General features: G+C 37.8%; 3 protein-coding genes across 5 annotated transcripts in view; 1 reads left to right on the plus strand and 2 right to left on the minus strand.

Moving 5' to 3' along the window:
* LOC114468702 (beta-1,4 N-acetylgalactosaminyltransferase 1-like) overlaps positions 1-12,525 on the plus strand; it is a 20,826-nt gene extending 8,301 nt beyond the window's left edge. The window contains exons 6-14 of one of the 3 annotated variants that reach the window (XM_028455736.1): positions 2,665-2,771; positions 5,634-5,671; positions 6,167-6,233; positions 7,375-7,488; positions 7,588-7,674; positions 9,092-9,273; positions 9,512-9,655; positions 11,869-12,097; positions 12,176-12,525. In XM_028455736.1, coding sequence (XP_028311537.1) covers positions 2,665-2,771; positions 5,634-5,671; positions 6,167-6,233; positions 7,375-7,488; positions 7,588-7,674; positions 9,092-9,273; positions 9,512-9,655; positions 11,869-12,097; positions 12,176-12,363 — 1,156 coding nt within the window. In that variant the 3' untranslated portion in view covers positions 12,364-12,525. Of the gene's footprint in view, positions 1-2,664; positions 2,772-4,834; positions 5,562-5,633; positions 5,672-6,166; positions 6,234-7,374; positions 7,489-7,587; positions 7,675-9,091; positions 9,274-9,511; positions 9,656-11,868; positions 12,098-12,175 lie in introns of those variants that run through there. The other 2 variants (XM_028455738.1, XM_028455737.1) reach the window with 2 other exon arrangements.
* Positions 12,526-21,378: 8,853 nt separating this feature from the next.
* On the minus strand, positions 21,379-24,001 carry coa3b (cytochrome C oxidase assembly factor 3b). The gene is made up of 2 exons (XM_028455615.1): positions 23,754-24,001; positions 21,379-21,611 (listed from the first exon to the last, which is right to left on the minus strand). Exons 1-2 carry the CDS (start codon positions 23,941-23,943, stop codon positions 21,505-21,507), a joined length of 297 nt encoding a protein of 98 aa, XP_028311416.1. The 5' UTR covers positions 23,944-24,001; the 3' UTR covers positions 21,379-21,504.
* Positions 24,002-25,837: 1,836 nt separating this feature from the next.
* On the minus strand, positions 25,838-39,176 carry nags (N-acetylglutamate synthase). The gene is made up of 8 exons (XM_028456097.1): positions 38,716-39,176; positions 35,162-35,442; positions 34,065-34,278; positions 33,283-33,463; positions 31,394-31,433; positions 29,887-30,018; positions 29,534-29,716; positions 25,838-26,297 (listed from the first exon to the last, which is right to left on the minus strand). The coding sequence occupies exons 1-8, from the start codon at positions 39,076-39,078 to the stop codon at positions 26,132-26,134; spliced, it is 1,560 nt and encodes a 519-aa protein (XP_028311898.1). The 5' UTR covers positions 39,079-39,176; the 3' UTR covers positions 25,838-26,131.
* Positions 39,177-72,089: the final 32,913 nt, after the last annotated feature.

The following is a 72,089-nucleotide window of genomic DNA, read 5'->3' on the forward strand; positions in this document are numbered from 1 at the left end:
CCCTTCATCTGAAGCCCAGAGTAGATCATTAGTTACTTTAACTAAAGCAGTCTCTGTGCTGTGTTGAGCTCCAAAACCTGACTGGAAGTCCTCGAACAGGTTGTTGTTTTGAAGGAAGTCACAGAGCTGAGCGCCACAACTTTCTCAAGAATCTTTGAAATAAAAGGAAGATTAGATATAGGCCTGTGGTTTGCTGAAGTGCTGGAATCAAGAGTAGGTTTTTTGAGAAGGGGTTTGATTACAGCTACTTTAAAGGACTGTGGCACATAGCCTATTGATAGGGATATATTTATTGTCTCCAACAAAGATGGGCAGACTAGGGGAACAACTTCTTTAAACAGCTTAGTTGGGATCGGATCTGAAAGGCAGGTCGATGGTTTGGAGGATGAAATAATAGAGTTAAGTTCCTGAAATCCTATATGTGTGAAACAGTTTAGGTTAGGCCTATTTACATTTAATGGTACAGCAGGCCCAGGTGAAGGCAGGGAGTGGCTAATTTTATCTCTAATCTTGTGAATTTTATTGTTAAATGTCATAAAGTCCTCACAGCTGAGGGCTAGAAGAATCATGGGCTCAATAGAGCTCTGACTTTGTGTTAGCCTGGCTACAGTGCTGAAAAGGTACCTCGGATTATTTTTATTTTCTTCAATTAGTGAGGAATAGTATGTAGATCGACTATGTCGTAAGGCTGTCATGTATTTACTATGGCTTTCTTGCCAGAGTATTCGTGACTCCTCTGTTTTATTGGAGCGCCACATTCTCTCTAATTTACGGGTTGTTTGTTTGAGTGTGCGAGTTTCAGAGCTAAACCATGGAGCTTTCCTCTGACATTTAATAGTTTTTTCCCTCAATGGGGATATTGAGGCCAAGGTGGATTTTAGTAGACTAGCAGAGCTATCGACAAGCAGATCCAGTTGAGAGGGGCTATAATTAATATAGTTATTTATTGGATGGTGCACTGAGTTTAAGGCAGCAGGAATGGCCTCTTTAAATTTAGCCACAGCACTATTGGACAGATTTCTACTCGTAACTATTTTATTGCACAGTGCGAGATCCTCTAGGATAATGTTAAAAGATATTAAAAAGTGATCTGATAGCAGAGGATTTTCAGGGTAGACTTTTAGTTCATTAATATAAAGGCCATATGTTAGAACAAGATCAAGAGTATGATTTAAACGATGAGTAGCTTCATTAATAGTTTGAAAAAAGCCAACTGAGTCTATTAGGGACATAAAGGCTGAGCTCAGGCTATCACTATCTTTGTCAACATGACACAAGATTTGATGGTGCGGAGAATTATGATACCGCTTTTGAAAGCAATGGGTTGCTGGTTTGCGTCCAGCTTCAGTTTTTTATGACATATTTTTTAGACGTTGAGATGACTCTGGCATCAATATTACATTAAAAATCAATATAAATGAGGAGATATGAAGCGGCAGTCACTGTCTTTATATCAGTGTAACAGGAGGGTTCTATATGCAGCCATCCTATGCTGCTGCCACGTCTCTACAGACACATTTTATTCATAATATTCACCGCTCGTCACGTCACTGAAGCGATAGTGATGAAGTGACCAAAAAGTGTAACTACTTACGGGTGATTTAAGCCACTATCGTAAGTGTGAACACACCTTTAGAACAGGCTCATATTCCACAAACACCGGCTTATTTCACCCATCAGGGTGAATAAATCACTCTCTTCCGAGTGGTTGCCATGGTAGTTCGTCTAACCTACGATCCATTGATGATGGCTTTTTATCGCGTGCGTGCACGTAAGTAACCCAAGGTTTACATACTCAGGGTTGATTGACCCACTTCATATCAGCTGTAATGGAATCCGATTCCCAGAGTCTCCCATCAGGGCGGTGACCCAGAGTTTATGGATAGACTCAGAGTTTGTTAACCCTCCTTTATGGAATACCCCTCTGTACTATTGCTCAGTAACATACTATATTTTCTTGTAATTTATTAAAACAGGATTCTTTTATGCTGTAGAGGCCATTTTATCACACATCTGACAATAGGAGACAATAATTAGATACATTTTACAAAGGCGACTGTATTTACTTACTATTACAAAAGTTGCAGTTTATCTAATTTCCACTCATTGTTTTAAATTTGTAGATTAAGCCTCATGGAACTAATGTTGGACACAGTTAAGGGTTTCAGAGAGCCCGCTGCTCCACAGATTAAAACGTATATGAAATTGTGAAGAAGGTATGATATGAAGAGTGGGTACAAATAATTTGACAAAAATACAAAGGGGGTACACGGGACAATAATTGGGAACCATTTCTATAGGATGTCATCGGGTAAATGAAGGGTTTGCATCTATCCATAAATATTCTTTCTCTCCTGTCAGCCTCACAGATCCACACAGCAACATGTAAAAAGACTGTCCCACCTTGTCTCGGGCAGGCCGTTTCCAAGAGACCTGATTGGTCAGGAGGCGGGGCTTTATACTGGCTCAGATTAGTTCCACATCTTAAACTACTCCTGACCATGTTAGCCGTTTAGCATAAGTTACCATGGGATTTACTCTGATAAGAAGTTCACCAGTATTGTAGTACAGCACATATGGAATAATTCCTGGAATTTAGTGCAATAAAAGGAAATCCAGCTTCGTAGAACAGGCCCACTGTGTGCATTTGATCTCTTTTAACAGGACGACGTCTGTGCTATCCAAACCTCTGTACGCTTTGCCCAACTCTCCTCTGCAGTATCCCATTCAGGGCTTCACTGTGCAACCGCTGCAGCCCACCCTCATCCCAGGTGTGTTCCTGACAAATGCAGACTGTCCTAAAGTCCATATTTAGGACACATACGACCCAGTTTCATCTCAAAAAGGGCCAGACCATATGTTACGCCCCAGGTCTAGGGTCTAGAAGCATAACATATTACACTAAACACAGGGATTTGTAGAAAAACAATGGTCATTTATTATTAATAAATGTACAACATTAAAAAGCAATTAGCAACAAAAAACAGAAGTATAGACGTCAGGGTGAACCAAGGCCAAAACAACAAACAAAACTCCTATATAGGGGACTTTGACAAGCAGTAATGATAATTTTAAAATTAATTATTATTAATATTAGTCATTTTGTGAAGAGGTGCCACTTAAGATAGTTTAAAGTGTCTTAAGTCACTTAATTAGTTATTAATCCCTTGTCATCAAGGGTTGTGAACTCTTGTCAAGACTAACTACTCTCCATGACAAACCATGTTTTACTGTATTATTAATCACAGAAAAATGTTAAAAGTATAAACATTTATTACTCTGCGTTAAAAGTCAACTAATACACAATGAGACTAAAAAGAGCGCTACGCTCACTAAACTAAGGATACATTTATATACAACTTTAAGGTAAAAAGCTTAGTAAAGAAAGAAAGAAAAGTGTGTGTGCGTGTGTGTTAGCTATGATAAGATCAGTGTGGAGATGGAACCATGTGGCTGTAGTTACATTAAACCCAATTGAAATTTGAGATCCAGAGAGTGCATTAGTTCTGAAGAGTCCGTGTTTTGTCTCTGTGGCAGACGGGTCGTTAACGAAAAGTCTGCAGAAGCAAGGCGTGGTTCTGGACCGCTGGAGTGTGTCCAAAGTGTCCTTTTCTGGGCTTTCAACGCGTTCATCAGCTGGTTCCAAAGCTGGTTTTCACAGTTCGTTCAGAGGCAGCAGTTTTTCTGGGTGTGGTCTGTGTTAGGACGGACGGTTCTATTCGTGGTTCAGCGTGTTTCACAGCTCGTTCAGTCAGCATGTTTCCACTGGTTCTGACTTGTGTTAGGCCGGACCTGCCTGTTCTTTGTTCAGCGTGTGCAGACTTTGTCCTTGTGGCTCAGCTTATGCAGGCTTGGTTCTTGAAGTCTGGTTCTTGGTTCAGTTCAGCCGTTGGAACAGGAGGTTTTTCTAATCTGGACGCGCAAGCTTGTAAAGTCTAATAAAAAAAAAAACACTAATGTTTTAAAAAAAAAATAAAAAGGTGGTGGGGGGCCTTAGGATTGGGGGTTGGGGTCGGTGGCGGGGTACGCTGGGTCCTCGGCTCCTTGTTGCTTTCTCAAGTGTGTGTGGGGGGCGGTGGCTGCCTCTCGGCTTGGGGTCTTAGGGGCGTCTGGAGGGCTGCTCGGCCGTGGGGGGGTTGCCTGGGCTCCCTGGCCCCCGCTCTTTCTGCTAACCTGGCTGCATCTTCGGGTCCGGGACAGCTCTTGGGTTTGCAGTGGCGGTTCTTGCACATACATGGGTCTATGATGCACTGGCATGCTTTGGACTGTGGGATAAAACTCGTAGTGGGCTTAACTTAAGACACGTTGATCCCAAATACCAGTTTTAGGTATTACCACTCACTACTTCCTTCTGTCCACAGCCACCACCATCATACCTAAGCCTCACGTTTCTCACCAGACTGGCTTGATTGCACAACACAATATGCACAACGACAACTTCACATCTCTCTCACTTTACAATAATCAACTTTTCTCCACCCTTCCATTTTCTACCTTGAATCTCTCCTCCCTGCTCCCTTCCCCCTCCACCCCTCCACCCCCCCACCCCCCCCCCCCCCCACCCCCTCACCCAGGTGTAACATTGCCCTCTCTTTTTATATTCTCCCATTAATAAAGTGTTTCTTACCCTTCCTTAGAGAGGGCTGGTGATGGTCACAATTATGCAATAAAATACATTCATTTATTTAATTGCAATAACAAAACATGCATTGCTGTCTTAAAAAGATTGCACTTCCTGTAGTGTTGACCTTTGACAGCATGTGGAGACAGTTACAAAAAAAGTTAATAAAAACAAATATTGTTTGCATTTTGTTTGGCATAGATCTTCAAATGACATTTCAAAGGTTTTAGGCCACATTTGTGAAAACAATGGAGGATCCCTTCAACAAATAAGCAAGAACGTCTTTGCAAGCGGTGTCTTTGAAGTTGTATTGCACAACTAGAATCCCTTTCAGTGACTCAACAGATAGCTGGTTCCTCTCCTTTGTCCACTGGCTCTGCATCAGTGAGAAAACCCTTTCAACATTTGCATTGTGGGAGGGAAGCACAAAGACAGACTGTCCAATCTTCAGCATGCAATGCTTTTGGCCTTCTCAAAGTATTTGGTCCACTTGTGGTGCACCTGCAGGCCAATGAACTCCTCATCACTGTTGCACCTTTCTACAAATTTCTTCAGATTGGCGACCTGTTCAAAACCCTTGACATCATCAATCGGCACCCCCTTCTCTTTTAGGTACTTGATGCAGGCCTCCACATCATTCCATTCTGGTGGCTCACTCATATCCACATAAATGTTGAGAACTCTTCCATGGTAGTCATCCACTTCTCTAGATACTCCAGACATGCACTGTACGGCCCTTGCACATCAGCATTGAACTTGTCACAGCTCTTACCAAGTCCGTCTCTGCCATTTTCTGCCAGTAGTTTCTTAACTTTAAGGGACATTAAATTGTTGCTGTTACGTTCAAGAAGAATGTTTTGGATGCTGTTCAATAATATATTTATCTCCATTACATGTCTTGCTGAGTCTGACTGTATCAACCATCAACAAACATTGAGAGGTGTTTACTTCATCTAAGTGTGGTCAGTTTGTCCTCTGTGTTTCTGATGAGGTGAGCTGTTTTGATTTGCAGGTTTGGGGATGTATGCAGAAACACGAAACAGCTACAAGGTTAGTGGGTCGTTCTCACATAGATCTGCAGGATTTTAGTAATTGATTGTAAATTTGGACGCAGCATAGCAATGCTTAAAGATGTAAAATGTAACAGTCCAAAAGTGTCTATCCACTATAGTCCTGTTTTTGTTCCAACACTTGATTGTCTATTATACGTGACGGCCAGCTTTTAACACATTACAACATTTTTTATTTTGCTATGTTAGATGTATGTGTTGTAACTTTGGCTGAAAAATGTGTTAAACAGCTTCTTTTTTTTTATTTTTTTTATAGAAAACAATGGTTAGATTTGTCTTTAAGGTTTTATTTAAATTTCATGTGAAAGAAGGAAGCAATCTCAGTTAGTTACAATCTCATATGTTGAGGTCATGTTAATTCAGACAAGGTTTTTCAGGATTAGTCACTATAGCAGAACTGATTCTATTGACTGTGTGCTGCTGATCTTTGTTAAGGAAGTTCATTCATAAGTTAACCATGGTCTGTCTAACTCAGGTGGTTCTGAAGGTCAGCCGTGGCATCCTGAATGTTGTGAAGAAGACAACAGAGGCAACGGTTGAAGGTACGTCTCTAATGTCAGGATTCGCTTGTTGGAAAGTTTTCATGCTGTGACATTTCCAAGATATTCCTTAATAACACTGACCAATCAGATGTTGGAATACACTCTGTCCCAGGGGGAATGAGGTAGTGGTAATGCTGGGAACACTGGGAGAGCTCGTCAGTAAAACACTGTCATATCAGTTTAATCCTGCTTGAAAACGAGCTGTAAAATCCTTGACCATCACTGAGACGCTTTTATACTCACATGCACTGCACTCGCCTTTATTCATGGTTAACTGTGGTGCAATCGACTCATTAGTCACTGGTATGAATAGTAAGCATTATATGCTAATTAGTGGTCAGGGAAAAGCTAAGTCAGGCCTCTCATTGGCTTTTGAAAATAATAGATCCACTAGTACGACTTGTGAGATTTTGAGTGTAAAGAGTACTGATATCTCCTCGCGTAAGAGTAAAAAGTAGCTTAAATAGATAATACTCAAAGTAAAAGTTACTCGGTACTTTTACCCCCCATGTTTATTTTGGTAATAAATTTTGCCACAATTTTCTTGCATACAGTAAACATCTCATGTATTAACTTAAAAAAGAAGAGACCAAATCTTCCACAATTGGAAGTTAATTTATTTTCCACAAAGGCATCTGTATAAAATAAAAGGTTTGTCAATATGTACAAATCTTTTCAAAATAAAATAACACCAATGAATTCAGTTCAAAATAAATAAATTATTGGGCTCAAAAATAGCTACATTTTTCAACTTTAAAGCTGAAAAAATAACCTCCATTCAATGCTGTTTTGGTGCTTTACGGTTAATTTGATTGGTCGACTATGATGTGATGCATTTGATTGTTATCTGTCCATTCATTTTAAAACAAAATTCAAATTTACTGTAATGGTTGGGTGTAGAAATGTAATGAATTGCTTTACTTCATTTAAAAATGTATTTAAATACAAGTACAATTACTGATTTAAAAATATATTCAAAAATGTTGCTTCAATAGAAAATGTTTTTGGTTCACCATTGGGTGAATAGAACCTCCTCGTAAAATAAAATCAGCTTTACTAGTAGTTAGTAATAATATTAACAATGATAATATTATAGTTGTAACTAAACAGATGATGAATTTCTATTGCACTTCTCCACTAGGTGAAGGTAGCTCCACATTAACTGTTGAATCCAGCAAACCACACGTTATCAATGAGCTGCTGTCCAACGTGTCGTACACCAGCGCTTTCTACCACATAAACAGTGGAGACCTCGGTATGTGTTCATTAACTAAAACTCTCCATATACTAACATTTGTAGAGCTACACAGTGAATAAGTCACTGTAACAAATGTTCTTTTTATTTATTTATTAGCAACTTTTCAGTTTGAAGACGATGAAGTCGTTTTTCCAATCGCCATCAAACGAACTCAAATGCCGATCCTGTACAAGATGGGAAAGGGTAAGAGCACAGATTCATCAAATCCTCAATTTACTCATTAAATACAGTTTTGTACAGTCATTTGTTCAGTTCTTGTTCATTAGTTTTTTATCCAGCTACATATTTACTAGGGATGAGAAAACCAAGGCCTAAACACTGAGAGTAATTATTATGCCATTTATTAGTATAATCAGATTTATAGCTATTTATGAACGTGCACTAACTTCACTATTGAAGCATTGTATATGTATAAATTAATATCAATAAGTCAAAGAATAAGTCAATTAATTCAACAATCAATTTTTTGTTTTTATGAAAGTGCAGGTGTCTCATCCCCCATGGGTGAGACACACCTGACTACCTGATGAACCACATGTAATCTATCAGCGTCAGGACTCCACGTCCTCATTTGAACCCACACATGAGACGTGCTTTCACCAGTTGATGCAGAAGATAAACTAAATATTTGTGTTCTGACACGCTGTCAAACTCTCAACTCTGTCTGAAGGACACAAAGACACACTCGGCTGTTAATTGAAACACACCCACAGCACAACCACTTTGTTATTTTCTGTATTAATGCTCAGGTTGGTCATTATTCTAAACACTGACATGAATGTTGATCACATTTTGTGGCCGCCGCTCTGATAAAAGTTGCCCATCTGTGACTTAATATCAACAGAGGTGTAAAGATTAATGAATCTGATAAATCCTACTTAAGTAGAAAAACTGTTACTTGATTGAAATTGTATAAAGAAAAAGTAGCTCAATTAAATAGTACTCAAAGTAAAAGTTACAGATACTATCACCTCCCACTCTTTTTTTGGTAATAAATCTTGCACAATTGGAACTTACTTTCTTTTCCACAAATGCATCTGTATAAAATAAAAGGTTTGTCAAAATGTAATTAAACAATATTAATTTCACCAATGAATTAAATTCAAAAATTTAAAAATTACCAGTGTCTCAGTATAGCTACATTTACTGTTAAAATAACCTCTATTCAATGGTGTTTTGGTGCCGTGCATTACGTTTAATCTGATTAGTCGGCTATGATGTGATGCATTTCATTGTTGTTTGGTCATTTCATTTTTTTGTAGTTTCACAAGGTCCGTTGATCATTTTTACAACAAATAATTTACTCAGTAATGGTTGGGTGTAAAAATGTAACAAACTACTTCTTTTAAAACATACTTAAGTACAAGTAAAATTACTGATTTAAAAATGTACTCAAAAAGTAGAAGTACCCATAAAAGCAACGCAATTACAGTAGCATGAGTACTTGTAATTCTTTACTTTCACCTCTAAAGATCAACAATACATGTATTTTTTCATATTAACTTACTTGATAAATTTGAGATTGATTAAGTCCTATTTTAACACTAGCTAAGCTGTTTCTATTGTGTGTATGATGTTGAAATGATGTTTCTCCTCTCAGACATCAGCTCTCAGGTCACCATCATCACAAAAACCTTTTTGCGATACCCTCAGCTGAATAAACTGATAGACAGCATCCGGCTTTTCTACACTTCTGTAAAGATCATCATTGCAGACGACAGCATCGAACCACAAAAAGTCAGCGGAGACAACATTGAGCAGTACATCATGCCTCCATCTCAGGTAGACTTCATCTCTTTGTGTCGTCATAATTTATGTTCGTTAAGTTTAATGATGGAAAAGAAGAAGTAGGCACATGTAAAATAGACACTTTTTTAATACATTCCATTAATTTGTGAGTAGATTCTGAATCATGTGACACCATGAAAGAAAATATCATACAGTATGATGTGTACTGTGTGTATACTGTGTATATATATATATATATATATATATATATATATAATGTTTTCGCCATCAGGGCTGGTTTGCTGGCAGAAACCTTGGCGTTTCCCAGGTTACCACCAAATACTTCCTGTGGGTGGACGATGACTTCCTGTTTACAAAAGACACAAAGATAGAAAAGTTTGTGGAGGTGATGGAAGCCATTCCTGACCTGGATTTGGTAAGAAAAGCTCATGTTATTGGTGCAAATGTTTTAAGTCGGTGTGTAAAGTTCCTTTAATTTCAGAACACCCTGGAATTATAGTCTAGTGTTTGTTTTTTTATAAATAATGAAATAGAAAGAACAGAAAAATCTAAATGTTGGTGTTATTACGACAAATACACTTGGGCACAGCACGAACTGCCTATTGTAAGTGTTCCCAGACTCCTCAGAATCACTAGAATCCCTCTCTGGTTCCAAAACATATCCATGCTTGTGACTATTTGTGACCAAAAACAATATTTAGTGCAATTAATAGAAGCATATCAAATCTTCTCCTTTGAACATTGCACATTCGATATTAACATGTCAGTTGATTCACATTTCGGTAACCAGTCATTGCTCGACTCCCTTTACTATCAACACTGAACGATTATATTTTCTCCAACACATACTTGTCTCTGTCAAGCCCAGTGATAGACTGGTGTCCTATTTAGGGGGGTTTACACATATCTACACCCTATGCCTGCTGGGATAGGCTCCATCATCCCCTGTGACCATGTACAGAAAAAAGCAGGTGTAGAATACGAGAAAACACAAAAAAATACTTTCAAAACCTAAAACCAAAAAACACACATAAAATGACTCCAAAGGGACAGAAAAATAGACATTAAGATATTAAAGAAAAACCAACTCCAAGGGCCTGTACTACGACGCAGGTTTTCCTCTGATCGCGCTAACTTCTGGGATTTATTCACTGTGTGCTGTATTATAACGCCAGCTAACGTCTCATCGGGCTAAATCAACATGGTAACTTAAGCTGAATGACTAACCTGGTCAGGACCAGGTAATGAAGTGGATAAGATCTAAAAAAAAAGTACCTATGGTAAATGGACATGACTTATATAGCGCTTTATTCCCACACTGAAGCAGTCTCAAAGCGCTTTACATATCAGCTCATTCACACAATCACTCTCACATTCACACACCAATAGGACAGGACTGCCACGCAAGGCGCAAGTCGACCACTGGGAGCAACTTAGGGTTCAGTGTCTTGCCCAAGGACACTTCGACACATAGTCAGGTACTGGGATCGAACCCCCAACCACTCGATCAGAAGACAACCCTCTACCACCAGATCCACAGTCTCCCTAAGTCCCGCCTACTGACTACTCAAATCTCTTGGAAAATGAGCTGCCCATTGTTAGAATATCCTGGTTGGTGCAGATCTGACAGCTGCGTTTAGGATAAAAAGATTAATTATGAATTAAATGCAATCATTTCATTTACCGATGACATCTTTTATGAAATATATAGATTTATATCTGATAAACTGATCAACAGTCAGCTGATGAAGACTGTGGAGAGACGCTCTCGTATACGCGGATGGATGAACTCATTCATTCTTTCATTCATTCATACCTACAGTACGCTATAGTGCAGGGTGGCCAATCCTGGTCCTCAAGTTGCCAATGTTTTCCTCTTCCAACACACCTGATTGAAATGACCAGGATCATTATCAGGCTTCTGCAGAGCTTGATGATGGGTTAATCATCTGAATCAGGTGTGTTGGGAGAGGGAAACATCTAAAACATGCTGGATAGTGGCTCTTGAGACCAGGATTGGCCACCACTGCTATAGTGGCACTGACAGCATCAGCAGGAACGTACTACAGCGAAACAATACGTGGTCATCCCAGTGTGTGTGTGATAAATTGAGTAGGACTACGTAAATAGAAACACGTCTGTGCTATGATAAAGTGAAAATGATCAAAGCGTTGTAATTCCATGGATTATTAATGTATGATCTCACACTTTTAGGCATTAACAGTGTCAGCAGCTTCCTGCCCGTGTTCTTTTCTTCCTGCTTTTTCTGCAGCAAAAGTGTTGTTTTTCGTCTGAATTCTGGATTTTAATTCTTCATATTTTTAAAGATTTTTCCCACAATTATGACGTAAGTTGTTCTTACACAGTTTCTCCATGATTATGGTTGGTTTGACGCTGCAATCTCCGCCCGTTTCATGTGAACACACTTCGCCAAGCTGAAATCACCAGGGTTGAATGAAAGTGTTTATATCCTGCTTCTTAGTACAGCTGCTCTCTGACAGAGAATGTTTGGTTGGTGAAGCCCACTAAAGGAGAGATATCCCAGATATACTCAACCAGCTTTGTAGTACAGCCCCTGAGTGACAATGTTAAAGATTCACTTTCACTCTGAGGTTTGTTTGTTTTCAGGTGGGCGGCTCGGTGAAGGAAAACCGCTTCTACTTCTCTCTTTTCTATGAGGAAGGGGATGAAGAAGAGGGCGGGTGTCTGTACAGGAAGTCTCATGGACACTTCCACACTCTACCGGGTTACCCAGAATGCTTTCTGGCCGATGGGGTGGTCAACTTCTTCCTCGCTCGTACGGATTCAGTGCGTAAGGTGGGATTTGACCCAAAGCTCCAGCGAGTTGCACATTCAGGTAGATGCAGAAATCCTGTGATGATTCCTCACGCTCCCAGAAAGCGGCTTTTTAAAACTGTAATATTCTTCTCTGCAGAGGTCTTCATGGATGGAATGGGGTCTCTGATGGTTGCCTCGTGCAGTGGAGTGAGCGTCGGCCATCAGTCAAACTCAAAAACAAATAAAGAATACATGAAATTCAGGAAACCTGGAGAGAAGGACAAGGTGTCTAAAAATCAGCTTCACTTTTCCAAAAACTACCTGAAATGCGTCAAATGGGGATAGACTCACATGGAATTTTAAAAATGTTTACAAATGAATCTTAATGATAAGAAATCTTGTATAACCATTTGATTATGTATTTATGATTTGAGTGGAAAAATACTGTTTTCTGATTTCTGTTTACAAGGCTGGATGTAAATTTTCATAGGATGTATGTGAATATAAACTGGGGTCTTGTGATTTCAAAAATAAAAAATCTATTTGTATGCCTTACTATAGCCTTACCTGTGTTTTGGAGTGCATTTTCATCCCAGTTTAAGTGTGCTCATTATATTTACACTAGTTTTTAGGGTCTTGTAATAGCCTTATTTAAAAATAAATAAAGTTTTTTCCATTTTTATGCTTTACTAAAGCCTCATTTCTGATCTGGGTGTTTGTCAGATTTTACTCATTTTTACTTTGCATAAGGTGGGGATAGAGCTCAGTGGTAGAGTGTATGTTTTGCATGTTTGAGGCTGTGGGTTCAGTCCCCAGAAACCCAAAACAAAACATGTTCTAATGCAAGTTTAGCTTGTATGCCTCATTTTTCATGCCTTTCTGCATTTTCCTCCTAGTTTAAGTGTATTCATCATATTCACACTCGTTTTTAGGGCCTAATGATAGCCTTATTAAATTAAAAAAAATTAAAAAAAAAAGATTGTCTATTTTTATGCCTTACTATAGCGTTACTTCTGATTTGAGGTGTTTGTCACTCTTTTTCTCAAATTCCACTTTTTTCTAATTTTTTATGCTTTACTGCATTGTCCTCCTAGTTTAAGTGTATTCATCATATTCACACTAGTTTTTAGGGTCTAATGATAGACTTGTCTAAAAAAACAAAAAAAAAAAAAAAATCCAACTTTTTCCATTTTGATGCCTTACTATAACCTTCCCTTTGATTTGGGGCATTTGTTACTTTTTTTTTTTTTTTCATTTTTTAATACTATGCTATTTTTCATTGTCAAAAGAATCCCTTGATAAACTAATTAAAACAATGCAATTTAACTAAAAATAAATCTTGAATGAAATAAAGGAATAATACAAATGAAGAAGCTTATTTAAATTCTGGTTCTATAGTAAACAATACAAAACTACATGATAGTTCTTTTTCTTTTTAAAAGTGCAACTGAAAATGTATTTTGTGCCTTAACAATTGGACTTCAAAAATAAAAAAAAAGGCATTTTACTGTATTTAGGTCAGATATTTGTTTGAACCAGCAGAGGGCGCTGGTAACCCAGTGGTCAGTTGGCATGCAGAAATTCTTGCAGTGAAGAAGAGATGCTTCGCTAACAGGCAGAGCAAATAGAAAAACGTGACTTTTACAGATATTCATGTAATATTACAGATATTCTTTCTGTGCTAAAGGGGTAAGGAATCATTTATGAACATGTTTAAGAGTAGAAAGCGGCCAGAAAGAAAGTATTAGCAGATTTCGCTCTCCGACAACACTTCTGGATAAAAAAAAAGTACTGTGATTCAATTTTCACAGCATCTATGTGAACCTTCATACTTATGAATCGACTTTTAACTGCCTTACGATTAATCGTTGAATCCTCTTCTTACTATAGCCTCACCTCTGATTTGGCGTGTTTGTTACATTTTTCTCATTTTCTACTTTTTATGCCTGACTGCATTTTTATCCCAGTTTAAGTGTGTACATCATATTCACGCTAATTCTTAGGTTTTGGAATAGCCTTATTAAAAAAAAAAAAAAAACTTTTTCTACTGTTTTTATGCCTTACTATATTGCCTTACCTCTGATTTGGGGTATTTGTTACTTCTTCTTTCTCATTTTCCACTTTTTTCTCATTTTTTTATGCTTGGATGCATTTCCATCACAGTTTAAGTGTGCTCATTATATTTGCACTATTTTTTAGGGTCTTGTAATAGCCTCATCTAAAAAAAATTTAAAAAAAATTCGACTTTTTCTGTTTTTATGCCTTACTAAAGCCTTACCTTTGATTGGAAGTGTTTGTCATTTTTTTCTGATTTGTCATGCCTTACTACATTCTTACCTCTGATTTGGGGTGTTCCTCACTCTTTTTCTCAATTTTTAAGCCTGACTGCATTTTTATCCCAGTTTAACACTAGAAGTCCCAGGGATTTCTATATCCCCCCAGAAGTCCCAGAGCAGGGTCAAATGAACTCTAGGACCAAACTGACGACTCTGATGGCTACAATTTGCCTCTATTAATTTGTAAATGAATCACCTGAGAAATCAGCAGGGGGGAGAGCCTGACTCTAACAATGGAAGTCTGGAATGTTAGGGGGAAGTGCCCTGGAAGCTAAAGTCACAATGCCCCGTTTATTAACTCGTTCTGCTTGATGCTGGGGGAGAACAAACACAGACTACAAACATTGAAAGAAACAGAGTCACCTCTTCCAACACACCTGGTTCAAATGATTATCAGGCTTCTGCAGAGCTGGATGATCATTTGAATAAGGTGTGCTGATTAGCGGCCCTCGAGGACCGGAATTGGACACCACTGGAATACCATGTTGTCATGCAGCCTTTTGTGCTGTGGGGAATAAATAGCTGGCTGCTTCCACCTGCTGACACTCCACACTTATTCTACTCAAAATGCAGAGAAGGTTTACCACTCAAGAAGCGTTGGAATTGATCCTGAACAATGCAAACCCTTGTGACTCAGATGGGGAGGACATAAACCTTCAGCCAAATTCGGATTCGGACTCTGAGCTGTCTTCAGGTTAGATTTCCCAAACATCCTATTTTCATTTCCTGACTTTATTTTTATTTAAAACCGAAGAAAAGAATAATTTGAATTTGTTCACATTGCAGATGACGCGACTGCTCCTCATCTGGAAAAGAGAGCTCGGTTGGAGAGTGAGCCCACAGAGACGGCGAAAGAGGGCACAGTGTGGCATGAAGAACATGTGGGTACAATTCTCCGTTTCACTCCAATGGAACCGTACGCTGCAGATGGAGAGCCAACAGCAAAGGCCAGAAGAAGAATCAGGAGTCGCCTTCAGAGCTTCCTCTGTTTCATTACTGTTGGCATGCTCCGTCCCATTCAAGAATGGACTATTCAGCATGCACGGCAAACGGAGCAGACGGACTGGTTCATGATCCTCCATGAACTAATGGCATTTATTTCTGTTATTATTTTGAGGGGGGTGACCAAGGTTCCATCTCTGCGTGACAGCTGGTCAGCATGCCTGGGAAACCCACTTATCACTGGAATTATGTCACGAAACCGTTTCCAAGACATCATGCGTCACCTACGATTTGATGACATGTTTACGCGCAGTGAGCGAGTGCAGACAGATAAGTTTGCTGCAATTTCGGATGTGTGGGGATCGTTTGTTACCAACTGCATCACATGCTACAACCCTGGTCGACACATCACAATTGATGAACAGCTTTTCCCATCGAAGACTCGCTGCTGTTTCCTGCAGTACATTGCAACAAAACCCGACAAATTTGGCATAAAGTTTTGGGTGGCTTGTGATTTGAAAACAAAGTACATCTGCAATGTCCTCCCATATCTTGGAAAGGACCCCAGTCGTCCCAGTGAGGAGAGACTTTCTGAGAGTGTGGTGATGAAGCTGATGGAACCATTTATGGACAAAGGCAGGACGGTCACCACGGACAATTTCTTTACATCACTGACACTTGCACGACGACTGCTCAGCCGGAAAACCACCATCCTCGGACAGTCAACAAGATTCGCCGGGAAATTCCTCAGTCAACTAGAAAGATGGACCGCAAGGAATTCACCACTCAGGTATGTTGTTGGTCTTTTTTATTCCATCAACACCTCTGAGTGTGTCATTGTGTTTAAAACCGCTATAATAACAACAATTTCTTCTTTTTTAGGTGTTTTCCACCACTGGTGCCACGCTGACGGTGTATGCGCCCAAACGAAAAAAGACCGTCTACATTCTCAGCAGCATGCACAGCGTGGTTGAGACTGAGGAAACCATCAAAAGGAAGCCAAACACCATCACCCAATACAACACCACAAAGTGCGGAGTGGATGTGATGGACCAGATGGTGCGGGAGTACAGTGTGCGCACAGGAACACGGCGATGGCCAGTCGCCGTGTTCTACAACATGATCGACATGGCGGCACTCAATGCACATCTGCTTTATCAAGCATGCACCGGGGTGCAGGAGAGACGGGTGGACTTCCTGGTTCAGCTAGCAAGAGAGTTGGCTAACTCTCATGTGAGTGAAAAGAAGGCACTCAAAGAGCAACTGCGCCAACAACAACCGCCTACACCTGGCCCTGGGAAAAGGGCTAAGTGTCAGATCAACCATTGCTGCAAGAGCAATCGCGCAACTGTGCGATGTGTTCATTGCCACAAATACACATGTGGCAAATGTAGGAGAGAGATACCGTGGCAGTGCCAAGTATGTCACGAGTCTCAATAAGAGGATGAAGGAGATTCTTCTAAATAAAAACCATTGAAAACAAATCACAGTTGTTCTTTTGCACATTTCTCACACCACACTGTCATTAAAAATAAATAATTTTTGTGTTCTCTTTGGGTCAAATGACACCTCTATGGGTTTTATAGGTAAAAAGTTCATTTGACACCTCTGTGGGACTTCTAGTGTTAAGTGTGCACATTATATTCACACTCATTTTAAAGGTCTTGTGATAGCCTCATTTAAAATAAATAAATAAAGGTTTTAAAGTTTTTTGCTTTACTATAGCCTAATTTCTGATCTGGGTATTTGTCACATTTTACTAATTTTTACTTTACTGAAGGTGGGGATGGAGCACAGTGGTAGAGTGTATGTCTTGCATGTTTGAGGCTGTGGGTTCAATCCCCAGAAACTCAAAACATTTTCTAAGGCAAATTTAGCTTGTATGCTAAACAAATAAATAAAATTTAAAAAAACCTTTTTCTACTTTTTTATGCCTTCCTGCATTTTCATCCCAGTTTAAGTGTGTACATCATATTTACACTAGTTTTTAGGGTCTTGTAATAGCCTTATTTAAAAATAAATAAATAAAGTTTTTCAATTTTTATGCTTTACTATAGCCTCATTTCTGATCTGGGTGTTTGTCAATTTTTTCTCCTTTTTACTATTGGTGGGGATGTAGCTCAGTGGTAAAGTGCATGTTTTGCATGAATGAGGCCCTGGGTTCAAACACGTGTAATCCAAGAAAAAAGAAGTTCTAGGGGAAGTTCTGTTTGTATGCTTACTGCATTTTCTTCCCAGTTTAAGTGTGCTCAATATATTTGCACTATTTTTTAAGGTCTTGTGATAGCCTTATCTCAAAAAAAAAAAAAAATTAAAAAAAAATAACTTCTTCCATTTTTATGTCTTACTAAAGCCTTACCTTTATTATGAAGTGTTTGTTACTTTTTTTCTCATTTTCCACTTTTTTCGCATTTTTTATGCCGAACTGCATATTCATCCCACTTTAAGTGTGCACATCATATTTACACTAGTTCTAGGGTCTTGTAAAAAAAAAAAAAAAACTTTTTTTTTTTTTGTACTATTTTTATGCCTTACCTCTGATTTGGGGTGTTTGTTACTTTTTTCTCATTTTCCACTTTTTTCATGCCTTACTGCATTTTTATCCCAGTTTAGGTGTGCACATCATATTTGCAGTAGTTTTTAGGGTCTTGTAATAGCTTTATTAAAAAATAAATAAATAAATAAATTCTATTTTTATGCCTTACCTCTGATTTGGGGTATTGGTTATTTTTTTCTCATTTTCCACTTCTTTCACATTTTTTATGCTTGAATGCATTTTCATCCCAGTTTAAGTGTGTACATCATAATTGCACTAGTTTTTATGGTTTTGTGATAGCCTTATTTAAAAATAGATAAATAAAGTTTTTTAATTTTTATGCTCTACTATAGCCTCATTTCTGATCTGGGTGTTTGTCAGATTTTAAGCATTTTTACCTTCATACCAGATGTGGATGTAGCTCAGTGGTAGAGTGTATGTTTTGCATGTTTGAGGCTGTGGGTTCAATCCCCAGAAACCCAAAAGAAGTTCATGGGAAAGTTTAGCTTGTATGCCTCACTTTTCAAGCCTTACTGCATTTTCCTCCTAGATTAAATGTATTCATCATATTCATACTATTTTTAATTGTCTAATGATAGCCTTATTTAAAATAAAAAATAAAAAAAGAAGTTTTTCAATTTGTATTTCAGCCTCATTTCTGATCTGGGTGTTTGTCACATTTCACTCTTTTTCACTTTGCTGAAGGTGGTGATGTAGCTCAGTGGTAGAGTATATGTCTTGCATGTTTGAGGCTGTGGGTTCAATCCCCAGAAACACAAAACATGTGCTAAGGCAAGTTTAGCTTGTATGCCTTACTGCATATTCATCCCAGTTTAAGTGTGTACATCATATTTACACTAGTTTTACGGTCTTGTAATAGCCTTATTTAAAAAACAAAAAAACTTTTTTTTACTATTTTTATGCCTTACCTTTAATATGAAATGTTTTTCTCACTTTTTTTTAATTCTCCACATTTTTCTAATTTTTCATGCCTGCCTGCATATTTATCACAGTTTAAGTGTGCTCAATATATTTGCACTATTTTTTAGGGTTTTCTGATAGCCATATTTTTAAAAAAAAGAAAAAAATCAACTTTTTCCATTTTTATGCCTTACCTTTAATATGAAATGTTTTTCTCACTTTTTTTTAATTCTCCACTTTTTTCTAATTTTTCATGCCTGCCTGCATATTTATCTCAGTTTAAGTGTGCTCAATATATTTGCACTATTTTTTAGGGTTTTCTGATAGCCATATTTATAAAAAAAAAAAAAAAAAAAAATCCAACTTCTTCCATTTTTATGCCTGACGCCTTACCTTTGATTTGGTGTGTTTGTTATTTTTTCCTCATTTTCCACTTCTTTCACATTTTTATGCTTGAATGCATTTTCATCCCAGTTTAAGTGTGTACATCATATTTACACTAGTTTTTAGGGTTTTGTGATAGCCTTATTTAAAAATAGATAAATACAGTTTTCCAATTTTCATGCTCTACTATAGCCTCATTTCTGATCTGGGTGTTTGTCAGATTTTAATCATTTTTACTTCACTAAATGTGAGAATGTAGCTCACTGGTAGAGTGCATGTTTGATGCTGTGGGTTCAATCCCCAGAAACCCAAAACAAGTTCATGGGAAAGTTTAGCTTGTATGCCTCACTTTTCAAGCCTTACTGCATTTTCCTCCTAGATTAAATGTATTCATCATATTCATACTATTTTTAATTGTCTAATGATAGCCTTATTTAAAATAAAAAATAAAAAAAGAAGTTTGTCAATTTGTATTTCAGCCTCATTTCTGATCTAGGTGTTAGTCAGATTTTAATCAATTTTTCTTTACTGAAGGTGGGAATGTAGCTCAGTGGTAGATTGTATGCTTTGAATGTTTGAGGCTGTGGGTTCAATCCCCAGAAACCCAAAACAAGTTCTTGGGAAAGTTTAGCTGGTATGCCTCACTTTTCAAGCCTTACTGCATTTTCCTCCTAGATTAAATGTATTCATCATATTCATACTAGTTTTAGGGGTCTAATCATAGCCTTATTTAAAATAAAAAAAGAAGTTTTTCAATTTGTATTTCAGCCTCATTTCTGATCTGGGTGTTTGTCACATTTCACTCATTTTCACTTTGCTGAAGGTGGTGATGGAGCTCAGTGGTAGAGTATATGTCTTGCATGTTTGAGGCTGTGGGTTCAATCTCCAGAAACACAAAACATGTGCTAAGGCAAGTTTAGCTTGTATTCCTTACTGCATTTTCCACCTTGTTTAAGTGTGTACATCATATTCACACTAGTTTTTAGGGCCTAAATAATAGCCTTATTTAAAAAATAAAAAAAAGTCTATTTTTATGCCTTACTTCTGTTGAGGTGTTTGTCACTCTTTTTCTTATTTTTTAAGCCTGACTGCATTTTCAACCCAGTTTAACTGTGCTCATTACACTCACACTAGTTTTTATGGTCTTGTAATAGTCTTTTTTTTTTTTTTTAATTCATACTTTAGCCTTATCTTCAATCTGGGTGTTTGTCAAATTTTTCTCATCTTTACTGCACTAAAGGTGTGGATGGAGCTCAGTGGCAGAGTACATGCATTGCATGAATGAGGCTGTGGATTCAGTCTTTAGAAGCACACTAAAACTGGGATGAAAATGCAGTCAGGCATAAAAAACAAGATAAACTTCATCCATCCATCCATCTTCTTCTGCTTAGCCGTTTCCGGGTCGCGGGGGCAGCATCCTCAGTAGGGAGGCCCAGACTTCCCTCTCCCCGGCCACTTCCTCCAGCTCTTCCGGGGGATTTTTAAAATTTTTAATTTAAATAAGGCTATTACAAGACCCTAAAATAATAGTGCAAATATGATGAGCACACTTAAACTGGGATGAAAATGCAATAAGGCTAGTGAATCTTTAGTGCTTAGTGTGTCATTTGTGTGGTAGCTCTACTGTGGAGGTAGATTTGTGTCTTTATTATTCAGTCAAAACAAAGAAGAAAAAAAACCTTCTCTGGGTGCATTTCTACTGTGTATAAATAAATACTGACAATAGTTAACTCCTTTAACCATATTGATCATGTTTGGCAAGATTTTGTGGAAAGAAATCTAACACGTGTGGCCACCCTATAACAGATATCCCAAATATTTGAATTCAGTAGGATGAAAGAAATATGAAACCCAACACAATACATAAATAACTTAAAAAACACACAATGTCAATAAAAGTGAACAAAGAAAAAACAAAAAGATTCAAAAATACACAAAAAAACAAAATAACATAAAATTAACAAAATGACATTTGCCAAAAAGACAGAAAATGACACAAAATCACAGCAAAAAACAAAAGATGACTAACTCACAAAAAAAAAAACTATACAAAAAGACAATAAAGGCCAAACCTGTTATGTTATTGCTCATTGTTCTAAATAATGACGATAATGTGGCCCTCAGATCAGACGTTCACACTTTTGTGGCCCCCGAGAATCATTGTTGGCTTTGATGAGTCACCATTTCTGCTGAACGTTCAGTCATTTTTTTTGCACACTCATCACAAAGACACAAAATTGGTCTATTTTAGCAGAATTTTTTATGTGTTTTAACAGAAATTAAACAAAAGTTAGAGTCCGGTGTTGTTGACCTGTACAATAACCACCAGTGTTGTTTAAATATCAGTCCGTGCTTCTCACAGCTGGTTCAGGAGTTGGCTCCGGTCCGAGGTCCTCTGAGGATGTGGATCTTTGCTTCATCGTCCAATTCCTCCAGGATTTTCTCCTGTTTGACGGAGAAGATGGTGTAGCCGACTGTGTGAGTCAAAGTTAAAGAAGAACTGCATTTAAAGCTGCCATGTCCCCCATAAACCACAAGGGTTTATCCTCCACTAAGTGTGGAGTGAAAGAATAATACCTTAATTCTGTGAAGTAACTTTGAGTTCCCAAAAAAGCGCTATAAAAAATTGATGTATTGTTATTATCATTTACAAGGGCTAACAGTATGGAGGAGGATTTGTGTCTTTATTATTCAATTAAATAAACTACTTTTCAATTGAAAGAAAAATCACTTCAGTCAAAAAAAAACCTGTTCAATCAAAAAAAGTTTACTACAATAAAAACTACATTTGTTCAGCGTTAAAATGTAGAAGAAAATTTAAGAGCAAAATAATCGCATTTGAATACTTGAAAATGTATTGTTTTTTTAATTGATTTTTTTCTTTTTTGACTGAATACGAGGTTGGATGTAAAATTATCTGTGTTCAAATTAGGGGACGGATCTGGATAAGCATAATGCTTTTTTCCGTCGCCCTTTCCGGCATGAAAAAGAATTTCTGTGAATGCAACCATGTCGGAAATGAACTGAATAAATAAATAAATAAATAAATACTAAACACAAAATGTACTACCTATAATATGGCCCAAATACACACAAAAAAATGACTTCAATTAAAATAAATAAATAAAGAAACTTTTCCATCAAAACAAATTTCACTTTACTGACCGACCCAGCCCTGAGAGTCAATCCTTATACCGAAGTTACAGGTCAACTACTGTCTGCACACAATCAAAAGACAAGGGAGGCTGGCCCGACTGACTGATTTTTGCGACAGTGCTGTGGCGCTTGTGGCCACTGGGGGGCGCTTGATGTGAAAGTTACAGGTATAGCGCCCCTAGTGGCCCAAAGCTGCACAGTGTGCCTCTCAGATTCCTCTCTCCCTGCTGCTCTTTTGCCTTGCCTCCAAACTTTCCAAAGTCCCTCCCTCAGAGGAGCTACGTATATATGCTCTGTTAAAAGCATGTTACTGCAGTGCTTCTCTCTCTATGTGCACACACCAGATTCTAGCAGCAGCAGCAACAACACAGTGTCACTTACAGCACCCAAACGGAGGCTGCTGTGCGCACACACACGAACGCATGCACCACCGAGTTCTCGTGTAACAATTACAAATCAAACATAATGCAAATTAATCAGCAGTAATTATCTTTCAAGCAGAAAAGTCACCAATTCCATCTTCTACTCCTCCAGACCATACGCTGTAAAAAAAAAAAAAAGCCAGCGCTCCAGCCCCGGGAAAGGGGCGGGGCCTGTGAGCAGCAGCTGTCAGACAGTCCATCAAACACAATCCTGGCTGTGATTGGTTCTTTTTGCTCGGTCGCGGTGCATTCTGGCAATCGGCCAAAGGCAGCAGGAGCAGCAGGAGGCGGAACTCAATGAGCCTGTTTTTTCACACAAACTACTAGTTTGATGTAAAACTGTCCTTACATAGTGACAGCTTTAGTAAATGTGACAAAAAGTCACTTTTATAAGAGTTGCAGACTGCACCTTTAAGTACGTTTTTAAAAAAGTAAAGTAATTTGTTACATTTCTACACCCAACCGTTACTGAGTAAATTATTATTATTTTTGTTTCAAAATGATCAACGGACATTGTGAAACTACAAAAAAATAAATGACCAGACGACAGTCAAATGCATTACATCATGTCGCCTCCCAATCAGATTAAACGTAATGCACGGCGCAAAAACAGCATTGAATGGAGGTTATTTTCACAGTTTTTGAGTTCATAAACGTCGCTGTACTTACAGCCAGTATTTAATTTTTTTTTTTGCATTGAATTAATTTGTGTTATTTAATTTAAAAAAATAATAATTGTATTTCATACAGACGTTTAAACATGAGATGTTTACTGTATGCAAGGGAACCGTATCAATATCTATTATTACCAAAAACAAGCAGGGGGGGTGAAAGTAACTAGTAACTTTTACTTTGAGTACCATAGTTACTTTTGTACGTAAGTACAATTTCAATCAAGTAACAGTACTTCTACTTGAGTAGATATATCAGTACTTTTTACACCTCTGCTGTGGTCGACCACCTTCAGGTACAGTGGAGGTCTCTGGTCCCTGTATTTTGGACAGGGTGAATAAACTAATCCCCACAGCGGAAGGATACACAGTCCGAGCACGAAGCCTCCGATGACCAGCCCGGTGAGTCTGTTCCTGCTACGCAGCCGCATTGCGTTCCTCTTCCAGTAATCAAGCTCCTGACGGCGGAGCTGCAGCTGCTTCTCTGCCGCTGTTGGAGTCTGTTGGACGGCTACTGATGCTGCCGAGGCTCCTGTTGCTGCTCTTTCCTCCGCCATGATGGCTGTTATTATATTATCAGCTGAGACTGACAATGACCTCCACTGAGGACGAGAGGAGAACACACCGCCCCCTAGTGGACGGGAGTAGGATGTTGCTCAGTGTTTCTCAAATGGGCAGAGGCTACAAGCAAATACTTAGTTCATATACTTAAGTTGTTTTTCTGGAATCTGTACTTTACTTGAGTATTTATTTCTTTGGTGACTTTTTACATTTATTCCTTACTTTTTCAAACAAATATCTGTACTTCAGAGGTGGCAAAAGTACTATTCTTTAGTACTCAAGTAAAAGTATAGATAAGTGAATAAAAAAAAATACTCTGGTAAAAGCAAAAGTGTTGAAGTTGTTCCCTTACTTAAGTAAAAATAATAAAAGTACATGCTACTAAATGTGAAAAAAAAAAAAAAAGTTTTTAAATCAGCAAATTCCATATATTCTATTTTTTTTTTTTTTTTTTTTTTTAAATTGAAATACACCTTCAGCAGGGCAGTGAAAGAAGTCAAGCATCTTTTTTCAGAGAAATTACAACAACCAACAGAGATGCTGGCTCGGTCTGGAAGGCAATTTTTTCTGTTATTCCAGACTTTTTTTTCTGTTTTTTTGGACAATTTTTTTTTCTTCTTTTGTTTTTCCATGGAACATATCTGTCTAACTGATCCTAGAGAAACATTGCTATGTCCCGCAGATCTGAATGGGCTTTCCTTCTGAACAACTGCAAAGTCCTCATGTGCCTGCGTAAGATCGATTGATTAATTGTAAAGCCATCAATATTATGGCTTAAAGATAGAACCATCTCCCAAGTTGAAAGTACTTTTTCATCAAATTGAACAAGCCGACCATGTTTGCTCTCAATAAAGACAGTAATGTTTCTGTTGTTTTTAAAGGCCCTCTAAGCTCAAAAAAAAAAAAAAAAATCAGGGAGAAAATGAGCACAAAAAAACAGAAGAAAAAAAATTGTCTGAAAAACAAACCAAAAAATTAGTCAGAAAAACAGCAAAGAATTGGCATGAAAAACAAAAAAAAAAAATATTTTTCCCCCACCGCTCCTCGTGGAAAGCAGAATTGTGACGTTTATTGCATTTCAATGATGTAAAGGTCGGATAAATGCCAGCTAGCAGTTGCATTGTAAAATACCAGATATGTGTCAGATTTCGGAGCACATTGTGTCAGATTTGGTTACATATGGGTAAAAGAAAATAAAAAATAAATCAGACTTGGGCAACAATTGTCTGCAGTTTGAACGTAGCCTTAAACCACAGGATTAGTGGCCCTGTGGATCGGATTCAACACGCACGACCATCCCATCTCGTTTCTATGAAGATCTAAAAATAAACAAAACCACAGATTTGATTGTTGAAAACATTTTTATTTTGAGATTTTATTTGTTAGTGCAACTATCAGCAGTCTGTGGCTCAACCCATTATTGTTCCATCTTGCTCAGTGATTCCCCACCTTTTTTGTTTGTTGTAGAAATTAATTCATGTCTTTTCCACACATTTGAGGATAGTTCAGCAGTTTATTACACAATACTTCTCAGCTTCTCGCCATTGTTTTTGTGCTATTATTATCTATATCAGGCTAAATGTCTCCGTCTATGCTACCAATACTGATACCTGATATATAAATCCAGCCAATACCCAAATAAAAAAGTACACTTTCTCATAATATTTCTCGTTATTTAAATACATTTTTCTGCTAATATTCTATACCAGCAGCGAGGTCAGGATAAATGTCTCAGTCTCCCATCCTATTAATATTAAAACTCAATATGTAAACCCATGAAAAGGTAAATGTTAATATTTAATCTCGGTCCCAATCCAGGATCATTGACTGTCAGTTTCTAAGCAACACTTTTGATAATATGGGAATTAATGAATCAAATTTCTCACAGTGAAGTCATGTTGAAATGTATACGGCAGCCCCATGTAGCATTTCTGCTTTTCTGACTGTCATAAGACTATGGTATGAAGTTTCTCCAGTTCTCCGTTACCGCTATAATGGCTATAAACTGGAAAATAAGAGTTTTTCATTTCAAATCTCTACACAATGAAGGAAAATTATACGAAATCAGACCAAAGCTTAGAAAATTGTGTTGGTTTCCCAAAAGGTTGGACAAAGACACTCGAGAGCCGTGGAACTTCAAGATACTGGGTTAGTGCAACTTAAGTTGAGGAGCGTGGAGAGGTTTCAGGATCCGGCTTCAGTAAAAGAAGCCAGAGAGGAGCTTTGAAATGAGTCCGACAGTCTCTGAGCATGTTCCACCAACTCATAGGAGTCCCTGATGTCCGTCAGACCGAGCCAGAACACGGTCCAAACCCCATTCACAAAGCTGCCATCACAGTGTTTAAAGTACCTGGAAAGAGATCGTCAGAGCAGACGTTTTTTTCAGTCAACTCGTGGAAGTTGACATTGCAACAGTTTAGGTCAGTGATTCTCAAACTTTTTTGGCTCAAGTACCCCCTTTCTCTTATTTCAGAAATAAAAAGGCCATTGTGAAAAAGGACATTATGAAATAAAAAAAGACCATCGTGGAAATAAATATTTAAGAATAATAAAACGTATTTCGTAATATTACCTTTTTTAACAATTTAATGGCCATATTATATATTTGTCTGTTATTTATCAAAATGATATTTATTTCAAAATGTTTTTATTTATTTAATTATGACTCTTTTGGGCTTCCATAAAAACCCTTGGTAAAACCTTGCAACAATTTTCTGAGTCATGGTGTTTGTGTCATAGGCCATTTGAAATATATTTAAAATTGTGTTATCTTAGTCACAACACTGGTCCCTACAATTCCATTATATCTGTTTCTCATCTGCAGGTATCTAAAAAAATCTTGTTTAAGCCATGTTTTGCCTTAAGAGTTTGGAAATCCGCCAGCTCCCCCTTGTGGTTAAATGTGAAATAGGAGGTAAGGCCCCTTGATATCCATTTTTGAAACCTAATATCATTAGAGTTGAGTAGAAACTGTGTATAGAAGGCAAACCATCGTAACAACATTTTAGCTTTAAAGCAGAACTAAGTAACTTGCGCTTAGCGCTCCCCCTGAAGGTCCCTTTTGGTTATGTCACTGTCGTAAAAACTCCACACCCTCCGCTGCTTGCCCCACCCCACAACTACATGCGCATCTTTGCACTCCCAAGACCGTAGCAACTAGGGATGTAACGATTCACTCAACTCCCGATACGATTCGATTCACGATACGATTCTCTCACGATTTATTTTACAAAATGGGACTGTAGACAAATTTTTTTTTTTGGGAAAAAAACTAGAAAATACGGTACTATTTTCCTTTTATTTTTCGTTGTCAAAAGAATTCCTTGATAAACTATTCAAAACAATGCAATTTAACTAAAAATAAATCTTGAATGAAATAAATAAAGGAATAATACAAATGAAAATGAAGCCTATTAATTTAAATTCTGGTTCTATAATAAACAATGCAAAACTGCATAATAGTTATTTTTCTTTTTAAAAGTGCAACTGAAAATGTATTTTGTGCCTTAACAATTGGACTTTAAAAAAAAAAAAAAAAAAACGTCATTGCACTGATTTACGTCATATTTGTTTGGACCAGCAGAGGGCGCTGGTAACCCAGTGGTCGGTTGGCATGCAGATATCTTGCAGTGAAGAAGAGAAGCTATGCTAGCAGACAGAGCTAATAGAAAAACGTGACTTTGACAGATATTCAAGTAATATTACAGATATTCTTTCGGTGCTAAAGGGGTAATGAATCATTTATTAACATATTTAAGAGTAGAAGGCGGCCAGAAAGAAAGTATTAGCAGACTCCGCCCGCCGCCTACACTTGTGGATAGCGCCCTCTGCTGGTTAAAAAAAGTACTGCGATTCAATTTTCAGAAAATCGATATCAACCGTGATACCTATGAATCGATTTTTAACTGCCTTACGATTAATCGTTACATGCCTAGTAGCAACCGATCACTGAAAAGTCCTAATACAAAAGTGACACTAAGGGTGCTTTCACACATATAGTCCCATGTGACCATGTGAACAACATGAGGAAGAGAGACAAGTGTGCTGACAAAGCGGCTCTGAAAATGGATGGATGCATGGATAGATGGATATTTGCCATGTGTGCTGCCTGGTGTAGCGCTGAGTTGCGAGTGTGTGCGTGTGGTGCCGTGATGACAGTACGTGATGCTGCTGCTGCTAAGATGTCACGTACTGCATGGAGTCGCTCCGTTCCTCAGACAGAGGTCATCTCTGCTTTTTTTTGCCGGCTCCGCCATGATATAACTTTGAGAAAAGTGAATTTGTAGACAACCGTGTGCAGCCAGTGGGCTGGTCATAATCTAGCATTAGTTTGTTTTATGTGTATCGCATTTGCCACAGGCGGCTCCGTGTTGCTGAAGACAAATGCTGCAGAGTGCAGAGCCCATCCCCCCACTAGCAGAGCATGAAGGAAGCTCTTCAACCCCAATGGCAAGTTTTAAACTTTCAAAGCATCTTTTAACAGTTTAATTCAGCTGACATTCTTCTGTGGTTCCGCGATGTTGTCACAGTTGTATTTAACGAGCAGCTGGCTGGAGGTTTGGGGGGTGTGTGTGTTTCCATTTCCCTCCCTCTCTGCTTCAGTGGGATACAAACATTACACCAATATGAGAGCGCTACGCTGACAAGGAGAGTTTTTAAAACTTTGAGAAGCAGTTTACTACATGTTTGAATATTTATTCTTGTTAATGTTGATGCAATTTAAAACAGAAACTTAAACAGTTTGTTGCTTAATGCACATCTGACATCAAGTTATTTTCCTCTGCTAATTTATGTTCTGGAGTTGTGTTGGAATGGACTATTATTCATAGTTTCTTTTTGTGTTTAATACTATAATTATATATCTTTATACTCAATAATCCTGTTAAAATATATCTTGAGTCAGGCCAACTTTTTTCAGCACAAGGACGAACAGTTCTTTTTCATAATATTTCATGAGATGTCTCACTATTTTTTACTTGTTCTTGTTCTACATCACCTGTATTTACTATTTGTTAAATATTTTTTTACTTGGTGTCGTTCTACCTCACCTTTGTTAATTTTAATAAATGTTCCTTTTTTAAAATTGAGACTTGTACCATTTGTTATCATCGTTGTGTAATTCTTATGATGTAAATTAAGGGAGCAAAAGTAGTATCGGCTCCAAATACCGGCAGTCCGTATCAGTCATCTGCTAAGGCTGATGGAAAAAAAAAAACCGTATCAGTATCAGCCCTAAAAAATCCATATTGGTCGATTCCTACTCATAATAATGCTAATACAAATTTATGCTAATGATAACTAATGCTAATACCAAGCTAAAGCAGTACGACACAAGCCAGCACCTGCATCCTCACCAGTATTTTCTTCAGGGAATGCAAATATTCTAGTTATAATTTTTCTAATAAAAAGCACACGCACGCACGCAAGCACGCACGCACGCACGCACGCACACACAGAATTTGTAAATAATGTCTCTGGTAACCTGTCAGCATTTTTCTTTAATTGTCTCTGTCTTTGTGTTGTATGTAGCAAAAAATCTAATTAAATTAAAAAAGGACAGGGATCTGGAAAAGCCACGCGTGTTACCAAGGGTTGATTCTGTTGGTTGCTCGAGATCTCCAGAAGAGTTTTCCCAGATCCTGTCGGATGCAGTCCCACAGGATGTGACTGGTGCCCTGCCCTTGTTTACTGCAGCTCACCACAAACTTGTCTAGGTAAGGAGTGCCGCCGTTTACCGGTTCCATGGTGATGATGGCTGCTGCGCTGTACCTGGAGAGAAGGGCAATGATAAAGGTTGTTGGAGTACAAAAAAGGGGCGTTATTTTTCCCTGTAATTAATTTGTCGCAATTAACGCATCAAAGTGACAGCTCTAATTAAATCTGCGGTCAGAACACCCATATAACTTGTATGTGGGAGACGCTTGCACTCACTCACTCACCCCTCTGAAAGATAGATGGAGTGAAGCCGTCCTTTCAGAGACTCAATATAGTCCTGCCTCAACGTTTTATCAAATGACTTGTTGATGAGAGCAAGCAGTCGTGTGATGTCGATCTCACTCAGAGAAGTGTACCTACACACACACACACAAACACAGACAAGGCAAATTTATTTGTGTAGCGCATTTCATACACAAGGCAACTCAATGTGCTTTATATGATCAAAAAGTGCAACAGAAAACATTCAACAGCTTAAAATCAATAAGAACATTAAAATTAGCAGCAAAAAATATTTAAAATCATCACTAAAAACATTTAAAATCATCAACAAACACATTACATCAACAACATGACCAAAAATCTCCCTCTCAATCATACTCAGTAGAGAAAAAGAGTGCCTTTAACTTTGATTTAAAAATGTTCAGATTGGATGCTGACTTCAGCTCTGGTGGCAGTTTTTTCTACTTCTGGGGTTCCTCAGGGCTCTGTTCTTGGACCCCTTCTGGTTAGCCTTTATATGCATCCTTTAGGACAAATTTTACAGAACTGTAAGTAGGGCTGGGCGATATGGCCTTTTATAAATACCGCGATATTTTTAGGCCATGTCACGATACACGATATATATCTCGATATTTTGCATTACCCTTGATTTAACACTTTGATGCACAAAATCACACCAGTATGATGATTCTATATGTCTACATTAAAACATTCTTGATCATACTGCATTAATATATGCCAATTTTAAACTTTCATGCAAAAAAGGGGATATCACAACTAAGTCAAAGTTGACATAACTGTATTTATTAAACAGTGAGTGGCTCAAACATAAAATTGTCAACAGAAAGTGCACGTTCTGTGCAAAATTGTCACAGAGACATTTCAAAACAAGACATTAGTGCAGGATGCAACTCACATGGCATTTCAAAACACAAAATTAAAGTGCACTTTTTGTACATAATGCCACTACAATATTTTAAAACAAATAGTGCCCTTTTGTGCATGTTGTCATTAAGATGACATTTCAAAAAAAAAAAAAAAAAAAAAAAAAAAAGTCCGCGAGTTTAACGGTATGGTCATTTTCAACACCGCACAGACTACAAGCTGCGATATATCGAGTATATTCGATATATCGCCCAGCCCTAACTGTAAGGTTGATTAATTTGTCTGTAAAATTTGTCCTAAAGGAAGCATATAAAGGCTAAACAGAAGGGGTCCAAAAACAGAGCCCCGAGGAACCCACAAGACCTTGGTAATCTGTCAGATTCAAAGTTTCCAATGCTTACAAAATCACTTCACTCCTCCAAGTAGGACTTAAACCATTGCATAACTTTTCCATTTAGTCCAACCCACGTTTGCAATCTGTGCAACAACATTGTATGGTCTACAGTGTCAAATGCAGCACTAAAATCCAATAGAATGAGAACAAATACTTTTACTGACACACACACACAAGAAGCAAACTCCTGGCCAAATGTGTAAACTTGGATTAGTGGAATACACACTCACCGGTGAATTGGATCTCCGTTTTTAAACAGCGTTCCTGATCCTGGATCATAAGAACAGTCAGAGAGAAGAGGTCAGTTATGAAAACCTTTTTTTTTTTTTAAACATACATATAAATTAATCATCTTTCACACACCCTTCTTGTGTTACTTCTCAAAATAGCTCTTGGTGTGTGCAGGGTTCTGACATCTTTAGTCAAATTAAATTCAAGACTTTTTAATGCCATTTTAAATTTAATTTAAAACCAACTTCACAATAAACTCAATTGGGGAAAATAATGCCACATCAATTACACAGGGTTAGGGTACATTTTTTTCAGTGTCTAGTGCAGATGTGCAACTGGCAGCCCCCAAAGTAAACACACAAAATACACTAAATTACAGTAAAATACACAAAAAAATCTCTCAAAACACACAAGATCACTACAAAAATAGCCAGAAATTTATGGAACAACAAAAAAAATACAAAAAAACAAAACCATTTAAAAAATAAATTTTTGTTAAATTTACATTTCTGCTAGGGGTGCACCGATTGCAGTTTTCTGGCAGATCACCGATATTTTAAAAGCCTGACCGGCCGATCTCAATTTTTTTTTTTAAACTGACATCATACTTATTTTATTGTAAAACATTGAACAATACCTGTGAAACAATACAAACGTGTTGTTTTAACTGCACATGATGTAGTTATCTCAAGTGCACAGCGGTATTTTGGTTTACAAATAAAGAAAATCACAGGGTTTGGTAGATGATAAAATAATAATCTACAGAACAAACTAACAAAACATCTTAAACTACCAATAAGTGTTAAGTTTCCATAAAAAAATGTTTAAATGCAGCAGCTTTGTGGATATTTAAATGTAAAAAACATTATTCTAAAAATAAGTTGCAACAGCTGACAGGACAAAAGCTAAATAAATAAATAATAATAATAAATAATAAAGTGCAGTATGTGTAACATTTTCATCAGTCAAAGGATAATGACAGAATAAACATGACAGTTAGTTGTTTTCACACTTATTACAGTCACTTATACATTAGTGGAAGGTTTTTCTTCATATCCAAAGCCATGAACTCCATCATTTTCCTCGTTTGCTCTTTTCACTGATAAGCCCTCTCAGCGGAACCCTGGCTCTGTATACTGCTAGCCGTAGCTTTAGTATTAGCTTGATTACGAGCTTCAAATGCTGCATATTGAGTTAGCATTTTGTTTGCAGCTCACCCAAGGCTTATTGAAGCATTACAGGAAGTACAAATGTGGATCCTTTGCTCTCTTTTTTTGTGTAAAACTGCCGACATGCGAAGCTAATGGCTGCTCCAGCTGTTGTTATCCTGTGTTAATAGAGGCATGCACGGCACACACACAAACGAGCTTGTGGGCGTGTCTGTCAGTCAACTCACAGCAGAAGGAGACAGTGGCTTGCTTTATGATTTACTTTAACACCTTTGCAAAGGAAGAAAAGATTGGCGGAAAAGATCGGTTTCATATCCAAAGATCCGATCGGCGATCCCCCAAAAATCAGGGAAATCGGCACCGATCGGCCGGCTGATTGATCAGTGCATCCTTAATTTCTGCATGTTGTTGAAAGTTGCTAAAAGCATGATGCCCATCTGCACAAAGTCTGCAACCACGTCAGTAGTTTATTCTGCTGTCGTGATTGCGCGATGATACAGTAAATTATATATATATATATTTAAAAAAAAAAGGTTACATTTACCATATTTTGATCATAAAACTCATACTTATGTGTTAAAATGTAAGACTTTTGAAACATTGATTTGAGACATTTTATTGACAAGGAGGGCCTTGTTTTTAGATTTATGAATTTAATGCCTTTTAAGACTTTCTAAGGGTCCGTGGGAACCCCGTGTGCGTGCGTGCGTGTGCCCCACCCCTGTGGCTGAACAGTTCTGTGAGCAGCTCCCTGGCTGAGGTGATCACAGCAGACGACTCTGTGGGCAGCTGGTTGAGAAGTCTGGCGATGGTTGTCAGTCTGCGTCGCTCATTCACACTCAGCCACGGCGCCACGGTCAAGCCGGGGAGATCCATGGGCAACGACACCGTGCACAGCACCTGGAACAAAAAAAAGCTTCCATCAGGGTCGTTAGGAGCGGATTACTGATCAGTCAAACAGCTGATATCAAAGTCAAAGTCAGACATCTTTATTGTTGATTCCACTATATGTACAAGACATGTAGGCAGGGGTTTTGTTTCCAGATCAGCCCACTACATTATCAGAGATCATCACGTAGAAGCTGTTATTAAGTCAGTGATGCTCAACATGTCCTAATTTGATTCATTATTCCTCCATATTTCCTTTGGCCATTTGCAACTTCCTTCCACATGTGGCCCTCGGTCTGATTCTGTGCGGCCCCACAAAACAAATCCACCAAAAATTGAAATTCAAGAAATTGGAAGTAATATGAAGCCCAACGTAATACACAAAAGAACTCCAAAAACACACAAAACACATAAAATATTACATTTTGTAACAATGTTTGTAATAGGTAATAATATTTGTTACGATGTCATTAGGTTCAAATTCATTAGATTTTATTACATTGTTCCTACTTAATTAATAATTTTTCCATGGATTTAAAAAAGTAACTAATTGCAGACCAAAGCATGAAAGCAGATCATGTAAAATTTACCACAGTATTACATCAAACCTTGCCTTGTTCTGGTGACAGCGCAGCCCCCCCGACTCGTTGAGGAATATGACTTTGTGAGGCTGCAGGGCTCTGGATATGGCAGCCGTCACCTCGGTTGAATCCAGGATGACTGAACACCCTTGGGCGTCTCGTCCCACGGGGCATACGACTGGGATGGTCCCACAGTCAAGGCTCCATTGAAGGAGGCCGGTTTCCACGGCGATAGACGGAGGAGCACTGAATATGGAAGACGAGAAGGGGAGAAAGACTTTAGAAAGTCACTTACAATTGAAATATTAAGAAACGGAGGAAGGCTCAACCTACAACCACCCACAATAGTAGATGATTTGATTAGAGATCAAATAAAGATCAAATAAATACATTGTGAGATACATAAAGGATTATCTTATCTTATCTTAGAGTGGTCCTGGAAATCTATAAAATGGAAATGTTGACTTATATTATGAGGCTCCAAAAGGACAAGTTTTATCTTATTTGGAACAAATTGATCACATTTATTACTCGCCCCACCCCCTTCAGCAGACTCTCCTTGTTCTTTTGTACAAAGTTACTGTCAGGGTTGGGGTCAATTGTAATTGGTAATTAATTACAATTATGGTGTAATTTGAACTGTAATTGTAATTTTTAGAATATGTTGCTGTCGTAATTGAATTATAATTGAGTTTAGATAATTTACTTTTTAATTGGAATTGGTATAAACATTCTATAAAAATTGCCAATAATAATTTAACGCAAAACTGGGGAACCATGTTACAGTTGTATGTACAGTTCTACACATATATATTTTTAACACTTAAGTGGATTTTTGCTTGGTTTTTATCAATTTATTTTCACACTTTAAAGGCTTGGAAGAAATTTCGATCCCCTTATTATTCCTACAATAGGTCAAAATGTTCAAATTCGCATAACATAACATATTTATATATAAGGAAGGCAGTTTTATATAAAATACACCTGCATGTTTCTACCTCTGCAATTATAAAGGAATTTCTGCCTTGAGCTATTTATAGTGGCCAAGAACAACAAACAATAAAGAAAACCAGTTTGATTTCAATGACGCACAAAGCTGTGTGTCTGCTGTACGTAAATCTTACCCCACCTGCCACCGTGTGGAGCGTCGTGCATCAGGAGGAGCGACTCTGCAGAGAAGAAAGGCAGGACCGTGGCCGAGTGCTGCTGCAGGGCCTCGGTCAGCTCCTGGCACTGTTGCACCAGGCGCTGGTTGCCCCATGACCCCACCTTGGGTGTGGAGACCCCCGTCTCTGGGAGATTAGACCAGCCAATCACAACCACCGGCTTCATGTCCATCCGCTGCAGAAAGGAAAGGCCGAAAGCCAAACTCTGGACCGTTTCCCTGCTGTTTAACGACGAGCTGTCCACCTACAAAACAGTCCCATTATTCACAGACAGCGTTCATTTGTTCAACACCACTTTCTAACACACAAGGGTCAAACTCATTTTAGTTCAGTGGCAAAATACGTAGCAGTTTGATCGCAACTGGGCAACAGATTTTATGCGGCAAAACAAGTAATTTAAACATTATTGTGCCCATGTTTCAATTGTTTTTATTAAAGCATTTTCAGGCTGTCTCTAAACACACACTGTAAGTACACAATGAATCAACTTGTGTGTGCTCTTCTTTCCTTCAAGTAAAACAGACAATGACAACAAATAATGTCACGAAAGTAACTCAGGCAAAGTAAGACACTGAGGAGGAAGAGAACCACACAACCGACCCATCCATCCAACCATCCAACTGACCAAACTAGCGTATGGATTATAATGGTGAGTTAGAGATATTAAGGATAACAGGGTCTCAGAGAATAAGGCTACGTTCACACTGCAGGCAAATCTGGCTCAAATCTGATTTTTTTGGGAGTCAAGTGACCAGATCTGATTTTTTAAAAGCAGATTTAGACCACTTTCATATGTGGTCCTGAATCAGATATAGATCGGATCTTTTTCAACGAGACCTCAATGTAAACAAACCAGGAGGATTTAAAGCACATTTGATATGTTGACTACATTAGTAACAGCTGAGTGCTGCACTGCAAAAACAAAAAAACAAGTGCAGAGAGGAACAGGGACAGAATTGAGACAGGCTTGAAGCATCCACTGTTGAAATCACTCCTTTTTCTGCACAAGAACATGGATTATTCTTATATTTGGTAGATAGATTATGTAAATAGATCTGCTGTCTCAGTATCATGCGGGCTCTGCGCACCTGTGTGTGTTTGACGTGCGCTGCTGATCTGTTCTGTGACATTACCCAGGGCTCCAGACTGCGACCACATTGGTCGCATATGCGACTATTTTTTTCAGTGTGTGCGAGTGAAAATGGGGGGAGAATGTGCAGAGCGGAGTGAGATAGCGTACAAGCACAGCGCATACACAATTCCACACCAAAGAGGAGGACCTCATCAGAATTGAGGGACCAGAACTGATGGACTATGATACCAGACCAGATGTTCAGCTGTGGTTCTCTCAGGCCAGGGGTCTGCAACCTGCGGCTCTGGAGCCTAATGTGGCTCTATGACTCTTATGCAATGGCTCCCTGTAGCTTTAAAAAAAAAAAAAACTATTGAAATAAATAGTTTTTTTTTTTTATAGAAGCTATTATTATGCGTAAGAATTTCAAGATGCAAGATACTGATTTATTTCTTGATGTCAATGTATTTTATTTTATTTTAAACTGTTTTTAAGTTGCCATTTACATGATCAATGTAAATCAAATCAATTTAAATCAAACATTATTCTATATAATTTTATAATTTTAACTGTATAAAATGTAAAACACTGTATTGTCTTCATTGAGAAGGTATTTTTTCAGCTCCAGGAGGACTTTAATCCAGGTGAGATGAGGTTAAATGGTTTATTGTAGAGTAAAGGTTGCAGACCCCTGACCAGGGGAAGAGGTTTAGGAGACCCCACTATAAGAGCTGGACCCTGTGAATTTAATTCCATGGGGTGAAACACTGCAGATGCTAAGTTGGTTATGCTACTGTTAAGTTAATTCAAGTATAGCCTTTCTGCAAAACTAAAAAAACAGAATACATGTAACCTGCTGTTATTTTTTGCTGTCTTCTTTTAAAATTTTATAAAATAAATGACCTGTTATTTTAGCCACTGCTTGTTGCCGAAAAACGTATTATTGTCACTAAAACCTGAAAACATTTTGCAAAATCTCAAGTCATCGTCAATCTTTACTTCATACAAAACTACAGTACGCCAGTTAAGTCAACTATTCATCAGCATGAATGACTATGCTGTACCACCTACTATTATCATTTAGCTGGTTTAGTTTCAGTGAGAAACGTGTTTTTTTGGAAAAATAAAACTACTATACATTAGCACATTTACAACTTTAATAAGAAAAGTGAGGCTGAGAGGATACACATACTGCAATCTTCAGCTGATTTTCATAATTTGTACTATTTTGATAAAAAAAAAAAATTGTTTCTCAGTTTGAGGCTGTATGAGGGAGCTCTACATGTGTAAATTTGTGGTGATGCAAGACAGCTACTGACTGCTGCTCTATTTATATTCTAGTTTCCAATGTTGTCACGCCGTTTTTAATTTCTGTTTACGACACGTACTCCCTAAGACAATATGTGTACCCCTGGAGGTACCAGTACCCCACTGTGGGAACCTAGGGTCTATTGATAATAGTGTTCACTTATTCATTCATTCATTCATATCATGGATATTGAGACTTTCACACATCAATGATGTAATTCTTTGAAAAAGATGAAAACGAGCACCAGTAGATATATAGGAATATGAATAGTGACAGTAAATGAATAGTGAATAGTAAAGATATATCGAATTTTCTATTTTTATGATATATAAAATGATCTTATTGCATATATCGAGATATATCTATTTTTTTTTTACTTGTTTTTAATTAAACAATCACACAGTACAAAAACACCCCATACAAGTATTTGATATTATTCATAGAGTACAGTCAAACAGTGTCCTTTACAATTTTTCCATATTTCTTTGATATGTTCTTTATAGCTTATTTTGTACTAAAGTACTTGTTTTAGGAGTCGCTGCTATCATTACTTCTCAGAACAGCATTAAAAACAAAGGTAAATAGATTTCTGAGTGCGTCCCAACCCAGACCTTACCCTAAACGAGCCACACTACAGAACTCACTCACACGTGCTGTCCCTTAGAGGAGAAAAAGCCAAAAGTGGCATATATTATGCAGCTGTTTGTTAATAAATGTGCCTGTGTTGCATTTTTCATCAGCAAATTTAACCCAGAAATGAATTTCTGATAAGACTTTACTGAGTAAAAAAATATCAACATTTATAACGTATATCACCATTTTGTGAGAAAAAATATCGAGATTTGAGTTTTGGTCCATATCATCCAGCCCTACATGTGAAAGACTTGGATGGATATAAAAATAATGGAACACTGCCATCCATACAAGTTAGTTTTCACATTTTTTTAAAAAATATCACCATTAAATAAAGTAAACTTTTTAAGATTATTAAACTATACAGAGTAAATTGTATCGAACTAAACCCTTTAAAAAAATTTAAAACAATTTTAAAAATTTAAATAATTAAAAAAAAAAAAAAAAAAAAAAGCACATGTATGTATGTGATTGAATGACAACTTAATTTCAGTGACTTTTACCTCCAGTACTGCAAAAGCCGGGGACTGGGCTGACGTAGCTCTCTGAAACTGGGTCAACCAGTAGCGAGCCTCCCTTGGGTCTCCACCGACCTCACCGAGAAAAGCCCTCACGTCCCGGTAAATGAGACTCCGGTTGGCCAACGCGTGTCTATCCACTGCGGAGACCACCCCCAGGGAGTCGTGCTGGGCCGAAGCCGCGCTCTTTCCTCCAGCTCCGGCCGCATCAGAGCTCCCCATGCGCCGCTGAGCCCCGAACATCCTCCGCTGCCACTGCGTCTTAGCCGGGACAGAAGGGCTCGACAGGTACTTTCTGGCTATAACCACGGCCCGACAGCCAGGGGAACCGCCGTTTACTTTGGACATATTAGGGGTTAAATGAGCGCAGGGCAGGGTGGAGTGGAGTGATGTGCCGGTAGCTAACAGGCCGTGGGGCGGGGTGACCTCTGACCTCTGGCCGCGGCTGCTGAGTCACTACTGCTCAGATTTCACTTGCGGGACTTTGACGTCCGACAGCTGGCGATGCTCTACAGAATATCCAAGATGGTGGTTTTATTTTAGTCAAAAAAGTTATTACACTACCTCATGAACAGATTTTAAAAAAAACCACACACACACATAAAATAAGAGTTATTTTTATTTTTAAACGGACTTTAATGCCATTTTATGGTGTTCCAACACAAAATTACCATCTCTTCACACAATAGAAAATGAAAACAGATAAATAATGTCTACATTCAAATGTCATTACAAAATCGCATTTAATACAAATACATGTACAGGTAACTCACATTTAGACACATTTCAACACTGTCACAGCTGGCAGAATGAAATCTCTCCTGATTTGCTATTTTAAAGTTTTAACCTATTTTAGTCAGTGTAAGCAACAGTAATGGTTTTTATCCTTTCAGATCATAGACTATATCAGTGTCTCTCAAATGGGGTACGCAAAGGCACTACAGGGGGTACTTGAGAGAAAGAAAGTTGAAAATTAACAAATGAAATATGAGGTTTTATAATAGTTATTTTTATTTAGAAATGATAATCATAATGTTGATTATGCAAATTATTTTGGTTAGGACATGAACTGAAAATACAAGTCAGTCTTGGTCTCACACCAGGTGGGAGATGACTGTAAATGATAAAAACTATAGAAATATATGAATTCAGGAGGCATTAAATACTGTTTCATTCCACTTAATTACAATAGGATTCTTTCAAATGTGTGTTATCACTCATTCTTTCCATCATCATACTCTGTAGTAGTTTTATTCATAGAATTCTGGGCAAAATTTTGAAGTTGGACAAAGAAGTACTTCAGCCAAAAAAACTTTATGGTTAATGACAATGGTAAGAATCAGTGTCCACACTTTAGTATTTCATTTAACTTAAAAATGCTCCAAAAATGTCTATAATTGTCCATTATACAATAAAATAATTAAAAATAATTACATATATAACTAAAAGTGTGTATATACTGTGTATATATATATATATATATATATATACACACACACACACACACAGCAAACGTGTGCAAAGATTAATATAGAATGATTAGAATCATGGGAACACTGTCCAATGTAAATCAAAGGAAAAGAGGCTACCAGGCTACGAGGAACAGACGTGAAAGTTAAAGAATGTCACATTGAGAATGGTTGCTCACGCTCACCTTCCACTCAGAAATATGAATTGTGTTGAATAAAACATAATGTGGCTAAAAATGTCTCTGATCCCTTTTTCTTCAACGACCGACAGAGTGTCAGTTTTATGTCAGTCATAATCTGATTATATGGCTGCATATCATAAAATATGGGTTTTAGATTGTTTAAAGTTGTTTAAGGCATATTATTGCATTGGTAACTTACATGATCTTCGTCCCTTGTCCGTCAACGTGAGTTTCCGTCAGTGCTCGGGTGTGCGTGTCCCTTTAAATGTTATCGCCACAAGGAATTGTGGGTCAGCATTATCCGTTCTCCTTTGGTAAAGGATGCATTAGTGTTTCCTAGGCTAAAGGAGGTAATAAAGAATGCATTGAGTCTCCTTTCCTCAACTTAAAGAGAACTCATGGCCACCACTTAAACACTTCTGGGGGTTAAGGAACAGTGGATAGGAAAGGAGATAGGAGGGACTATTCGGACGCAGCCCTGGTTTTCCTTTCTTGTCCAGCTCCAGCTCCTTGCCACATCCACAGTTCAGACTACCCGCCACAGCGCCGCAACAGAAGCACATGCGGGTCGTACTATTTGCACTGTTTTAAAGGGGGTGGTAGCTAGGGCATGGTGCAGCATGAATAATTGTTTTTAGTGCAAAACTGTGCTTAACAAACAATTTATTTTCACTCAAGGCCCATTTTTAGTACAATGTAAGTAATCTAAAAATGTTTAAAATGCTACAGATAAGAGAGTGGGAAACAGTTATGGAATGCAAGCTCAGGCTTGATCACCCTGTAGTTGGCCACCTTTGATGCAGGTGTCTAGTGTTAAAAAGGCCGAAACACCCCCTGAGTCAAAGGAACACTACTATTGATGCATACAGTTACACAACTTGTATAGCTGCGGATACATTTTGATGTTGTAGCTAAAAAAAAAGGACTGTTTTTATTTTTTAGTGACATCACAGTGATGACATCATACTTTGTGTCTCTGTTTCTACCTTATCACCGTCTGCCATCAGGCTGGACACTCACATCTGCCACAGCTGCCCTTGGGCAACACACACACACACAAACTAATCGCCAGGAAGTAGTTTGGGGTGTGTGAGATCAAAGGTTTTTTTTTTGGGGGGGGGGGTTTGTTTTGTTTTTGTTTTTTGAGACCGGGAAAACATTCCTCTCTTCTTTCCGTCCTCTGGCAAAGAACGGACCATTTCCTCGTGTTAAAGCCTGCGAGCCACACACCAACCTGTTTTCAGTGGGTCAGGAGCATTTGTTTGGACTCAAACAATAACTAAAAGTTGTGCTTTTATTTTCAAAGGTACCTATATATGCAGCAGAGTGCAAGAAAAGTTATTATTTTAATTATTTATGATAATGACAATCATAAGTTGTGTATTTTAAATGTTTTGAGCTTTAAAATGCATTTTTTTGAAATAACATTTTCAACTTTTTGACAAAAAACAATGCATTTTGTATTGCACTTTGCATTTAAACAAATCTAAAGTGCTACAGGGCAAAATAATAATAATAAAAGACAGCGGCACAATTTTATAGTTTGGTGCTATTTTTTTTATTTTGAAAAATGACGGAAACACTATTTCACTCTTCATTGCATTACTTCTGGTCAACACTAGAGAGAGGTAAAGACTAGGGATTATATGTATTTTGTTTATGGTTTAATTGGCAGCTAACTGGTCATTTACATCTGCAGTCCCAGGGAAAGCAACAGCAACCAACACACATGTAAACACCAAACTTCATAATATACATGCAATGTTACTCCATCCAACCACACAAACCATCATAAGACATATATTAATAGCCTAAACATACAGTGTGAAATAGTATGACACTAGCCTTTAAAATAAAAATAAAATTAATAAACTTTAACCTTGAATAAGAGATTAATTTAAATTAAGACACACACAAATCAATTCCACACTCACGTTTAAGAGTTCTTTTCTCACATAGTAAAATTGAAAAATAATCAGTCGTCTGAAATTGAAATGATGTTTGTAGGTGAGGAGAAGTTCTAGTTTTATGCCAAGAATAAAGATAATAAAACATCAGTGTTATGTCAGATTGAGATTTGTTTACGATCATGATTTACGACAGGCATGGGCAACTGCGGCTCAGGGGCCAAATATGGCCTTCACTCTAATTTTGAGCGGCCCCCCGAAAGTAAATGCACAAAATGACTTCAAAAAACATTCAAAATACTCTAGACAACATAAATACACAAAATGGCAACAAAACCAAAAAAAACATAAAATTAAAAAATGACACCAAAACACAGAAAACAAATATACAAAAATCACAAAATGACAAAAAAAAAAAAAAAGACACAAATTGACTCATAATTTACAAAACAACAACTTTTCACAGATAAAATCACAAAGTTGCTGTAGAGGCAAAAATCACTGATTACGATAGATGGTGTTTTTTTATTTTTGTTTTGTGACAATAGAGAAAATCCATTTTTCTCTGCTGAATCATTTTTAAATGTATTTATTTGACTATGTCTGCAGATGTGATTCAAGGTTAACAGTTAATATAGTGTATATTTAGGTCACTTTCATGTCAGCGTGACTGACTTGTGACTTGCATTGTTTTTTGGAACTTTTACTCGTACATTGTTTCTAAAAGATTTTGATTACATTTTTGTTTTTGGATAAGGAAAATAAGGAAATTAAAATGACAATAATCACAACTATCTAATCACAATACTTAAGAAATCAGAATCGCAGTATAAATTGGCACCCAAGTATTGTGATTAAAAGAATGGGGTCACAAGCATATCATCCCAGCTCTGCTGCCAATGTTGCAATAGGTGGATAACCCTCACTACCATTAAACCATCTGAGACTCTAAATTTCATACAATTCATTCATTCGACTTATTTTAATCGAAAGTTCTCCCCAAAAAGCCATTCTTTATAAATGTGGAAATACATGGAAATAAAACAAACATGAGTCCATCCACTTGTTTTCCACGCATACAGAAACTCCTCTTTCATAAATGAAAACTAAAGTGACAAAACCAGAAGTAACACATGTGGTAAAAACATTACATGAGAAAACTCCACTTTGAAGCTTTTGAAAGATGTATTAGACACACTTTCTACCCTTTTTCCCCCTCCTCTTTGTGAGCTACCCACAATGCAACTGTAGTGCCACCACAGTGATACACACACACAGATGCTAAGGCAGATTTGGATGCAGAGTCAGGGTGGGCTCACTGGTGTGGTTGGACAATGTGGCAGAACGTGGTTCTGTGTGGGTTAAAGGGCTTATTATGGGGATGGGGATCGCAGGCTTTGTGTGTTTGTGCATGTGTGTGTTTGTGTGTGCGAGATGGGATTATTATTGCTGCAACACATCAAAATTAGGGTAAAGCTATATAACCTCTGCCTCACGACTGTCTAAATCCAGATGACGTTCCCCATCAGTGGGTGAAACAATCCACTGCATTGATGGTACGAGTGGACTCACAAAAGGAGCTAAAAACAAATCCACACAATCTACTACACACCAGATTGTTATGATCTGTTTTTATTTATTATTTATTAATACATTTTAATTCATATTAAATGAGTTGAAAAAATCATACTCAGAGCAAGAATGTCTAAAGTTATACAAAGACAAACAAAAGCATGGTTATTTTTAATTATCTTTCTCACTTTCTAAAAACAATGTATTGTTATTTTTTATCATGAGCCCATTATCGTCTACTGCAGTGTTTCTCAAATGGGGGTACATGTGCCCCTAGGGATATGCAATGGCACTACGGGGGTACCTGAGAGAGAGGAACATTTTACATATTAAAGCATTAAAAATATGCCGTTTTATCATGTTTATTTTCAAAATGATAATCACTCTGAATATTACCAGCAACTCACAAAACAACAACAATCTCAGTACTTTAAAAAAAAAAAAAGTTTATTTTTTATTTTTATTTTTTTACAGCAGAGGGCGCTATCTATTTAGAATTTGAAATTCAGGACGCACCACTGTGTTTTAAATTAAAAGTGTGGAAGCATTTTGGCTTTCCCAAGACAAAATGAAAGAGGTGAGAAAGATAGAATATGTGAAATCCAAGGTAAGAGGGGCACAGAGAGGAAAGGGATAAACATGAGAGAATAATATAAATAAACAAACCATAGTTTGTTTATTTATATTGTTTATTTGATATGGGATTTGTTTTAAAGTCCAATTGTTTAGGCACAAAACACAGTTTCTGCTGCACTTTCAAAAAGAAAATGAACTATTATGTAGTTTTGCATAGTTTACTGTAGAGCCAGTATTTAAATGAATAGGCTTCTTCTTCATTTGTACTATTTCTTTATTTATTTCATTCAGGATTTAATTGTAAATAAATTGCAGTGTTTTGTATAGTTTATCAAGGAATTATTTTAACAATGAGAGATAAAAGAAAATAGTACAGTATTTTTATTTTTGAAGAAAATATATATATAATTTTCAGTCGTCATTTGTCTAGTCTCATCTTCTAAAATAAATTGTGAGAGAATCGTATCGTGAACCCAGTATCGTGAATCGAATCGTATCAGGTGTTGAGTGAATCGTTATATCCCTAATAAAAACTCAAAAAATATACTGAATAATTTCAAAAAACAGACAAACAACAACAAAATACACAAAATGATGATAGAAAGAACATGAACTGAAAATACAAGGATCCGTCTTGGTCCCACATCTGGAGAGAGATAACCATAAATGATAAAAACTATAGAAATAAATATATTCAAGAAGCACTAAATACTGTTTCATTCTTCTTACTTTCAAAAACTAGATTTTTTTTAAATGTGTATAATCACTTATTCATTCCATCATTATGCTCTATAATTATTTTTTCATAGTATTCTGAGCAAAATGTAGTAGTCAGACATAAGGGGGGTACTTGCATTCAAAAGTAAAAGAAAGGGGGCACTTGAGCCAAAAATGTTAGGGAACCACTGGTTTATCGTATCATGAGGTGAACTCAGTGTATCGTCCCGTGAACAAAGACGCCCTGAGAGAATCAGCAGCCGGGCTCTTTTATTTCGCCTAAAGTGTTGAAATCCCAAAAACGAGATGAGAAGGGCAGGAGAAAGATGGAGGAAAAACACGCTGGAATTTTCTCCTCCTCTCAGATCTTCAGGGCTTCTCAGCAGCAATTACACACAAGTGTTACCAGATGCTTCTCGCCATACTCAGACCTAGAAAACCCCCCGAAAGTCTGCACAAAGTCAGCCTATCTCATAAGATCGAGAAAAGGCGAGGCTTCCACCGGCCCCCGTCTTCCTGTTCTTCTCTTCATGTAATACGGTTTAGAATTTTCCCGACGTGTTTTTTGCAAATTAGCCATGAGGCTAATGAGGTTGAGTGGGCTCACTTCATCGAAAGGTCAAGCAAAAAAAAAAACCATTAATTTAGAGAAAGACAAACAATGCCATTGTAGTCGTGGTTATTTCTAGTTCATGGCACCGTTTGGCTCGTGGACTCTGAGACTTATCTTATCCCTGAGCCTTGACGTGCAGCTATTGACCATTAACTTTTAAATAACTCACGTAAATGCATGCACAGACACACTTTCCACATACTATGCATGTCTTAACACATTCACATGCAAGCACACACCAAATGTTGCTTAAATTTACACCAAACATTGTCTAACCAATTACCAACACATCAGTGTGGAGGTCGAATCATTTTGTCTCCTTATGTAAGCATTAGCAATGATTGTTAGTGAGCCTTTACCTCCAAAACCAGTGGTAACATTAAAAACAAGCACTCAGAGCGCAAACCTCTGCCAAGCGCCAAATCTCCTCTTTACCAGATATTGTCAGTTATCTGGATCAATGATCCTGATCGTGGTGATCATTTACACTTTAAAGGTTTGGAAGAAGTTTATATCCCTATTAATAACCATACTATAATATCCAAATGTACAGAAACCCCATTTGTTTTAGAAAATTGTGATTATATGTGCAATCCAAATCTCATCCAGATGAAATTTGGTGGGGTAGTTGAGGAACCAACCAGACATAACTGAGTCAAATTTCATAAAGATTGATCAAATATGAACCGATATATGATATCTTCCATGGTGTAAAATCTATCTTTGATTACATTTTTGACAAAATCTGTTAAGTACTTTTGATGTAGTCCTAACAAAACAAATGCTAGTGAAAATATTAGCTCCTCGATGCAGGTACTTGGCCTCATTTGTGGTCATGGTTGTTTATACTTATGTGAATTTATTAATTGAACATCCTTTTAGGAGATGTTCATCCTCTCTTTCCATTAGAGATAAGAAAACTCCCACTGACATCACATTCAGAAACCAGTTAGCTTAGCCTTAGCTCAGCGGTGCCCTAGCCCTGTCCTGCATGTTATAGACACTACCCTGGTCAACCACTGCTAATTCCAAAGAGCAGCTTGTTATGAGGCTTTTAGATAGCCTAGCTAGCTTACTGCTAACCAAAGCCAAGGCGGAAGGAAATTGGTCGTTATAATCAAAGCAGGCCTACCTGCCTCTCTTATGTCTTTCTGGTTATCTTGTTTCTTCCTGTTTGCAGGTTGTAACCTTGAAATATCAGTAGCAGTCCTTCTGTTATGGCTGGTGGCTTCCTCTCCACACATTCTGCTCTTCCTCCTTCTTCACTTGGCTTCAGCTGATTCAGATCAGGTAGAGAGGAAGTGGATAAAACGAAATGAGGGTGCTTCCACTTGTGAATGGGTTGTTTTAGTTTGGAATGAGATCACTGGTAGCTTGTGTAGTTTGGGATTCGGGGGCAGGATGTGATGACATTATCCATACCTTTGTTTGGTTTCGTCAGATCGAGTCTCCAGCCCCGTTTGTGTCTTTGACTTTAATTACATTTCCATTTCTAATAATAAAAAACCTATAGTTTGGAGTCCTTCAGATTTTGCCGCCTCCGCCTCCTCTCATATCAAGCTTTAGGTAAGGTCCTTCGAAAGTTCTCTAAGCTTGTATATTCTTGTTCAAAAGATGTGATTGTGTACGTACTTTGACAGCATCTCTTTAAAAGATCTCCTTGTTCGGCAGTTCAACCTTAATCCACCAATCATGGAGCTGGTTTAGCCGAGCAGGTCGTCTCCACCTCCTGAAGAAAAATAAGAGAAAAAAGCGCCGCTAAGACAAATCCGATATTTCTTACACCATTTTCTGTCTAACTGGCTTAACCTCAGTGTATCAGCTTTCACTTTTTAAATCCTAGTGACCCCGGGCCAGTTTCTAAAGGGGGAAACTCAATACCTGATGGGGGCTTTATGATCCACTCAGTATTTTTGGGTTCTGTGAGGATGAGATCAGTTTTCTGACATGGCTACCTTACAGTCTTGATGGAAACAAACAAACACTCATAGCTGTAAATTACAAATATGTACACATAGTCTCCGTTAGTCATTTACGTTCCCACAAAGAGGCGGTCTATGCTAACGGTCTCTGCCAGGGTCTCAGGGGACAAGCTAATGGCTGCGGAAGCTGAGCTACTGAATGCTGGCGGTCTGTTGGCTTGATAGGAATCTTTGGGCGATGTGGAGTTCTTCCAAACCTAGAAACCAACCGGCCGAGCCTATCTGTGTGTCTGAGCACTTTTGGGCAAAGCTGAAGTAGCTCCCAATGGGAGGCAGACACTTTCCCTGGTATTAGAGAAACGCCAGGAAGAGAGAAATACATTCAAACATTACATGGAAGAGTTTCTCTTATGAGATTTTATTTCCTAATGATTCTGAAAATTTTTTTGGGAATCTTTCACTGTAGTGTTATGCCTTTAGAGCACAGTCAAACAACTTTTATCACAGCAGGGGCCACAACAACGTGACTGTTTGATCAAAGGGCCACATTATCAACATTCATGTCAGCCTTTAGAATATTGACCACCAAAGAAATGGCTTTTTTATTTTTGTCTTTGTTTTATATATTTTTCCTTTCATTGTTATATATTCTTGTTCTTGTTCTGTGGGTTTTTTGGAGTCTATTATTGTTTTAATTTCATGTAGTTTTCTCCAATGTACCATATATTTCTAGAAGTCATTTTGTGTTTTTCTGTTATATTTGTGTGTGTTATCGAGGTCATTTTGTGTAATTTTGAAGTCATGTTGTGTATTTTTGTTGTCATTTTGCATATTTTTCTATAATTTTGAGTGTTTTTGTTGTCATTTTATGTATTTTTCAGTCATTTTGTGTGTTATTGGATTTGTTTTGTCTATTTACTTTGGGGGTACTGTATGTGTCCAACTTAAAGCTTGAGGGCCAAATCTGGCCCATCAGAGCCTCTGATCTGGCCTGCACAACAATTTTACAGTAAATGGTTAATCATTAAGTAAAGCACCCTATTACTGACTTCCAGATGTTTTTTACTGAATGTTTTGGAAATACGTTGATTATAATAGTGATATAATAAAAATACTGCTCATTAACTTTGATATAAACAAAGCCACATGATGAGGCTCCTGGAGGACATTGAGTTAGAGGGACTGTGTGTTGTTTGACAGCTTTTATTAAAGCACTCAGTCTGTATCATTGATCAGTTTTTGTATTTTGTCTTGATCGATGTATTTTGGATTAATAGTTCTCGGCCAGACATTAGTACCATCACCTCACTACGACCCAAATGGAAGAAAATGTTCGACTTCTCAATTCTACTTATTGTGACAATAGTGTGGTTTACACCTAGCGTATTCTAAATATCAAAGGCAACATTTTAAACTCAAGTTTAAATGCACTTATATATCTGATAAACCAAAAACGGCCTTATAGAGAAAATGCTCCTTTCCTCAGATTACCATTATAATTTGGTAAATGTTGGAGACATCATCTACAGTGAATCTTACTTGGGTTGTACCGTCCCAGTAATTGACCTTGATAACAAATGCAATGGAAAGTACCCAGTGAACGTGCATGAACACACATTACCTTTAATTAACAAATAATTTGCTTATTATTCTTTCATGGCCTTCCTTCAGTTGGTCTGTTTTTTCTTCCGTTTCCTTTGTTTGCAAAGGAGATTTTATTTAGCTTTAAGTACTGCCCAGTTATAATTACGATCAACAAGTTTTCAGAAGTCAAACACTGAAACTGTCACGACTTGCTTTGTGGGAGTTTGGTTTCTCTTTGTGTTTTCTTAGAGCATGTGCGTCTGATTGGGCTTTGCTCTGTGTTTCTCTTTGAGCTTTTTTTCTGGCTTTGTTTCTCCTATTGTGAAGTTCAGTTGCTTTGTGGCGCAGTGAGTTTACTATTTGGATGAGTTAGTTTCTTGGTGCCAGTGTGTTTTATCCTGTCAGTAAGTCAGGGTTCTTGTTTGTTTTCTACACCTGTAAGTCCGGTCAGTGTGTGTGTTGACAGTGACGTAGCCAAAGGGGTTAAAAAGGGCCCACAATCTCGTACGTGCTGCACAAACCCAGCGTTATAAGGTTGTGTTCTATTCTATACAAACCACCACACACAACATCCAACCCACCTGTTCACTGCAATATGAGGGGGAAGGATAATTAGCTGTGACTAATTATTAGCAGTGGGATAATGAGATAGACCAGTGTTTCTCAAATGGGGGTACGCTATGGCATTAAATGGGGTACATGAGAGGGAAAATTAACAAATAAAATGGCAGACTTGGTCCCACCCCCGGCGTGAGATCACCAGAAATGACAAAAACTAGAGAAATTAATCTGTTCAGGAGCTATTAACTCAGTGTTTTTCAACCTTGGGGTCAGGACTCCACGTGAGGTTGCCTGAATTTTTTTACATTTTTCAATTATCATTCTTTAAAAAATAAATAAATCAATCTTAAACAATTGTATTTCTATACTTTCACTTAAAAAAACATGAATCTAGTTAAACTAAAATGCAGTGTTATATACAGCAGTGTTTTTCAACCACTGTGCCGCGGCACACTAGTGTGCCGCGAGAGATCGTCAGGTGTGCCGTGGGAAATTATCCAATTTCACCTAATTGGTCTAAAAAAAAAAATTTGAAAACATATTAATTATTATCTGCAAATAATATACCATTGTCGAGTGTCCGTGCTGCAGTAGTGACTAAAGGTGCGTGCACACCGAACGCGACGGAAGCGATGCCGTTGCCTTAAATCGTCCCTGATCGGTAGTTTGCACATAGTGGTGCTTTTTTGTCAGTCCATCATTTCATCGCTCCAGCGACGCGATCACTAGGGAGCTGTGTGTGTGTGTGTGTGTGTGTGTGTGTGTGTGTGTGTGTGTGTGTGTGTGTGTGTGTGTGTGTGTGTGTGTGTGTGTGTGTGTGTGTGTGTGTGTGTGTGTGTGTGTGTGTGTGTGGCCCCGGTAACAGGGTAGAGACAGAGAGAGAGAGTGTGTTGATGACGTCTTTTTTTTCCTTCTTGCTCCGCTTCTACGGTTAAATGATCAACTTAACGGAGATATTAAAGGATGACTTCACTCAGAATGTGTTTGATCAGTAGTTACTGTGGTTTTAAAGAAATTTACCGCTTTAATTTTGAACCTGATACTTTGAGGAAGTAGAACAGCCTCCGCTGCAGCCGTCAGCACTGAAGCGGGAGCGGGAGGGAGGGGCTGCTGCCTCCGCTCTACAGACAGTGGAGGACGGGAGATATCGCTTCACGTCGCTTAAAAAGTTAAAATTTTTCAACTTTGATCATGCAAGTCGCGTCGCTGAGGGGGGGATAAATTGACGTTGCGTCATTTACATTGATTTTTAATGTAATCGCATCGCTTCAGTCCCTTTAAGACCACATTGTTGTTTCATTTGTTATGTTCAAGCTGTATTTTTGAAGTGGACATGATAAGTGCACTTTTTATTTGAAAGAAGAAATACAAATGATGATAAAGTCCTTTATTCTTTGTGTTTATTTGATTCCTATTCAAGACACTTTGATGAGAATGGCTATATTGTTAATATAGGCTACAGAGTATCATTTTTTAACATGTTTGGCTGGTGGTGTGCCTCGTGATTTTTTCAATGAAAAAAATGTGCCTTGGCTCAAAAAAGGTTGAAAAACACTGATATACAGTATATATCTGAGCTCAAACATGATCAAAAACTAATTCTACAAAAAAAAAGTCTTTGAGGTCGGCAGAAATTCTTGATATCAAAAAGGTTGGGAACCACTGTACTAAATACAGTTTATTTCCACTTGTTTACAAAATGAGATTCTTTAAATTGTGTCTTATCCCTCATTCATTCCATCATTATGCTGTGTAGTTGTTTTTGAATAGTTTTTTAAGCAAAATGTTGTAATGTAGTCTGACAAAAGGGGGGACTTGGATTCAGAAATAAGAGAAAGAGCTACTTGAGCCAAAAAGCTTTAAGAACCACTGAAATAGACGATAATGGGCTCGCGTTAACGATCAGATATTTTTAAAAAGGCAAAAAAGACAGTTTTGTTTCATAAACCAATCCATAAGTACTTCTTATGACCTTCTTTGAACTACACTGGCCAATCGTTCGTCTTTCATCGTTTCTGTTCACATGTTAACAAAACCTTTCTGCAACAACTGGAGACCCTTGAGAATAAGCAAAAGTTTGAAAATATAAAAATACACAAAATGACACCAAAAATAATGAACATAACAAGAGCACTCAGCGAGCACAAACCTAAGAGTAGAGGTACTGTATCTACAGTACTTTTCAGATCATCTCCAAATTTGAACTTGTTCTTCCTTTTGGCATTGTCTATCAGCTCACCAATTTTTAAAAAAAAAATCTGGTCAAAACTGAGATATCTTGCATCTACATTACAAACATCCACATTAACAGACGGACGGACGGACGAACGCTGGTGAAAACTTTACCTCATTGACGGAGGTAACAACAAAAATATACAAAAAATACTTAAAAACACATGAAAAACAACAAAAACATTTATTCTTTCCTCTATTTATCTTAGATCGGTCAATGCTGTTGTGATTGTTGCCTCTGCCAAGGACGTAATGTTTTCAATAGCGTTTGTCCGTCCGTCCGTTAATGTAAATGTTTGTTAGCAGGATATCTCAAAAATGGCTTTGGTGATGATAGAAGATGTCAAAACGAACAACAAGTTTGATTTCAGAGATGGTCCAGAAGGTACTGTAGATTCAGTACCATTAAACTTGGTGGAGGTTTGCGATCCCTAAGTGCTCTTTTATGAAATAGAGGTTGGAATGACTGTAGCTTGTTTAGCTGGTAAAGTGTAATAGATTACAGTAGTTCTTTGAGCCTTTGTTGCATTAGGAATCTCTTTAGCATCTTTTTTGGAATCAGTGAAGTACATTTGCAGTGAATGTGTATTTATGCTTATTAAAACGTAATTTTTGCAAGCAAGTCTGCCATGTTACCTCATGTCACCCTTTAGCTGGTCGTCAGACTCACACCATGACCAGATCTCCTCACTGGGTGTAGGCAGATGATTAGCAAAACAAAAGGACAAACTGTATAAAAAAAAAATCTACAACCTGGAATTTTCAGGTCATACTTCAGAGAAGGGATTTATAAATCAGCCCATTGTGCTCTACTCTGGGTGTGACATGACAAAACTTCATGATGTGTAATAATTCTCTTAACCTCTCCCTGTTTGACAAATGCACAGATATGAGCTCTTTCTGTGATGCAAGAAGGAGGGTGTGTGCTTTAGCCATCAATTCCATCAGATTCAATCAATAACACTATAATTAAAAGACCTGCATCTCAGCAACTCACCGTGATTCATCTGTCAGTCCCTCACAAGTTTTGTAGCCGAACCAGCCGAGCTGGTATTTCCTACGTTTGCAGGTTTAAGTTTACGTTTTAGGAAAAAAGCCAGTGCATGAGAACAGTCGAGGTTTTACTCATCCAAATCGAGTAATTACGGGCAAATTGTCTCAGCATTCACTCGACGACAGACCAATAATTTAGTGGCACCAGAGACACCCAGGCTGTGTGTGAACACAGAATGCCCTTGCACGGGGTTGCATGTTTTTGTTGTGAGTTTTAATGTGTTGAAATAAAGACAAATCTGGGTCGACCATTGCCGTGTCTACAGGTTGTTACTTTATTCACAGTCACCGTCTTTCAAAGGAAACAACATTTTTTATGTTTACTTCCTTTTAAACTGAAAATCTACAAAGAAGTTTCTTCACAAAAAAAAAAGACCAAAAAAGCTTTTATTTGACTTGAACTACACTTATTTACTTACTCTGATTATAAGTTTTTCAACTCAAATGGAATATTGAGTCTTCCACACTGACCGATACTACTCGTACCCTTGACGATACAGCTTGCGAGGTTTCGCAATATCTTGTCATACAAGACAGTATCGCACCTTTACTGATTAACATCCAATAACATTGATTCAAGTGGCTTGGAATTTTGCTTGAAGGCTGAAGAAGCCTCTTAGATGAGAGGTGACACTTCTTCTAGTCCAGTTGGCCCCAAAATGACCTCCCAGATACAACCTGGTGGTAGAGAGGTAACTTTTCGGCATCAAAACCATACAAGAATTGACGTTTTCTGGTGTCGTTTGTTTACCTAACTTCTCCTTGCACAACAATGATCCATCGCACCTCTATTACATAGTAAACCTTTTTTACTCAAGTCCCCCCTTTATTTCTGAATCCAAGTCCCTTGTAGCCCTTGGTCAAATGTGGTTGATGAGCCTGAGTTTATATTAGCAAGGTAAATAGATGAGACAGGTACAACAGGAATAAAACAAAACAATGTGTAGACTGGATTTATATAACTTCATAGACTGAGTTCAAGACAAAGTCTACAATAAATGCATTATTAAATCATGTCACTGAGGAAACAGAAAGACAAACGCTGTAAAGTATGTAATTACCCAAAGGCTATATACTACTGAATCATGGGTGTCCAAACTTGGTGCTGGAGGCTGCAAGTTCTGCTAGTTTTAGAGACGTTTTCATTCTGCTTTATTTAAAAAAAGACCCTATATCACAACATGACATACTGTAATCCATCATCTACAGTGCGGCCCCTGGGTGGCACGAAGAGGGTGCGGCATAAACAGAGCTTTCAGAGGCGTTTGATTCCCGCCGCAGTGGGAGGATCGGCTGCCTGAAGGTGGACAGCGTGTTTGGACTTCTCAAGCCAAATTGAAGAGAGTCGCTGTAACAACAGAGCTGCTGAAAGATGCCAACGTTTACCCAGCTAAACCACACACACACACACACACACACAAACGTGAATGGGCTTCAAACGCAGTCTTAAAACATGCAATTGCATCGCCATAAAACACAGGAACCTATATGTAATTTAACACTAGAAAAGGAAGATATCAACACTCACACGTGAGGACACTAATGCAAACACGCGCGCAGCTGGAGCAAAGGGGGGGAAGACCCCCTAGTCTGTCCACATATGGCTGCAATTGACCGATAGGGTGGGTAGATAAATGGCAGTCGACCAACCGGTGGTATAATTATCTGACCAACCTCTTTATATATAGCTTTAAATAGCCGCCTTGTTTGGACTAAAAATAAACTGTCATCCCAGCCTGCCAACATTTGACCCTTGACACCTGACCCCGAGCCAGAGAGGACAAAGGTTGGGTCACCTTGGACTTGGTGCCAAATATAGAAAGTGGACCTGCTTCACCCTTGAACCTGAATGAGAAGAAAGACGTAGTGCTTTGCCCTTTACTTCAAATCATGAAGATCAAACAAAGAAAGTGCAAAAACAGTGAAGATGTAAATGTAAAGACATTTATTCAATCTTAACAATGTTCCAGATCTCCTTTATTTGTTATTGAACACTGGAAATCAGATTGAACAAGAGCACAAACCTCCACCAAGCTCCAAATCTCCTCTTTACTAGATATGGATCAGTGATTCTGACCATGATACATGATCATTCAAACTTTATAAAGGCTTCACTGTAAACACAAATAAGTTCCAGGACTAAAATATATATAAGGCAATTCATTTATTCATTTTTAATTTGTTTAAGTTGATGAACCTAAAAGTTTAGATTGTCCAGAACTTAAAAGGTTGGATGACTGGCAACTTGCACTTTTTGATAACAGTTAAATTAAAGTGCTATATGAATGAAGTTTATTTTTAAATAATTCCTATTTGAAACAATGGAATTGATCATTCTTAGCATGTAATTATTAAATGTTATTACCTTGTATTTAAGTTGTTTTTAAGTTATGCTTACTTATAAACAAATATAGTTCCATTTACTCAAAAGATATCAGTTAAAGTTACTTGAAAAGAAAGAATAACTTGACATAATTAAGTTAGTCGAACTTTTTCTATCACTTTGAGTATAAAGTACTTAATTATTTAATTACTTTGAATATTCGGGTTCATAGTGTCATTAATAACCATACAGCAGGTCCAAATGTATGGATATTCATGAAAAATCATGATGAAATGCACAACCCAGATTCGATTTAAATGAAACCCGTAGAAGTAATTGAGTAACCAAGCAAAGTTAATGAAGTCAAATTTCATAAAGATCGGTCAATGACGAACTCGATATCATTTTTGAACTTTGATTTTTTTATTTATTTTTTATTCGGGGGGCTGCACTTGCTTTAATGGTTACTGTGGATATTGCTTTAGTTGGTATTAACTAAGCTTTTTACTCGCATACAGAAATATTGCTGAAATTATTTTGTAATATTGGAGTTTGGTCTGTTCATATCTGGATTAAACTTTGTGTGATTTTCAATATAAAAGACCCAGACCACTCATGTGAATGAAATGCATATTAATATTAAAAATTATACATGATTTTATTTTTAAGGAGAATAATTCATGCAGTAGAATACTTTTCTCAGAATTTTTAAAATTGTGTATAATTTTTCACAATAAATGTCAATAGAGTAAATAAAGCCAATAGAGACCATTTTTCTTCTCCAGGTAAGTGTGATTTTAATGCACGCTGTAAGTGTTCTAAACTACATAATATTAGTCTTTAAGAGTCATTTTCGGGAGCTGTTTTAATTGCATATTTGTGCATGAAAACAGTGTGGAGTGACTTTAAAAGGTGGAATTTGCTAAACTGTTACTTGGAGTACTTTTTTTTATAATCGTGTACATATAATTCCCTGTGTCTGTGATTATATACACATGGCTACACGTAACACAGCTAATGGATGTTTAAAAGGGACCGCGTACCTTTCAAGCACCATGCATCGCTTAGACTTCTTCTATTTGTAACGTGCGTACTATTAAATCATGTTTCACCCGAAGTTTAAATGGTTAAAATTAAGTTCAAGTGGTATTTTCCTTCATTTTGGTTGTTTTTTAAGGGATGATAGTGGTTCCTATAGATGGGTTTCCAATCCCATGATCCCCTGCGCGCATCGCCATCTTGTGTGGCACTTTAACCTTTACAGGTAACCCAAGTCACCGATTTTAGACGTGTGTCATGCTGCATACATGCGTTGTGTGTGGTTGCTCAAACAGAGTGAAGCCAGGGGAAAATAAAACAGTTTTATTGCTTTCCTAAAATAATAACTAGTCAAGGAGAACAAACACATCGTATGTCCACAGAACAGAGAAACAAATGGCTCGCCATCATCAACAGGAAAGCTTTCCGATCTGACCCAGAAAAGCGACACAATAAAGTCTGTAGCAATCATTTTATCACAGGCAAGTGTATAAACATATTATACATGCATCTCTTGTCGGCCCTCCGAGATGTTATGAAGTTTTCATATGAATACACAACTCGTATGTTTACGTTATCATTCAGACTGCACGCCATTGGAAAGCTAAGATTCTTGCGATTGAAGCCATGTAAACCATTTAACGATCCAACAACCACAGCCAAAGTTATCAACGCTTCAGTCAGATCATTTGAAAAGTACAGTAGTGCGTCATCTCACCTGTGAAACCTCACGTTGACCAGGTGAAAAACAATATTCCAGCAAAAACGATCCTGTTAGCTTGTCAAAGGTCAACATACACCCGTCGCTATACGCCTCCAAAGACTTGTATGCTTTAATTTCATCCAATGTGTAGGCACTTACACTGTTCACCAGATAGTTTACAATGTCTGGATACAAAACGGTGGGGGACGTATCTACGTCGGACACCCATTCTCCTTTCTCGATCTGGTACGGATCTTTGTTGTCGATTTCACTCAACTTTTGTAAATACCTCGCTTTGCAAGTTACATTCAAACTATCTCTGTAGAGTGTTTGTTCCTTTTCACCATTTTTATATAATTTTGACATCATTTTGAAAGCTTCGGGGGACAAAAATTTATCGTGTCAGGATGTAAACACTGAAAGCTGCCACACAAGATGGCGGACTATGGAATTGTGGGAAATTCATGACGTCATCGGAAACCCGTCTATAGCCAGACCAGTTTAAAGCCACGAGGTTGGAACAGTCGTGTAATATTCATCCTTTTCCAGGGTTAAGTTCAAACATGTTTATTCACTATTTGAAGATACACTATCAAGTCTTTGTTGTGCTCATTGACGGAATTGTACAAAAAGTATCAAATTTGAGATAAAGTTCAGTTCTTAATGTAGATTATAAACTGAAAGTACTTTGTTTTTTATCTTTCGTCTGTATTTAAACACCAGTTCAGCACCTGTTCACCTTCAAAAACACACACACACACACACAATGACCCTGACCTTATGATGACAATCGCCTGCGGCGTTCACCTGCAGCTCTGCTCCAGACACACGCACACACACACGCACACACACACACACACACACGTGCTGCGACTGCTTAGTCCCACCTCGACCCGTGGCCCCCTGCAATAACACACAGAGCCAGATGTGGCCACAGAAGTGTGTGTGTATGTGTCCCACACACACACACACACACACACACACACACAAACACTACGGGACTGTTGTGTTTTCTTTACGTCTGAAACATTTGATGCTGAATACATGTAAATATCAAATTTATAAATATATCAAAAACTCTGTCGACTGAAATAATAACAATACCCACAAAAATCCTCCTCAACTCATGGTTCGTGAGCCAAAAATAAATAGAAAATATTGGAAATATTAGAAAAATAAGAAGCGTTCTGCCCTCTATCCATTTATTACAGAATGTAAGAATGTTTTCCATGATTTGGGTCTTTAACTTGTTTTTAAAATGTGCTGGTGTGCCCCAAATGGAGCCACAGCTTCGGATTCATCCATTTGGCTTCATTTTCTTTACAAAACTACTTACAGAGAACGTTAAAGCATCCCAGACGCCTTTAGACGAGTCTGTAGGGTAACGTATACCTTCCCCAATGCCACATTTAATCATATCTGACATTAAAATTGCTCTTAAAATTTTTTCCAGCCACACACAGAGTCAGTGATAGTACCACAGCAGTAAGGTTAAATAGTTTTCTTCACCTCTCTCTGCTTCGATCTCCAAACTCACTTCCCGGCATGATCTTACGGCATTCTTTTACGTCTTTCAATTATTATATTTCAATAAGAATAATACAAAAAAGTTGCTGACCATGACATAAACAGGACAGTTTGCGATTTACACTTATTCCAGTTCCAGTCCGATTTGGGCATATTGGATATTGGAGGTGCCTTACATACTGTGGAGATCAGTTTTATGTAGAAGTGCACACTAGGGTATAAAAATGTTCACATTGCTCTTTTTCATGCCTAAAATCTGTGGCCAGCTTTAGACCAAACTGCTCCGTATTAGGCCCACGAACCCCTGGATTAATGGCTTCTTTGTTGATTTACTTGTTGTGTTGTTTGCAATCTTTATGACTTTCATTCTCAAAAAATGGCCAAATTTCTTCCCAAGCTATAGCTGGGTTCTTAATTACAGTTTTACTCTTAGTAAAAGCGATATTTCTAAAGCATACAGTAAGTGTACTTTCAACATGTGTGTCCATTGAAGGGCGTTTTGGGCAGAAGCTTCATAACTCCTGTGAAATCTCAATCACGCTCAAAACCTCCATATTGGGGGCGACTGTGTCTCAGTGTTAGAATGGGTCGTCCAATAACCAAAGGGTTAGGGGTTTGAAGCCCGCTCTAGCCAAGTCATTGTCGTTGTGTCCTTGGGCAAGGCACTTTACCCACATTGCCTCGTATGAATGTGGTGTGAGTGAGTGTTGGTGGTGGTCGGAGGGACCGATGGTGCACTATGGCAGCCTCCCCTCTGTCAGTGTGCCCCAGGGCAGCTGTGGCTACAATAGTAGCTTACCACCACCATGTGTGGAGTGAAAGAATAATGCACATCAATGTTAAGCGCTTTGAGTGTCTATGAAAAAGTGCTTTATTAAATCCAATGCATTATTATTATTATGATTATTATCATTATTATTAAAACACTCTACATTACTTTGTTGTTTGCTGTCTAATATGACCGTAATAATTTTTAAAGTTTAATGCTAAGAAATGTCTTGGTCTCCTCTTCTGTCCACGGGTACTGCGCCATGATTTCGCTGAGTGAAGTGGTCATGTGACCAAGTACATCATGTCCTGTAAAACGTATTTGCGGAAAAAGTGTTTCCATGGTGCTCATGAGCTATGTTTCAATGTTGCAACATTTGAAAAACCTTCTCATGAAAGAATAAAAACTTTTTAGCAATATATGAGTGTTCTTTCGAAATTCCGGTTGTTCCATTACAAGTTATTTTTATTGCGCTATTTAGGTTTTGTGCATTTCCAAGGGTAATGGAAAGGCAGCTTAAGAAAACACAGATTAAAAATTCTCTCTAGGAACTTTAAATCTATTCCTGAACATTCTTCTCCTTCCATCTTCCTCCTCATATAAAGCATCAGTGTCCAAACTCCCTGAAGCAGACATTTACAATATCAATCTTTAATGCACAATATGGACAATATTAGTTGCCGGATCACCGCATTAGTCCAGTTTGATGCGGCGTCTGAACAAAGCAGGACTCCAGAAGCCAGAATTCAGGACCCACTATACAGACAGATGTCCACACACACATGCACACACACGCACACACTCAGAGGAAGCTGGGAAACTAAAGGAAGCTACGGTGACAAACCATTTCCCCTGTTCGCCAATTACCCACCATTCATCTCTGCACTGAGACTCATTAAAGCTGGGCCGGGAATGACATTTGGAAACGGTTGAAGGGGGCCCGATCAGCGCGGCTGCACTTTGTTGTTGTTGTTATTATTGTCTGTGCCGAGAGGAGCCATTAGCTCCTTCTGCCTCTCAGCACCCGCATCACACTGTATAGTCCATGTATGGATGTGTACTGTCAACAGCGGAGCTTATTCCCTCTGCACCGATGCTTACCACATATACACATCAATGAGTTATCAGCTCATTCATTATTTCCTAAAGCAGGATTGAGTACGTGATCGCCGTCGATGCAGGAAATGTAAAACAGTAACTTGTATGTTCATGGTCGACGGAAAACAAAAACACACACGAGAATGGATAGAAATTCACAAGAACGTTGTCCCCGCCATCTTACTAACTGCAGCGTTATGGTAGGGCTGCTCCATTAATCAAATTTTAATCGTGATTACGATGTTGGCTGCCACGATTAGATTCACCTGATCGTTGGTGATTTTTACTTTTAAAATGCGGGCTTTCTCAACCTCGGTAGTCAGCCAACCACTAGGGGGCGAACACATGATTAAGGCTTCATTACACTATCAATAAAAAGTGAGGTAGACTTCAGGTCACCCGGAATTGCATGAGTCGTTTTGCTTGACTTTGTGATATTTACATTGACGTTGAATGTAATCTAGTCGCCAGAGTTGCTGAAGTTGCGTTTGGTGTGAATACACCTTAATGTTCTTTCCTTTTTTTTTTTAATACGCTGACATTTTTTTCAAACAGTTGCCCTCTGTAAATTTTAAATTCTTGGGTAAATTTGTATTTATTTTTTTTGTTAGTATTTATCATTATTCATGTTTAAAGAAGAATGTATATTGTTTGTTAAAAAGTAGTTGATTACAATACATTTATTTTATTACTTTTTTTTCCTTTCAGAAGATCAGTTTTATTCACAATTTGTTTATTGAATTTTTCATTAATAGGACGAATAACAACAAACAAGAATTCACAAAAAATAAACCTCCCTCCCTTAGCAATACAAGATTATCGGCAAAGAAAGAAACAATTATAATAATAATAGAATAAAATCACACATAATAATAAAATAACATAACATAAAAAAGCAAGTGATTAAAAATAAGGAATCGTGATTACAATATTGAGCCAAATAATTGCGATGATCATGTTGGCTATAATCGTGCAACCCTACATTATGGTTGTCGTTTTGTGTTTTTGAAGTTATTTTGTCCTTCTTTTCTGCTGTCTTGCGTGTTTTTGTATTCCTGTGTTGTCATTTTGTGCATTTTTTTTGTTGCATTTTGTGTGGTTTTGGAATCATTTTGTGCATCTCTGCTGTTTTAAGCATTATTGGGTTTTTTTTGTTTGTTTTTTTTAATGTGTCAGCTGTTTAGTGCATTTTGGTTGCCATTTTGGTTGATTTGGTCATTTTGTTTATCTGTTTAGAGGGCTGCACAAATTTAGGCCGAGGGCCGCATTTGGCCCCCAGGCCACCGGTTGCCCATGTCTGGCATACATATCAACCAGCTTCTGTAGATGTAAATAAACAGGACAATGATGAAATCCGTTGCATTTATGAACCATCCTGTAATATTCAACAGTACAAAAACATGACAGTGTTTGTGAAAGTGGCTGCACACTCACTGTAACCTCAGGAGGGAGGCAGAGGCTTCCAGTGTCAAAGTGTTTCTGCAGCATTTCCCAAACATACACACAGTTGTAGAAGGAATGGTGTGTGTGTGTGTGTTTTTTTTCTGTTCTTTTTTTGCTTTTGGCGCGATAGTTAAGAGTGCATAACTAAACACTTCCATGTTAGTTTTGATTTCTACTCTCTCTGTGTGTGTGTGTGTGTGTGTGTGTGTGTGTGTGTGTGTGTGTGTGTGTGTGTGTGTGTGTGTGTGTGTGTGTGTGTGTGTGTGTGTGTAACTTGTACATGCTGATGTCAAGTCCTGCTGAGTCATTAAGCCGGAAGTACACACCCTGTGCTCATCACCAATCCATCACTGGGTTAGGACACAGTGACCTGAAAATCAAATAACTGCAGGTTCACACCTCTCGCTGTGAGAATGCTGTAAAGAATTTGTAAAGAAAGTGTTTTATTATTAGCCCAACTATATTATTATTATTATTATTATTATTATTATTATTATTATTATTATTATTATTATTATTATTATTATTATTATTATTATTATTCCACGACTTTATTATTGCTATTCCATCCTCTGTATTTCTTTTTTCTTTGCATGATATTTGTCCTTGATAAAAACCACTTAATCATTAACCGTATATGGGTTGCAAAGTGTGTTACAATATTTTTAATCCAGCCAACTTGGGAACAATTAGAGCCACATGCAATCCTTTAAACACAGTGAGTGTGACACCCCTGAAAAGTTGCTCAATTAAATAGTACTCAAAGTAAAAGTTACTAGTTCCTTTCACCCCCATGTTTATTTTTGGCAATAAATCTTGCCACGGTTCCCTTGCATACAGTAAACATCTCATGTGTAAACTTAAAAAGAAAGAGACAAGATCTTGCAAAATAAAACGTATTTTATTTTCCACAAAGGCATCTGTATAAAATAAATTGTTTGTCAAAATATACAACTCTATTTTTAAATAAAATAACACCAATGAATTGAAAATAATGAAAAAAAAATAACCAACATTCAAGGTGTGGCACTGTGCATTACGTTTAATCTGATTGGTATGCTATGATGTGATGCATTTGATTGGTGTTTGGTCATTTTATTTTTTGTCGTTTAACAATGTCCTTTGAAAACAAAAAATATAGTATACTCAGTAACAGTTGGGTAAATGTAACAAATTACTTTCCTTTTTTTTTTTTTTTTTTAAATGTATTTTAGTACAAGTAAAATTACTGAATCAAAAAAGTACAAGTACCCATAAAAGCTACTCAAATACAGTAACGTGAGTACTTGGTAATCCATTACTTTCACTTCTGGATGACGCTGCTTTTTATAGTACCGATCTGTAAAAGAGGTCAAAGATAACGCAGCTGTGTGTATTTTTGATTCGACTCCACAGCAACAAGTTAGATCATATTTTGTAGTTGTAGCCCAACGTTGTTTGTCTGACAGCACCTCTGCGGTTCAACTCAGCTTGTCTCGACTCAATGATGGAGGAAGATCTCTCAACACAAAATTCTGTGCTACAGCCAGTGGTTCAAAAGCATTGATCTAGACCACCAACTAATTACCAAATAATTTAGTTATAGATATCTCAACTCTCAACCCATCCAAATATTCAGTTTTCCCTTGCTCATATCAAATTTTTAAAAGAACGTTACATTTTACAAAAATCCTACCATTTTCCATAGGTATTTCACAATATTTCCCCAAATGAAACAAAAATGGTTACAAAATCAAGGAAATCTAAATACATTTAATATCTGTCACTTATGGCTTGGATATTGTCAGTGCCTTACATACTTTACACATGATTTATACACAGAAGTGCAAACTACAACATATTAATGTTGAAATTGCTCATTTTCCCACCTTAAATCTGGAGACCAAACTGATACGTTTCTGGCCCCTGAACACAATCCGAGCTTTTTGGGTACATGAGACAGATCATGGGCACAAACATTGGCGCCTGTTGGCCGTAGATGAACTGGGCCAAGGGACTTTTCTGGAATAGTTTCTAACAAAAGTGAAGACTTCCTGACTCATTCTGATTTCATCACAACAAAGTCTGTTAGTATTTTTAATAACCGCTTACCGCCCAAGAAGCCATCACGGGACTTGATGACAAGCTAATCACCTCTATGTACGGTTCCACAGTTCAATGAAGGCTTCTCTTAGAGCTACTCTCACTGAATGCAATGAGTTGACCGACCTTGGGTTCTAGGGTTCAGGAAGCAGGCCTTAAGAGTTGTGTCATGGTCCTAAACTTGCTTATGTTGTTTAGATGAACCAGTGACTCTGACATGGTCACCACATCGAGGGCATTCAAGGTAGTCGCTTGAGGCAAAGAGGTGTTCAGAGGCCATAAATGCAAGTATCATGGTTTGTTCATGTCCAAGTCTAAGACTAAACGTAACCAACTTCACTATCTTGTCAGTTGTCTTCTCATCACTGTCGTCATAAAGAAAGTTCTGCAACACAATCAACAAGAAGACGTCTCCCGGTCCTTCTCTGAGACCAGAGTCTGATAATCCATCGATACATTTCGATCAGCTCTAACATCAACACCCCAAGCTATACTTGTATCATGTCTGTCATCAAAAATGATGTCATCAGGTTTTATTAAAACATTTGGTCTAATTATAAGCGTGCAGACATGCAGTCGAGCGTCTCTGCCTGACAGCAGCTGGCGGGTTGCCCGAGCACGAAAGGCAACGTCTTGGGAAACAAGAGTTAAGATGTTGCCACAACATGCATGGCAGAAGGTCATTATCAGTGCCATTCAAGCCAGACTGCTACTCTTCTCACAATAGGAAACAGTGGTCACACACCTATGTGTTCCCCCACGTTTACGCCTACGCCAACAACAAACTCTGATACAAACTGGACTCAAGATCTAAAGCCTGTCCTCTTGTACGCTTTCAGGAAATCATGAGCCATCCTAGGAACTGGCCTCTCCTTGAAGTCAAAGTCCACCAACTCAAAAGATGTGAACTGATGGGTTGGAACCTGAAAGTGGGAAGTTTGTTTCTACGAATGAATAATAAAAGATTAATTTGGTGGTACTTTTTAGATCTTTTTCATTTTAAATTGCACCTTTTTATTCATTTATTTAGCATTTTGGGATAAAAAGCCAAAGAATAAAAATGACATGTACATTCAAAATCTTTATTCTTCCTGGAGCTTGGAGCACAAGCAGGAAGAAGTGGCTACAGAAAATGGATGTAACAATTGTAATAATAACAAAAGCAGAAAAAAAGAATTATAATATTAATAATAATGATAAACATTACTGCCTCTCAGTGCAGTCCCACTGGTGGCCCTACACTTGTCTCTGTCCAGCCTTGCAGGGGGGTTTACACTGCCAAACACCCTGAGGTGAAACTAATGCATTACAAATACTCACTTTTTTGAGTATGTTTCTAAACCAGTATTCTACTTGTACTTTAGTATGTTTTAATGGAAGATTCGTACACCCCACCATTACTGAATTTTTATTTTATTTTTTTTTCTATTTCCATTTCACGGCACATTGAACATAATCCATATGTTCTTAGTGGTGCCATTACTAAACAACACCCAACCACTTTCTATGGCTCAGGTTGGGGTTTCTACCCAATATCTTGTTACTGACATGGTCCATTCATTGAATTCAACATATATTTTTTAATTGTGTCTTCTTTTTTGAATAATAATATAATAATAAATGAAAGCTTAAAATATGAATTTATTGGTGTTCTACTATTTATTTATTTTTTTTAAAGAATTGTACATTTTGACAAACCTTTTATTTTTATACAGATGCCTTTGTGGAAAATAAACTAAGTTCCATTTGTGCAAGATTAGGTTTCTAGATGAGATATTTACTGTATACAAGGGAACCGTGACAAGATTTATTACCAAAAATAAATGTGGGGGGTGAAATTAACTATTAATCTTTACTTTGACTACTATTTAATTGAGCTACTTTTTACTTGTACTTGAGTATTTTTTGTGTGACTTACTTGTACTTGTGCTTGAGTACAATTTCAACCAAGTAACAGTAGTTCTACTCGAGTAGGACATTACAGTACTCTTTACACCTCTGCTTATGCCTTATGTCTGCTGAACTCTAGGGGTGGGACAATATCAAAAATTATCGAGATGATATGATAATGGTTCACAATAACGATACGGTATATAATTTTTAGAAAGCAGTTTGGAAAATAACCAATGCTTTTATTTGACTAACCCTGGGAATACTTAAATACTGTATATAACTTTTTCAAACTCAGATGTAAATGAAAAAATAAATAAATAACATAAATTAGACATAGCGCAAAAAGTGCCACACTGCAAATCCAACGCAAAAAACAAAGACTTAACATTAGCCTGTCCACATCTGCTACCAGTATTTCCGATTTTTGGACATTGACATTGTCTCCTGCATTTGAAAAGACACGCTCGCTTATTCAGACAGATGTAGCATAGATGGAAAGGCTCGCGTCACCAAACAGAGAAACAGCTTTTGTCAAATTGTTCTGATTTTTTCTGGATTATTTTAAAACCTTTTTTCCAAACACACGTGAACAAACATAAACACGTGTTAGTGCACGTGAACCAACAGAGGGGTTGATGAATACTGGATGGAAAAAAAAAAACCTGCTCCTGATTGCCGTCATTTATCAGTCTGCTCGGCTCACGGACACAAATACATCCCAGTGTGTGCGTTGCGTGCTTCTGAGTGAGGCTTATGCTTTCATCAAAATGGGTGATTTTTGGGTTCCTAAACTAGAATAAATTCATCAACTAATATTTGATATGATGCCGACAGTTTTTCCAGCTGAACGAAGAAAAAAATGCGATACAACACTGTGAAGAAAGAAGTGGGAAGCTAAAATACTAAAATTAGCAATGTACGAACAAACCCTTTGTTTCAGCTGTTTCCAGTTTTCATTCTGGGTCAGACCAGTCTCAGCTGATACTGGTTCCATGTGGCCCAGTACAACCTGTCACATGTGGGGAGTCTCAGTAGAAAGTCCCAGAGGACTCAGTAATACATAAATATTACACTATAATCATGTAAATAAAACTTCTACACTCTTGTCCGAGATGGCGTGATTAGTCCTGAGGCAACATGGCAATCGCAAGATGCCTCTGAGGAAGACTGACAGTTATTGGCAGAAGATCAAATTTCTTGAAAAGAAGTTGTCTGAATAAATGAAACCTTAACATATTATTTCAAAAAAGAAAATAAATGAACTTGCCGGAAAATGGTGTTTTTGGGTCATTCCGCACAACTACCGAATGCTAACGTGTGCTAATTGCTTATTGTTTAAATTGGACATATTATGAAAAATCCACTTTTGCAGTGTTTTTGAACACATATGAGGTAACTTGAGTGTTCACCGGCACACAAAATGTGAAATAAACCCATCCAGTCCTTTGTTTGTGGTCCGTTTCAAATTTTCTCAGTTTGTGATGTCACAGGTTGAATTAGCTGTGTTGTCTCCCATGGAAGAGAGGGGCGGGGGAGGATGAAGAAATCGGAGCGTTCTGAAAGAGCTGGTTTATAAAAAGTCATGAACCTCCCATTTTGCTTGATTCATGTTATGTTTTGACCAAAACCCAGCACTGATATGTAATTTAGACCTAGGAGGGTCTGGCCAGCTCAGGGGGCGTTTCGGATGGGCTACAAAACCACCTGAGTGGGGGTTCCGGGACCTTTTCACCAACCAATCAGAAAGAGTTTGAAAAAATGTAATTTCCTCTACTTGACTTCGGGCTTGGTTCCTGCTTCAGACAGTAGGTCATGGAAAATATGACCCTAACCCTAACCCTATTACAGTATCTTATTTTGAAATATCGATCAAGACCGGATGTTAAGTTACAATTCAGAAGCAAATAAGAAGAAGGGGGTGTTTCTGCCTTCAAAGGGGGTGTACCCGCTTACAAACCAAAACGCCCCCTTTTTGCTGCTGGACGGATGATATTGTTTAGACCACATGGGGAAGTGTTTTAAAAGGTGAAAAAGGTGAAAAATGGGTATATGCCCCCTTTAACCTCTCAGCTGACCGACTTCCAGCAGCATAGGCTGTTACTATGGTAACACACCTTGCTTTGAGCTGCCATCGCTGATGGTTTCACCAGTAAAGTTGTTTTAAAAGAGTCACATTTTAACATTTTAAACAGATTTGATCTGTTTCAACTCTTTTTCAGGGTGGTGCAGACTTTACATAAATACATACATACATTGTATGTATGTATGTATATATATAAAATCCATCTCACAATTGTAAATTAATCCATTGTTTTGTGTAGGCCGACACCAATTTAAAAAAATTTTTTCGTGTTGCATGGAACACATTTAATACCTTTACCTTGCTTCTTTTTAAACTTTTAAACAACACTGAACTTTAAACCTAAACCTCAATCCTAACCTTGACCTAACACAAACTATTTTAAAAAAACGAACTAATTTTCAATACAATCTTACGGGGGATCTGCGTAGACTGCGTCACGTGCGTCAGAAGCACACACTGTATATATGTACAGTATACACATATCGTCTATCTGTTTGTTTTTGTTTTTTCAAAGAGTTTTTTTTTAATCTGCTGAGGATTGTTTTCAAACACCAATGAGAATGAATAAAGATAAACATAAAACAAACACAGACCTGTAACATTTACTTGGACATGGATTGGAATCAATAGCTGATGTTCAAAATTTTTCACTTGATAACAAAAAATCCCTTTAGTTTATTTTTTTGAAATGTTTTACTCATTTTGTCATTGATGCTAATCTGGTATCTCACAGGAAGTTTTAGCCATAAATTATCACCTTAAATGTAATTATAAAATTGACTATATCTAAAAAACAACAACAAAATTAGAAACTTGATTCAAAAATCTTCAGGATTCAGAGATATTATCTGCGTTGAGGGATCAAAACTCACATGATTAGCGGTAGATGATCAGAGGAGTCACGCCAGGACACACGCGTGTCAACTGAAAACTAATGTGGCGCCATGAAGGGGAAGAAACCTGTCTGAGATGAATGTGTAGAAGTGGTAAAACATGTGTTTTGTGAGAAAGACGCCGAGCTGAGCCTTTTTTTTCCACCATTGTTACAACTCTGACAATGTCTGGGTTGTTTCTGTGCATTGAAACATCATTTGGGCTTGTAATTGTAATTATAGATAATTACACGATTTCACTGCTAACACTATTGTTGTTCTAATAACAGGCCATCCATGATCCAACCCCGTCTGTAGTTTACATACTCGTCAGTTGTCTGACAAGGATTATGTAGACACTCATTTGTTACAAAAGGCCACTTTGCAACACAACAAAAAAAACATGAGGAGGAGCTCAGAGCGCCAGCAGGAACCAGGATTCATGTTTTATATGAATGTCCTTTTGTTTTACCGCACTTTTGATTTTCCAGTTTCAATTAAATCCTACTTTGTTTGCGACATCGCACTTTAAATAACCGTATCTTTGTCACTGTTTGCCTTATTGCTAGCCTTCGTTATTAATACTCTCTAATTAAAGTGAAACGTGAAGTTTTAGTATTTAAGAAGTGCTTTTCTAACTGGTAGCCCTGCGGACTATACAGTATACCTATGAAGTAGCTCACAGTTTGTAGAGCTTTGTTACGGGCAAGGGCAAACTGGCGTACGGGGACACCAGGGATTTCCCCGGTGGGCCGCTGGGTCGAGCCATGAGAAAAAGAAAAGATGTATAAACACACCTGTCAAGTATCCCGTTTTGGCTGGCAAACTCCCGTATTTTACCCCTTTTTCCCGCCATCATCCCGTATTAGTATTATCCCATAAATATCCCGTATTTTAATGTAATCATAATTAAAAGATGAATAAATAAAAACATTCCTCTGCCTCTCTAAACTGAACGCTGTCACCAGCCTCGCGAGAACTGCCACCTGAAATGGCCTGGGTGGCAGTTCTCACGAGATTAGTGCAGACAGCGGCGACAAATCCAGAAACACCTCAGAAGAGAGATGGATGTAAGAAGACGTTATGGTGAAAAAAACAAAGAACTCGTGTAAATGCAGATGGGTCACAGTTACATGTTCTGTAAGATTTGTAACTGAGGTTTTAGCGTCTACCACGGGGGAAGGAACGATGTAAGTCACCGTGAAAAATCAGCCAATGACAAGCGCCACAAATAGTGTTAAAGGTCTCATATCATGCTATTTTTCACTCATCTCCATTTGTTCTCAGAACCCCTAAAACATAGTATTTGAGGTTTATTTTCCCAAACTTACTTGTTTTCCAGAGTTTAAGCCTCTGAAAAGTCACTTTCTGAGCAACTCTACACAAACAGGCTGATTTTTGGCCTACTTATGCATATTCATGAGTGGGCGTGTCTATAGACGGGACACTGACTTCCTCCTCCCTGCACGGTGACGTATGCCCAGAGAACAGCCCGCCCTCCTCCCTCCCACTCCGCAGCCGAGCTCATGCTGCTTTATAAACACGAGACAGAGTGTGGGGGCGGGGCGTTCACCGGTACATACATAGACTGTAGAAAATACATACATAGCACTGCACGAAGGACGCTGAAATGCTCACCTTCGTGGGCGTGTCTGTTTACATGTCAATCACGGCAGAGAGCTTCCTGGAGGCGTGGCTTCTCCAGCTCAGTGCCGCGTCAAATTCGTCATCAAAGTGGGAACGCGTCATCAAATTGGAGCGAGGTGTTTGTGCTCACCCTGCAGTAAGAAAGGAGCAAATCACCCTCTAACTAACGATTGAGGGAATCAATGAAAAAACACTTTGAGCCTGTGTGTGAAGCCTAAATATCACTATGAATGACCACCGGCAGTAGACCATATTAAAAAACTAGTTAGGTATTTTTTCACATTTCAAAAGAATGATACATAAACACAGATTTCTCAGAAACTCAGGATTTCATCTTTAAGTTGGAGAGAGAGTGGAAAATTAACAAATGAAAGCATTAAAAATATAGGGTTTTTATCATGTTTATTTTTTAGTTAAAAATGATTATCATCATAATGATGATGGAAATAATCTTGATTAGAACATGAACTGAAAATAAAAAGGTCAGTCTTAGGAGATTATTAGAAATGATAAAAACTATAGAAATAAATACATCTAAACACTGTTTCATTTCACTCATTTACATAATGAGATTCTTTCAAATGTGTCTAATCACTCATTCATTCCATCATTGGGCTCTATAGTTGTTTTTTTACAGTATTCTGAGCTAAATGTTGCAGTCAGACATATGGGGGTCACTTCGGAAAGAAGTGAAAGAGCCAAAAAAGTGTGAGAACCACTGCTTTAAGAGAAACAGGCTGAAAAGCCAGCACAACTGCTTGCATTTGATTTACTCCCCTTTCTAAACTGTCTTTGGGCTCCAACACAGTCCGTTTTATGTGAATGTTGTATCACACAAAATCCTTTGATTAACCTGCAGAGTAGTTAAAAGAATGTCAATCATTAGCCATTTTTTTTCTTCTTTCTCACTGATTACCTCATATGTCTGTAATTCTCCCAGAGGCATCGTCATAATGACAGGCCGCGCTCATGTCTCCTGCTTGGCAGAGATAATGATGAGAACCGCTGCACCGAAGCCTGTTGCTGTCTCACACTAACACGGTTCGTACATCAGAGGAGGCACCTCCATCCTGACCTGTGTGTGCACGGGTTACAACCTGTCTCTGTCTTATCTTGCACATAGTATAACATTGATTTAAAGACACACACCTCAAACATTTGTGTAACTGATCATACAGTCACGCTAGGGTTGCCGACTCCCCGAAAATAATTAAGCGACATCTATTCGGAGCACACAACACGCCCGATTCTGTAAATGATGGAAAAATGCAACAATAAAAATGCGCAAAAAACTCAAAATACAAAAAACACAGAACAATATGAAAAATGCAAAATGACTCCAAAAACACACAAAAATACAAAAAATGAGAGAAAAATATAGAAAACGACTCCAAAGCCAAACAAATGACAACACAAACACACAAGATGAGAGAAAAATAAACAAACAGGAGCAAAAACACACAACATTTGAGAAAAATATACAAAATGAAAAC

This window comes from Gouania willdenowi, chromosome 8 (genome assembly GCF_900634775.1).
Source record: "Gouania willdenowi chromosome 8, fGouWil2.1, whole genome shotgun sequence".
Classification (NCBI taxonomy): Eukaryota; Metazoa; Chordata; class Actinopteri; order Blenniiformes; family Gobiesocidae; genus Gouania; species Gouania willdenowi.

Coding starts and splice junctions, on each gene's coding strand:
- nags (XM_028456097.1), bottom strand. CDS start 39,078: ATGTCCAAAGTAAACGGCGGTTCCCCTGGCTGTCGGGCCGTGGTTATA. Junction 35,443..38,715: donor CGGCTTTTGCAGTACTGGAG/GTAAAAGTCACT, acceptor ACTGTTTTGTAG/GTGGACAGCTCGTCGTTAAA. Junction 30,019..31,393: donor AACGGAGATCCAATTCACCG/GTGAGTGTGTAT, acceptor GTGTGTGTGTAG/GTACACTTCTCTGAGTGAGA.
- coa3b (XM_028455615.1), bottom strand. CDS start 23,943: ATGGCGGAGGAAAGAGCAGCAACAGGAGCCTCGGCAGCATCAGTAGCC. Junction 21,612..23,753: donor AGGCTTCGTGCTCGGACTGT/GTATCCTTCCGC, acceptor TGACTCACACAG/TCGGCTACACCATCTTCTCC.